This window comes from Malus domestica, chromosome 04 (genome assembly GCF_042453785.1).
Source record: "Malus domestica chromosome 04, GDT2T_hap1".
NCBI classification, from domain to species: domain Eukaryota; kingdom Viridiplantae; phylum Streptophyta; class Magnoliopsida; order Rosales; family Rosaceae; genus Malus; species Malus domestica.
In genome coordinates, this window is record NC_091664.1 from 12,136,260 (window position 1) to 12,208,348 (window position 72,089).

The 72,089-nt window shown below is 37.0% G+C and overlaps 1 protein-coding gene and 1 long non-coding RNA gene across 5 annotated transcripts; both read left to right on the forward strand.

Moving 5' to 3' along the window:
* Positions 1 to 18,550: 18,550 nt before the first annotated feature.
* On the forward strand, positions 18,551 to 19,997 carry LOC114824490 (uncharacterized). The gene is made up of 2 exons (XR_011579991.1): positions 18,551 to 18,935; positions 19,518 to 19,997. It is a non-coding gene; the product is annotated as an uncharacterized lncRNA (long non-coding RNA).
* A 13,461-nt stretch (positions 19,998 to 33,458) lies between these two features.
* Positions 33,459 to 45,371, forward strand: LOC103444032 (probable lipid phosphate phosphatase beta). Of its 4 annotated transcripts, none has more exons than XR_003772631.2 (3): positions 33,459 to 34,227; positions 37,417 to 37,472; positions 37,590 to 38,097. XR_003772631.2 is itself a non-coding variant. In XM_070820498.1 (2 exons), exon 1 carries the CDS (start codon positions 33,528 to 33,530, stop codon positions 34,224 to 34,226), a length of 699 nt encoding a protein of 232 aa, XP_070676599.1. In that variant the 5' UTR covers positions 33,459 to 33,527; the 3' UTR covers position 34,227; positions 45,084 to 45,371. The 4 variants fall into 4 exon arrangements, 2 of the variants coding, with proteins under 2 accessions (XP_070676599.1, XP_008381157.2); XR_003772632.2 differs by having other exon boundaries at positions 37,397 to 37,472; positions 37,590 to 37,907; XM_070820498.1 differs by lacking the exons at positions 37,417 to 37,472; positions 37,590 to 38,097 and adding an exon at positions 45,084 to 45,371.
* Positions 45,372 to 72,089: the final 26,718 nt, after the last annotated feature.

Here is a 72,089-nt window from a genome sequence, read left to right on the forward strand (position 1 = left end):
CATATTTGAGAATTTTTTTTTTGTTTATCATGATTTCAGTTTTTTTTCATCCTTTGTTACTCTTATTAAGTATGGAAAGAGTGCTTGAAAACCTAGTTAACGGTTGAATTTGCAATTGTAAAGTATTATGACTCATTTAGAAGTATTTTTAAAATAACTAAAAGTGTTTTTAAGGAAAATATTTTTGAGTTTCAAAAGCACTTAAAGTGCTTCATGCTAAAAACACAAGTTAGGTGCTTTTTATAAAGAACACTTAAAATGTTTTTCAAAGATTCACTTTATTTTTTTTTAACAAACAATATTATCTACACTAGGAGGGAGGGGTGGACTTAGCCTCACAATGGACTAGCAATAATGTGGTGCAAATTCGCTTTTGACGAAAATTGAACCTAAGACCTTTCACTTACAAGCGAATATGAATATCACTAAACCATAGTACTAAATGACAACTCATCGGTACTTAAGGCATCTGGGAAACCAAAATTTAAATACAATACTAAGTGAAAGAATGTGATTATGTTTACCTGGACAGTGTAAGTGTGAAAGTCATCAAGTTGTGTCCGGAAGCATGGGACTTTATTTGCATTCATTTGAAAATAGACATTTCAGTTGGTAATACCACCTAACCTAGTCAAGTCAGGTCATTTTCCAATAAAGCCTCTCACGACTCAGCTTCTCTGCATTCCCACTTTTCATACTCACATCCAACCCTGTTAATGAGATTAGTGCTTAATTTATGACTTTGTTTTTTTTGTTGAGCTTAATTTATGACTTTCCTTCACTTTCAAATGTAACCAAAACAATGCTACTTAGTAGTTTCCGAAAAGAAAAAAAAACATCGCTACTTAGTACTACAATCTAGTAGTATTCATCTTCACTTATAAGTAAGAGGTTTTAAGTTCGATTTTCGCCAAATACAAATTTGAACCACATTATTATGGCTAACCCATTGTGAGATTTAGTTCACCCCTTTAATGTAGATAATATTGTTTGCTAAAAAAAATGTAACAAACACAATAGAGTAATGCTACACTCATCACATTTCATAGAGTAGGATTCTCTCGATCCCTTCCTAATCTCTCATCTCCCTCCATTTCTATTTAAACGATTATGATTAGGTCAAATCAATATCTTGTTTGAATATTTTATATAGAGAAAAAGATAAAAAAGAAAGTGTGAGAGGAGTGAAGAGAAGAGAATGGTAATAGGAAAAAAGAGAATGACAATAGGAGATAAGAGAATCATACGTCAATTTTCATACCACATTTATACAATCTCTCTAATAGAGGTAGGGTCCACAAACATATGTGTGTTTATAAAAAAATAGTACAAATGTGGTATAAAAAAAATGTGGTAAAAACACCATTAAATAATAACTTTTTTCCACATTTGGTGTGGAGGTTTAATTCCACATATACAGAAAAACTTTTTAAAACCCTAAGCTAATTCATTTCTCCTTGCCGTATGACTACTTAACCAGAGACACCAACCATTTAGTTCAAAGATGTCTTGAGTTCAACTTGCACGGATGCAAGCAGGATATATATAGTTGTAGTGGTGAGTTTGATATTAAGTTATTACCAATGGAGGATTGCTGGTCATACAAAAATTATCCATCTTCTACAACGAACAAAGGAGGTATTGCTTGCAACAAAATTTCCAAATAAGCGGCCGAGAAAAATTGAGGGCTCCCGGAAGGTCCTTCACAAGTGTTCGTCTTGGTCTCTAGAGGGTCCTGGGACCATTCAAAATCCCTATATTGATCAACCCTTGGTTGTTACTCGCTATTTTGATACGAGTAAATTAATAGTTCATTATGTCACTCAATACTACGGTCTGGTAGTATTTCTCTTCACTTGAAAAGTAAGAGGTCTTAGGTTCGAATCTCGTAAATAGCGAATTCGATACCAAATTACGTTGCCCATTATGTGACTTAGCCAAACTCCCTCTCCCTTTAGTGTAAAAATATTGATGTACTAAAAAAAAAATTAATAGTTCGTTATATGAGTATGTATAACTATCCTTTTATTTGCACACACGAAAAAACAATAATGAAAATAGCTTGAAAACTTTGAATTTTAACGATAAGGACAAAATAAAGGGTAAAGTGAATAGTACTAGAATTGACTTTTTAGTGTAAAAATGTAGTTTTTCATTAAAGTAAACAGTACCAGAAGTTTTTCGTTAAAATTCTAAAAAAAAAAAGTCATTTATCATTTCCTTGGGTTTTTCTCTTATGTTACCAAAGAATGGGTCGTGATTTAGGAAAAAGAACTTAATACTATATTTGGACAAGAGAAATAAACTTTGAATTTGAATAAAATTTTCGCATAAAAAAATTGGAATTTGGAATCTTCAATTCCCAAGTTTAAATTTCATGTAAATAAGTGTTATTTCCTAATTTCTATGTTAGATTAACAAAATAAGAAAATTTACAAATTCAAAAAAATAAAATCTCATTTTAATTTCTATCATTTTACAATTCCTTAATAATCTTAAAATTTTTCATTCAAATATAATGTAAATTTTTCTAAATAATTGAACATTGACTTAAATTGTTAGAATCGTATAATTGCAAGTGCTGATAATATTTTTATTCAACAATTTGAGAGATTTGCATATGGGATTTATATTTTATATTTTCTAAATTCCATAATTAAGGAGACAGAATGAGATGGAATCTTTTATAGGAGTTTGAACTTTGAAGTGGGAACAGAATAGAAGAATAGAAACTACAGAAAGAGAATGGAAACGGCTGACTGAGAGTATGAGAGAGAGAGAGAGAGAGAGAGAGAGAGAGAGCATTACATCTGAAAAAGCTCTGAATTTTAAAACTATGCTAGTAAAACGACAATATGGCCAGAGAAAAAGCTACTAAAACGACACTCTACTACTAGTTTTATCTTTTACGTACTATAGCTGGCTAATCAAAACTTGATTAAGGCGTTAATTAATCGGGTTTAACTTTGCACAAAGTTTGGTGCTCATTGGGACAATGCATTTTTTGTAGTTTCACAGGGGGACAATGTTACTGAGATAATCAAAACTTAATCAACAAAAACAAGATTAAATTATGGCATACCAAACACCAAAAATGGTCCAGACTCCAAACCTTGAGGAAAATGGGCAAAATTCAAATTAAAGGGGGCGTTATATTAATGTTATTCTTATTATTTAGTTGTACCATCATTTGTATCATCTATTTAAAAGAGATAAGAACCATATATGTTGACTAATCATATCTCTATTACAAAGATGATACAAGTAGGTAGTAAGTGTAACATTACTAATGATGTTAATGTGGTAATTATGAGATTATGTATGGGGTTTAGTTAAACGAAGTGCATTGCATGGTGTATTAGGGTTTAGGGAGTCCAAAAAGCAGCAACCATGCATGTTTGCTATGGCTGGCTGGTGGAGTTTTGACAGCCTTTGCTCTCACGCTTGCTCAGCGGTCCCCGGGAACTGCGTTATATGCAAAGCGTGCTACATTTGGTTTCCACCTCCAAAATTTCCACTTTACTTTTCTCCTACCCTTCAAATTCACAAGTGTTCTCATGGTCACTAGGTGTATGATTGAGAAACGCATAGTCACTAACCATTAAATTTGATGTCAACAGTGAAGAATACACGAAGAGTAATACTATGGAGACTAAATTTGTAGACTAAATTAACAAACCAAATAAGGTGTCATCAATAGAAAATGAGCACATTTATTAATGATTAAGTAATAATCCAGTAATAATCCAATCACCAACTTCCATGTCATTTAGTTTATAAAATTTAGTCTACAAATTTAGTCTTCCTAGCATTATTCATATATGAATATGTTTTCAGTGTTTTAATATTAACATTGTAAATCAAATCTAATGATAAATGTCCACGAATTCTTGCTTACTACATATTATGGTCCTTTTTACAACATCATTTGTTTTTTTGTTAATTTGATGTAGAACATAAGACATAACGCATTGAAAAACAGTTTGAGAAGCACAAATCCTACCAGGCTAGCTGGCTCAAACATTATGGATATGGTTACGGTATCCAATTTGGACCATGACCCGTCATTTTGAAAAGAACTATGTCACCATGAAGACTTCGTGACTAATAAGCATTTACTATCACAAAAACAACATTCTAATATGTTTGTTTATTTTTCTATATACGTATTTTGTTTCCTAGCAACTCTAGGGTTGTGATACATTATAAAAGAATCCTTTTGTTTGACCAAAAAATAAAAAACAAAAGCATCCTTTCGTGGTGCAAGAGTCTGTTATCTAATAATCAATAAATTTGAGGTTTTCTCAATTCTTGGTAGATTTCAAATTGCTAGTGGATTGCCAATTGTGGTTTAATGTTTCATTTAATTTAAGCTTCATTTTAGTTATGCCTATGTGACGACTTGTTCCTGATTTTACGTTTTTATAAATTTTAAAAATAATGATTTTACAAAAAATGCCGTTAGAGGCAAAGATTTTGACATACGTTGGTTATGGTTAAGAGACATAAGACTCCTTCCGTTAGGGTATTCTCGAAGTACTCGTCATTACGAACGTGTGGGCGCAAGAGGAATCTAAATTGGAATTATAACGAAGAAGTTATAAACGAGCAAAGTTAGGAATGAAATTGTCATTTGATAATAATCTGGATTTCTCCAAACAACTCTGTGGTGCCACATGGAAGGCCCCGAGTGAGGGAAATGGGCTCTGCCCAATCAGAAAATGAGGAAGGAGGAAACAGGAGGGGAGATGAGCAACACCGGATTTCCTACGACCAGGTTCCCTTCCATTGACCCAACCCGTATTCGAGATATTTCAACGCCGACTCCGGTGTTTTCCTGATGAAACGACCATTGCTACCACCTAGAACTAGCTCCATGACCTCCCTTCTCCAAGTTCCACCTCAAATTTGGATGAATTTGGCTTGAAACGGAGAGAAACTCCCAAGGGTGAGTCCGTCGGTGTCACGGTGGTGATCCACCATTCATGCAGCCATCAACGTTGATCAAACCCACCAAAATACTTCCCTTGAACCCAGGAATCATGACCAATCATTCATTGGGACGTTGGGGTTCGATTTGCCAACGATTTGAGGAACACCCATATTAGGGTTTCGGTGGATTTGAGACGAATTGGAGCACTTCCCGGCCAAATTGTACTTGGCCACAGGTATAAAACTTTCTCTATTCGTTGAGATCTTCATTTTTGTAAATTTTGGTAATTTTTGGAAATAGTTGAAATTTCTAGCGAGTCGGGGTGGCCAATCGCCACCCACGGCGACACGTGGTTAGGGAGCCGTTGATGCTATTTTAGGTTAAATGAGAGGCCTAGAGTTAAGTTCTGATAATCGTATGACGTAGGTTGATCGTTGGAACCTAAATTCTCTACAATACGTTAATAGGTCATTATATGAATCGACAATCCGTCCGTTGGATCGTCATCAAACTTTAATAGGTTATTATTCGTAATATTTAACGAATGTAGGAACTTACAGATTGGGAATCTGACATGGGGATCTTCCTTAATTGAATTTGTAAGTTCGTAAAATAAAACGTTAACCGCCACTTGGTTTTGGCAATTGGCGGAGATCCGACCGTTGGATCGTTCTGAAACTTTAGGATGTTATTCTAGAAACATAATGTGTATCTTTGGAAGTTATGAATCGAAAATCTGATATGCAGATCTTCTGGATCGAATTACGAAGGGATGTGTTTTATGTAAATTACATATTCTATCGATAAGATTTCTGAGACATGATTTGATAATTGTTCTAGGCGCCAATCGTTCGTGATGCCTTGATGTGTGTGCTAGGGAGTGTAGCGCAGAATCTAGGTGAGTGGGCTTTTGGTTTCTAATATATGTATATATGCATTACGTTTTTCCCAGAAAAATTGATTTAAATGATTTTGCGTTTTAGATGCCATGTCAAATGCTTTATATTTTAGAATATGCATTAGTAGTTATGTATGTTAGTATGTGACAATGCGGCGACACTCAGGTAAGTTCCAGGTGAGTATATGTATTGATGATTGTGTGTTGCACTGTAAAGGTTATACTTAGAGGCATTTAGAGCTCATTAACCTGCACCCCGGTGTTAGTGCTCCTGCCCGTGGCCAGGGCACAGTCATTCATATGATGTTCACCTCCCGCACCGCACGCTTACCTTGGATCCAAATTTGGTGCATAGCCCTGTCGTACATACCACAATAGGTGGTTCCGACTCGTAGGTGACCCGCGATTTATCGCACAGCCTTCACGTGATCGTAGCACTTGAGCGTACTTATTACACCTAGCCCTGTTGTACAAACCACATTAGGTGGTTCCGACTCGTGTGCAGGCATACTTGATGAGCTATAGGTTCAGCCGTACAGGTTACAATAGGTGGATCTGGCTGACATATCACTTTTCATTGATTTACTTCACCTGGTTACTTATTCATTATGCTGAGATATTTGACATGGCATACATGTGGATTTTGGTATTTCGAGTATGGTTTCGATATATGTAAGTATTTTATTTTTTGGGAAATTATATGGGTTTTACGGCGAGGGGTTATTACTTTTGAAAAGAGAAATGGTTTTGAAAAGCTTTGTTTTTGCCCACTCACATTTTCTGTTTTGCACCCCTCCAGGTTTTAGTTGCTGAAAGTTCGTATCGACGATGATTCTTGGCGAATCTTAGTATAAGTTTGAGGGTATGATCTTTACCCACATTACTGTACTTTACTTATACTCTGACGACACGTGTGAAGAGGGTGTATACCCGCTCACCAATGCACTTTGGTATTTAGGCACTTTTAGGTTTAAATTACTCACATTTTCCATAAAACTGCATTTTACGGCTTTGTCACCTTCCAGCACAACTCGATTCAAAGTCCCAGTGGACATTCTGGGTCGGGGTGTGTAACCTATGCACTCTACAAAAAATTTGATTTTGACCCCTACGCTTTATTATGTATCACTTTACCCCTTATACTCGTTAGCAGATACCAAATTACCTCTTTTCGTCTACTCAGTTAAGAGAAATGTTATTATTGCTAATGTCTAAAATACAAAAACTTTCGTCTTTTCAGCAACGAATATAAACATAGGTTAAATAAATTGTGAGATCTTAAGCCATTTAGGGATGCCAATGAAGGAATTTAAGGTTTTTTTTTTTGGGTTGAGGAGGTTTGTTTTTTGTAATTTTTTGTGATTTTTTTATTTCCTTTCCTTCTTGTCTGAATATATATATATGTTTCAGATGTTGCAAATGTGAAAACGGAATGAAAAGATAGTAAAGTTCTCATGTCACTCTAGCGAAACTAATGTCTTCTTCAACACTTTGTTGCGTTGTGTCACAATTACTTTAATTTCCAATGACGGAAATTCAAACTTGAGTATAAAGAGAAATGCACACATTGACACACACAGCTTTAAGCAACTAGCCTAATCTCCATATATGGTCATGCATATTATGGTTGAGTTTTTCACTTATTTAATTCCAATGCACATAAGTTTTATAACTAAGCAAGGTGCTGAGGTCGTTGAGACAATTAATAGAAAGTCATCAAGAGCAAGCAAGATAGAGCTTCTATGGAAACTAAAGAAAGAAAACAATGATGGGAAGAAAAGAAAACAAAAGAAAACAAAGACGTTGGCTTTTCAAGGGGAGATACGTGCCTTTTCATTCTCAAACCCTAATTTACGGGGCCGGGGTTTACTGGCATATCTTTTGACCAACTTTGGGTCATGGATTGGAAACTTCAATGCTATGTTGGTTTGAGATGATGGATAAAGAATTCAACTCTCCCGCTGCTTTATTTAATACATGCACAAATTCTTATACACCTTCATCTCCAGCAGCATTTAAGGCTACTTCTATTTCTCTATCCCCATTTTTATAGTGCTTGGAAGTAAGACCAACAAAGGAAAATATCAAATTATTATAGTCAAATTATAATTAATGATTGATATGTTAATTTGAAGTTTTATGTTAAATTTTGTATTTCTTCAACCGAATTTTGTACTTTCAACAAATGTTGCCCAACTGTGACTACCCAAATTCATCCTTCTAAATCCTTAATAACATGAATTTTACCCACTCATAATCATATTGATTTGTGTTTAAATTAACAATCTATAAGAAAACTTGTATTTGCATGAGAAGAAACCAAAGAAAAACATGAATTTCAAGTGATTCATTTTATACACATGTGATACAATACACTAGTGGAACACGTTTCTACCCACGCGTCTCTTAATAATAATAATTTTGTTTTTATTTTTTTTAAAGTGATTCATATTCAAAGTATCATGTTGTACAAATTTTCTACGTTAGGTATATCCATACCTTTCTTAAGCTGTGAACATCAATCTTAAGGTCTTCAATTAGTGGTCATTCCTACAATGAATCATTCAAATCCAAAACTATTCGGTCATCTAAAATGACAAAAAAACGCAGATTGTGAAATAAAGTTGAAATGAAAATGTGGGTGTTAGGATAATTTTTGAAAGAAAATCTAAAAATAGACTCATTATGATCCTTGATTAGAAATCGGTTACCCGTAATTTTAGAAAGATATGGACAACCTTAATGTAAAAAGTTTGCATATTGTAGCGAGTCATTTCAAACACATTGTATGTAGCATTTCTGTGATTCTTTCGACAAATGTAACCCAATTATGAAAAATCAAGTGGATCCTTCTAAATCCTTAAACATACCCAAATGTACAACACTAGAGCCTTAGCATATGACTCATCCCACTCCCAATCTTAATTGATCTCTTTCAATCATTACATATTAGGTTATATATTTCATCATAATGCAAGTTATAATTACTTAGCCTTAAAAAACTTTAAAAAAAACTAACATAGAATACAAAAAATGAGAAAAGTTAGGACATGTAGAGTGGATGGGGGGAAAGAACATGATGATTCAGGATCACAAGTCCTCAATCAGGTGGAGAGTGATTCTCGGATCATTATTGAATCCAAACAAATCTAACATTTGGCTTGGACTGCCCCAATGCCAAAAGACCTAATTATGAATTGGATGATCAATATATACATATAGTATTGTTGCTTGTTGGTATATAAATATGGACGGCAAAACTTGGACCCAGATTTCGTGGTCCTCTCCCGGCCGGTCCGGTTCTGCTGTTTCGAGTAACTTCCTTAATATTCACCCTTGATCTACCTCCAATGTCAAAGACTCGTTTGTTGGAGAATAGAGTCTTACGTCGGAGAGATAATAAGATAAAATACAGTTCATATGTGGGAGATTTGCTTTTAATATCACCGAGACTTTTTTTGAAACCTTACACTTAGTTATAAGTGATTAATGTAGGAACAATATCGGGGATGTTGGTCGTGAACTACACTAGATGTAAAAATTTACCGTCAATGTGTTCGATTTTCCTGATGAGAAAAACAAAAAATCTTGACAAAAACTTATCAGCCCGTGAGCCTTGAAAACGGCCTCAGATACCAATATTGTAATCTGCAGAATAGGACCAGGACTTGGCCTTTGAGTTGTACATACTCAGACCTATCACCAACAAGTTTTAATTTGTTGAGTTTGACTTGTGATTCTTCTATTGGGTGCTCGTTTAGAAGTAGTATTTCTTCATTAGTTTTAAAATTTTAATTTCCATGTAGCTCTCTGGAGTGTTGTCACTCCCCACCAACCTCTTACACTCTTTCTAACTTTAGGGTTTTTTTCTGCATTATGTCTGGGAAAGAAGATTCGAATTTGAAACTTTCGTGCGCAACCTCTAGCGGCATAGAAGGACGCAACCTCTTTCGGCAAAGAAGGACATCTTCAAATTCCTAACGACTTCCTTACATTCATGGTTCTCGCTGTTTTTGTGTGGGTATGTTTGAAATGTTGCATATCCATGAAGACGCATGTGATCATACACTCTTATTCCGAAATTGCAAACGAATTTGTGTAACATAATGATTTATATATGACACTGCCATTCGCACTCATACGTTGGAGTGCACGAGTGCAGATTGCAGACGGATTAGTGCTCGTTTTTCTCAGTTGAGGTTTTGCACCCAGAAATTTAGGGTTTTTCCTTTGATCAAAAGGACTCGTTAGGGTTAATTTCTTTCTTGTTTATGAGAGGTGATATTTGACTTTATAACACATTTCAACAAAGTCAAAACAGAAGACAGATAAAATACAACTTTAAGTTTAGGTTAGTTATACAGAGTTCATTGACAATCATACACTTCAAAGGCGATTATTACCGATGAATAATGTTTTTCTTATATTTTTTGAGGGAGGAAGTAGAACTTGAGACCTCTTCCGACATTATGAAGAGAAGTATCACTAACTCAATGTAATTTGTATAACAATGCACAATTTTTGTATACAAGCTTTGGTGATATACAATGTTTTAAAACACTCGCCCCAAGGCGCGCCTAGGCGGCCTTGTAGGCGGGGCATGAGGAAAATCGCCTCTGTTTTGTGGGAGTGGCCGAAAACTCGCCTAGGCTTCGTCGGGGGCACTTGGGCGGCCAGAGCGCACCTGAGGCGTTCATTGGGCGTTTTTTTTTTCTTTTTTTGAGTTGTCCAAATCTGAAATTTTCTGATCAGGGGGTCGTCTGTCTAAAGAAGATGAAGAAGTTGCAGTCTTCCATCAAAGAAGATGAAGTCGCCAGCGTATTTCCTTATCCTTTTCTTAATATTTTTTTTCTTTTTAAGTTTAAAATGACCATACTTTGCGGACATTTCTTATCCAACTATCTTTCTTTATGTTCACTTTTTGTTTTTTATTTTATTTTTTTCTCATATTCAAAATAGAAAAGCATCTTTTAGTTTTCGTTTTTATTATTATTATTTTAATAAAGAAGCATATTTTCCTGGATATTCTGCCAATAGGAAAAAAAAGATAAACATCTGTTTGTTTTTAATTTTTTTAACGTTATATTATTTAAAAGATACATTATCTTATCCTTATTTCTTTTTTTAAGACTACATATCTTACTCAAATATTACTCAAAACTCTCATAATTCATATAAATATGCACTTACTTAAGACTAAATGTATGATTTCAAATGATTTGTTTGATTGTTGGTTAATTTGATTGCTTGGTTAAACTTGTTTGTGATGTGAGTTCAATTTGTTTGTGACATGTACACTTTTGAATAACCACTAGTACAAAAACATGTTTGCGTGATGGAGCAAATTTCATCGAGCAAAGTATGTTTGTGCAACGCTAAACACAAAACGTCGCGCAAGATTTTGGTGCCAAACCAAGAATGCTTTACCCTTTTTTTCCAACATTGTACGACGTAGGTGCACCTACGTCGCGCAAAACAGCTTTGCACGACGAAGACTGGCGTCGCGCAAAACAGCTTTGCACGACGAAGGTCCACCTACGTCACGCAAAGTCAACGATACTTAGAGTTTATTTATACTTTGATTAAGTATAACATAAGATTTTGTCTCATTCCACTAGTGTAAATATTTTAAATTGAATATCAAATTCATTCATTGTATTCATATAGGAACAAGGAGTGTAGCTATAAAAAATCATCAAAATTGGAGTTAAAATAACCGTTAAATAGGGATTTTTCGTATACAACTGTTGAAAAGTTATTTTGTCATGTTACTTGATCTCTGAATGTTTGTTTTTTGCGATTTTTGGCGTATGGGATCTCGAAGTATATACAAACAAGTTTGATAGTTGGATAGTTGAAACTAGTTTCGTAGAATGCGTATCCCATCAAAACAATAGATTCACTAACACTTAAGAGTTTATTTATACTTTCATTCCACTAGTGTAAATATTTTAAATTAAAGATCGAATTCATTCATTGTTTTCATATAGGGACAAGGAGTGTAGCTGTAAAAAATCATCAAAATTGGAGTTAAAATAACCGTTAAATCGGGATTTTTCGTTTGTAACCATCGAAAAGTTTTGTCCCGTTACTTGATCTTTGAATGTTTTTTTTTTTTTTTGCAATTTTTGACATATGCAATCTCGAAGCATATGCAAATATGTTTGACAGTTGGATCGTTGAAACTAGTTTCGTAGAATGCGTATCCCATCAAAACAATAGATTCACTAACACTTGAAGTTTATTTATACTTTCATTAAGTATAACATAAGATTTTGTTGTATCCACTTGTGTAAATATTTTAAATTGACGATCGAATTAGTTCATTGTATTCATATAGGATCAAGGTGTGTACCTATAAAAAATCATCAAAATCGGAGTTAAAACTACCGTTAAATCTTGATTTTTCATTTACAACCATCGAAAAGTTTTGTCCCGTTACTTGATCATTGAATGTTTGCTTTTTGTGATTTTTGGCGTATGTTTGACGGTTAGATCGTTGAAACTAGTTTCGTAGAATGTGTATCCCATCAAAACAATAGATTCACTAACACTTACAGTTTATTTATACATTCATTAAGTATAATATAAGATTTTGTGGTATTCGCTAGTGTAAATATTTTAAATTGAAGATCGAGTTCATTCATTGTATTCATGTAGGATCAAAGAGTGTAGATATAAAAAAATCATCAAAATTAGAGTTAAAATAACCGTTAAATCGTAATTTTTCATTTATAACCATCGAAAAGTTTTATCCCGTTACTTGATCTCTGAATGTTTTTTTTTTTTTTTTGATTTTTGGCGTACGCGATCTTGAAGTATATACAACCAAGTTTGACGGTTCGATCGTTGAAACTAGTTTCGTAGAATGCGTATCCCATCAAGTTCAATGGTGTGTGTCTGTATATATATATATATATATATATATATATATATATATATATATTTGTTAAATAGCTTTAAATTTATTTATTTTGTATGTATAACACTTAAGAAATTGAATGGTATATATATTTATTAAGTAGCTTTAAATTTATTATTGTAGTTCGGATCGGGTTTTCGTTAGAAAAATATATTATTGTGTTTTATGTAAAAAAAAAAAAGAATTTGAAAGGAGAAAATCACATTTTCAGTCAATTTTATAATAATTTTTTTAAAAAAAATATATAATTTGTGCAATGTAGGTTCACCTTCGTCGCACAAAACTATTTTGCATGACGAATATTGTCGTCGTGCAAAGCTGCTTTGCTTGACGAAGGTGCACCTACGTCGTGCAAAGACATTTTGCACGACGAATGGACTCTTTCGTCGCAAAAAGTCAATGACTTTGTACTATAACATAAGATTTTGTGGTATCCACTTGTGTAAATATTTTAAATTGACGATCAAATTAGTTCATTGTATTCATATAGGATCAAGCAGTGTAGCTGTAAAAAATCGTTAAAATCGGGTTAAAATAACCGTTAAATCATGAATTTTCATTTATAACCGTCAAAAGGCTTTGTCTTGTTACTTGATCTCTGAATGTTTGTTTTTTACGATTTTTGACGTATCTCGAAGCATATGCAAACATGTTTGACGGTTGGATCGTTGAAACTAGTTTCGTAGAATATGTATCCCATCAAAACAATAGATTCACTAACACTTAAGGGTTTATTTATACTTTCATTAAGTATAACATAAGATTTTGTGCTATCTACTTGTGTAAATATTTTAAATTAAAGATCAAGTTCATTCATTGTATTCATATAGTGTCACAGCCCGTCCCGGAATTTCAATTTCGAGGATGTGAATTTACGTATTTATCCCTAAGATGTACTAAGGCATGTGATTTATAATTTGGTTGAATATCAAAATTTTCCTAAGTTGTTGGAGAGAAAAATTAATATTTGGATTGGGATTGTGTGGTTAAGGAGTTTTTGGGTGGACCACACATACCTAAGCCTACCCTCTCTCTTCTCTCGTGGACTCTCTCTCTCTCTCCTCTCGATTTTTCTGCTTCACGTGCACTGTGCACGTACGGACAAGCTCGGAACCTCCCATTTCTTCACGGATTGAAGGTTCTAAGGTAAGATTTGAACTCCTAGTAAGCTTGTGAGTTCGTATATGTGATTTTTGGAACTTAAAACCCTCAGAATCGTCGTGAAACCCTAACCCCGAAAATGTGCACTGTTCATGAACACGTAAAATCTTGCATTTCAGGGAATTTCAGGCTCACAGTGAGCTTAAGGAGATCCTCACGAGCTTCGGGGTACTTCGTTGGTAGAATTTGGACGTCGGAGGACTGAGAACAAAGCTTTTCAAATTTGGCCGGATTATCGAGCTTCCTCAGGTAAAATCTAGTGGATTTTAGACTTTGAAACTAGTCTATCGTGATTCTACATGTTGAGGGCTTCAAATTGATATAAAATACGAAGAAAACGGTTGAGAAACGACGGAGAACAAGGAGATTGAAAAATCTCCATTTTTCTGGCCACCGGAAAACTCAGTCCAGTGAACTCGAGGAAGAAGACTCGTGTGGGGGCGTGTGAACCCGTGCTTGTCCAGGCGCATGGGGGCGCGTGCCGCTTCAAAAAAAAAATTAAAAATTTCTCGACGTCCGTGACGTCGAGTAGGTCGATGTGGTATATTCATATACCCAAATTGAGCACCGTATGAGAAGTTATTTCAAATTGTTGGTTATGTGCATGAAATTAACATTTTTATAGTTGTTTCGCATATAGGTGACACCTATCCCGAGGACGAGCGCATCCAGGGACGTCACGGGGGTTACGACCCATTGACTTACCAGTGAGTGGGCAGTTTTGTTTTCAGTATATACCTATATACTATTAATTTTCCCAGAAATTGAATTTATATGAAAGTATGTTTTCAATTGCCATGCATACATATTATGAATTATATGAATTGATATGAATGCATATATATATATATATATATATATATATGAATTGGTGCTGTGGACGCACAGGTGAGTATCAGGTGAGTTTTATGTTACTCATGTGAATCATTGATGATGTGAATTGTGTTGAGAGCTCATAACCTGCACCCCTGGTGTTAGTGCTTATATTATTCACCGCACCGCACGCTCACCTTGGATCCAAGTAGGTGCATGTCGTATAGACCATGAGAGGGTTCCGACATGCTAGTCGTACAGACCACTAGAGGTGGTTCCGACTAGTAGGTGACCTTAGATTACGTGCGCATATGATTGATGAGAGAAGCACTAGAGCGTACCATTACACCATTCTTGTCGTACATACTACTTCAGGTAGTTCCGACTTATGTGCAGAGTAGTGCCGTACAGGTCACCGTTGTGACTCCGGCTGGGTTGGATATTGAGTTATGGAATTAACCGTATAGGACCAATTGCAGGGTCTCCGGTTGATTCATTATGTCACCTGTTATTTTGAGGCATCTATGTTTTATTATTGACATTTATGGCATGGCATATTCCTAGATTGTGATAGATGGGTGACTTGTGACGTATAAGGTTTTATATGCTATTATGTTATTTTCTGGGAAGGTATACGGGTTTTACAGTGAAGGGTTAGAAATGTTTTTAATGAAATGTTTTGGAAAACTTTGGTTTTACTGACCCACTCAATTTTGTTTTTGCGCCCCTCCAGGTTCTAGTTAGCAGTTGGTGGCTCACGAGGTTTTCTTCGGCGTTCTGACAGACTTCCTGCATGTAAGACTCACCTGCGGGTGTTGTAATTTAATTATAGTCCTACGTGACTGCACCTAGTTTCTTTTATGCTCTGAAATTGTGTACTGCACACTTACACTCACTCTAGCATGCTAGTTGGATATTACTACTAGTAGTTGGTTTTTATTCATTCGTATTTCTCATATCCCTTGCTTCCGCACCGTATTTTTGGTTACGTCACACTCACGTGACGGCCAGCACGCCTTGATTCTAGGATCGGGGTGTGTCATATAGGGTCAAGGAGTGTAGCTGTAAAAAATCATCAAGTTAAAATAATCATTAAATCGGGATTTTTCATTTCTAAACGTCGAAAAGTTTTGTCCTGTTACTTGATCTTTGAATGTTTGCTTTTTGCGATTTTTGGCGTATGCGATCTCGAAGCATATACAAATAAGTTTGACGGTTGGATCGTTGAAATTAGTTTCGTAGAATGCGTATCCCATGAAAACAATAGATTCACTAACATTTAAGAGTTTATTTATACTTTCATAAAGTATAACCAAGGAAGAAAATATCGGTAATATCGGAAATATCAGTAGTCCGAAAACACGGAAATATCGATGGAAATATCGGGATAATATCGATATCGATAAAAATTACATGGAAACCACGGAAATTGTAAGAAAAACTTGGAAATTTTTATTGAAACTTTGCATGATGTTTATTTAGTCAATTATCTATTAGTTTATCACAAAAAATTGGAAGGAAATGCATTGCATGATGGATTTAACATTATCAAGTTGATTATATAGCGAGCTGACAAACATTGTGAGTGTAGAAAATATGTAGTAATTAATGAAAGAAGTTTAAACACACCAATTGAGGCTTATTGCGGCAAGTTTTTTAGATATGACCTTGCATCAAGTCGTCTTTTGTGTTAATTTGTAATCTTAACTGGTTTTGTTGTGTTGTGTCAATTAGTTAAATTAAGCGGTACATCCAATTGGGGCTTATAAACATTTTAATTCTCCTTAAAAATCTAAGGGCATTTAATCAGGATTTTAAGTGATTCTTTAAAGGTTAAAGGGTATTCGATCATGATTTTTAAGAAATTCATACATTCCAAATGTATTCATTTAGAAATTGATTCGAAGAGATTTTTAAAAAGTTGGGAAACTCGAAAAAATTAGAAATATTTCACATAATATTTTAAACATTCTCAAATCGCTCCCTGAAAATTTGAGGGAATTCACTTAAAATTTTACATAAAAGTTTTAAAAATTATTAAACTTCATCAAAATTCATAAATTTTTAAATCTATTATAATCCTTTAAAATCTGAATGGAGTAAAAAATTCAAATCTAAACCTAATATGAAACAATCACTAAATTACATAGAATTTCTAAACCAAATCTAACAAGGATCAATTACAATTCTAATACGATGTTGTAATTACTTGGAGTTTTTTAGGGCAATATGTAACACCCACCCCCATTTATAAAGATATATTTGTGTAATTATCCCCTAAACATTTTAATATATCAAATTGGTCCTCTTTGACTACCCAATCAGGATCCAAAACATTGGATCCCTTTCTTTCTGAAGTGGCCACGTGGCACCCCCCCTCCACTCTTCTCTTTTCTCTCTCTGTTCCCCCGTGACTCCCTTCTTCTTTTCTTCTTCTTTCTGTTTTCTATTCTTTTTCTTCTGTCTCCCTCTCGGCTCTCTCTCTCATATCTCCCTCATCTCTCTTTTCTGCACCGCAGCACGCACGCACCCATCTTCCTGCGCGAGGAACATCACCATCACCCTTCTCCCTCCTTCCTCATTCCCACAACTTTTAATTATTTTTCGCTGTCTCTCTCTCTCTCCTCCCTGCTCGTCACTCTCTTCAGATCCCAGTCTCTCTGCAAATCCCAAATTCCCGGTCGCCCCTCTCTCTCTCTCTAAAATCCATTCCGTCAGGGATCAAAATCCCATCTTTTTCATTCACATACAAAACCCACACACATATTTATAGATCTGATGCTCCTCCTTCCATGGCTTCCACCGGGAATCAAAATCCGCCGCCGCAGCAGCAACCGCCGCCCTCGGCCGCTGCTGCGTCGTTTCTCGCCGCTTCCACTTCCTCGTCCCCCAAGTCGAAAACGTTGTCGTCCGTGTCGACTGCTCCGCCTCCTCGTCTTCCTCCTCCGACAAGTCTCGGACCCCCTAGATCGGAGTCTAGCGTCCTGTTTTACAGTCGGCCGGAGCTGTAGAAGCTCCGGCGTTCTTCTCCGAGTAACAGTTCAAAAAATATCGGCGATATTTCCAAAATATCGCGATATTATCGATATTATCGATAATATCGCGACATTTTTCCGAAACCCCCTTGGATACCACTTAAAATATCGGTTGGGGGAAAAACCGATAATATCGGCGATATATCGCCGATATTATCGATATTTTCTTCATTGAGTATAACATAAGGTTTTGTGGTATCCACTAGTGTAAATATTTTAAATTAAAGATCGAGTTCATTCATTGTATTCATATAGGGTCAAGGAGTGTAGCTATAAAAAATCATCAAATTCAAAGTTAAAATAACCTTTCAACCGTGATTTTTCATTTATAATTGTCGAAAATGATCTATGAATGTTTATTTTTTGTGATTTTTAGTAAATGCAATCTCGAAGGATATACAAACAAGTTTGACGGTTCGATCGTTGAAACTAGTTTTGTAGAATGCGTATCCTATCAAGTTCAATGGTGTATATATATATATATTTATTAAGTGGATTTAAATTTATTTATTTTGTACGTATAACACTTAAGAAATTGAATAGTATATATATTTATTAAGTAGTTTTAAATTTATTATTGTAGTTCGGATCGGGTTTTTGTTAGAAAGATATATTATTGTGTTTTATGTTAAAAAAATTGAATTTAAAAAGAGTAAAATCACATTTTCAATAAATTTTATATTAATTTAAAAAAAAAAATATATATATAATTTGCGTGACGTCACAATGGGTGGTTGTGCAAACAAACTTTACGCGACATATCAACCAATTCGTCGAGCAAAGACGTCGTAATTTATACCTACGTCTCGCAATATTTGCTAAAATTGTGGCGGTTTAATTAGAAAAAAATGGGCGATTTTTCAAAATTTTTCCGATTGGAAAAAATGGGCGCTTTTTGTTTTGTATAACCCTAGGCTAGGTGTCCTCATTCTTCCCTTCAAGGACCACTCCAGTTCAAATCCTCCCTTAGACCTCTCTTCTCCTTGCGCCTCCTTCACTCACAGTCAGTCACCACCACTCACCACTCCACTCTCGCAACCCCACAGCCGCAGCCTCGCAGCCTTTGGAGCCCCAACTGTAGTCTGCAGCACACCTCAACGGCTCAACGCTTTCGCCCTCAAGCACTCGCTCGCTTCACCGTCGACAGCCGTCACGGCTCACAGTGATTCCGAGGTAAATTATTTAATTTCGCATCTTAATTTCTCATCACAGCAAGCCCACCTTAATTTCTCTGTTTGTATTGGAAAGCTCTGTTTGCATTTTAATGGGAATTACGATTAAAATAGAAAAATTGATGAATACAGGCACGTATATAATTAAGAGAAAGATGATGAATACAGCCACAACTCTGTTTGCATTGGGTTTTCGATTAAAATATTTTTATACAGACTAGTTTGAGTTGAATAAATCAATGGGTGCTGGAAGAAGTTGTCCTCGATCAGTTCAGTTGGTCAACACAACACAACATTCCAGTTGCTTAATTCATGTTAATTGTATTAGTTTCATTGAGCTTCTGTGTATAGTATAGCTGCCTTGCCTTGATTATATTTATTGTTTCAGCTATTTCAAGTAAACCATGTGTTTGGTGTTGATAAACCAAAACTACTTTTGAATTAGTATGCAATACTGCTTTATATATATGTGAACAAATGCAAGAAAGGATATGATATTACTTTGCCTGCTAATTGATTAGTTTCAAATGCAAGAAAGAATTAGTTTCTAATGTTATATTTTTATGGTTTAAAAATTGTATAGATATCACAGTTGATCACTCATCGTCGGGGTGTGATCAATGCGTCTCTAGCATTTTCAGCACCTACTGTTTCAGCCATGAGTGCTCCATTGATTGGGGAGCCTACACCCCTTACTAAGGCTACTCCTGAGGCATCCCAAGTGCTTGCATCATTGACGTCATCAGTGTCGGTTTAGTATCTCAGTGCTGCCCAGGAAGCAGCCGGGGATGCTCGGGAAGCCTAGATTGCAGCCTAGTTTTCGGCCTACGACGAGAAGATGAGCATGATCTTACGAGCCTTACAGATGTTCGGCCTCCAAATCCCGATGCCAGCACTTGATCTTGCTCCACCTTCGACCTCCCAGCCACTTTGCCCAACCTATACCTAGTAGCCTGATGTATCAAACCTAGAAGACCACTTGTTGTAGTTTTTTCTTTTTTGTTCGGACATCTTGTATGTACATTTTCATATATTTTATAATTAAATACCTTTTCTTGGTTTATTAATTATTGTTTAGAATTTAATTACAATATTTATTAAAAATTAAATAAAAATATTTTTGCCAAAAAAAAAAAATTTAAAAAAACAAAGGTTTGCATGACGAAGAAGTAACATGCGTCGCGCAAAGTGTAGGACTTGCGTCACGCAAAATTGCTTTGCACGATGCAGGTTCCTACGTCGTGCAAAGACACTTTGCGCAACACATGTTACTTCTTCGTCGCATAAACCCTGTTGTCACTGCCTTGACGCGACAGTTAGTGCGCGACGAAGGTTTCGTTGGACTAATTTTTGCACGATATTTTTTGACTTTGTGCGACGAAGGACCTGCGTCTCGCAAACCGTTTTTTGTACTAGTGAACAATGAATATTTATTTTACAAAGTATTATATTTTTATATATTATATATAATTGTGTATAATATATAGCCTCAGGCCTCAAGATTTTCGCCTAAGCGTGACTATCCATGAGACGTCTTGCTCATGCCTCCTTTTTTAAAACATTGGTGATATAAATACTAGTAAAATCAAAACTCGAATGAGACGCTATGCCATCCAGCTATAACATTATTGTTTTTAAGAATAAAGTCAAAGACGGCCCAATTTATTGGCCATAGCATAGCACAGCAAGGGTTTAAACATTTAAATTAAGAATTCAGAGGCAATGCATTATGCATTACACATGGTTAAAGATCAATAATTAAGGGTTTATTATTATTATTTTTTAATTTTTAATTTTTTTTCTTTTGAATTCCATGCGCCGCACTTTCTCCATATTTGAAGGTCCTGACGCTTTGACACTTGATTGGGCCAAGGGTCAAATTCTCATGCAAAGGAAGTGTTTTCTAAGGTGCGGATCGAGCTTTGCGAATTGCATGCAGACCGAATGTAGGCTATTGGATGAAATCTAAACGGTTGAAAAATAGTACCCAGCATAAATTTAATTTTTTTGGAATTTAAACTGTCACCCCCCTCCTCCTCCTCGGGAGACATCAACAGTTATCAATGGCAAAACCAGGAATTGTTGGGAAGAGGGGCGAAATTTAAAAAGGTAAGGTTCTATAAAATATAGACAACCAAATCCTTTTAGATAGTAAACAATTGCAAAAACATCTCTCTTAATGTGAACAACTATGCTAACACTAAACCGTTGATCTCTCATTTTGTTACGCAGTGATGTTTTCACAATATTCATAGCAAAAAACCCTCTCGCTACTTAAGCGGTTGCAACTGGTAACTCGATGTTTATCTCATTAAAGCAACCATTCAATTCTTTTAGTTGCATACCAAGGACTTGAAAATAGAGATCCACATGATAGTAATGTAAGTTTGTGAGTCTTGGAGCTTTGGGTTTTGATTTTCCGACTGTGAAATGCAAATACTCTATGTTAGGAACATTAATATCATTTTCCTCACAAAGTTTTTAGACATTATGAAACAAGTCCTCAAAGTGACATCAGAAATTCGTTAAAAGTAGTGATGACTAGAAAAAGATATTCAAATTTGAGTATGAATGTAAGGCTTCATTCACTCACTCATCCCCTTATTGTAGAAATTATCGTTTGTGATAAAAGAAAAATCAACATTAAGGTAGTTTTAAGTATTGAAAGTCTTAATATCACGTCCAAAACAATTAATTAGGGACCAATCAAAAGATCCAACCAAAAGAACGAGGGACCAAGACAAACCATTAAAAAAAACAAAGGGACCAAGTCAAACAGAAGAAAAGAAAGAAGAAAACAAAAAGAAAGAAAAAAATGGAGAAAAGCAACAAAAGAAAGAAGAAAAACTAAAATGCAACGTTTCATTTATAAGGAATGGAGAAAACGACGTTGTTCGGTCCAATGTTTTTCTTTTAAAGCACACCTTTTCTTTTCTTTTCTTCTTCCTTGCACACGAGCTACCTCTTTTGCAACGGGCAGCCTACCGACGCAATGGCTTTTCATGTGGTTTTCCGACGACAGGATGGGCAGATTCTTCACTCTTTATATGGATTTTCGAAGACTGGAAAGGCAGCCACATCTCCTTGCGCTGTTGTGGCTTCGCCCTTGCAGGTTTTTCGACAAAAGCAGAAGGTCATGCCGTCGCTCATGGGCTACATTTCTGGCAAGGTGCTCCGCTTATTCTTCCTCATGGGAATTTCATCCATGCCTCTTCAACGTCTTTCTTCCCCACCAAAGAATAGAATAGCTTTATCACCATAGAATAGCTTCACCTACAACAGTTACCATCATAAATTTTCCTTCTCTCACAATACTCTTCATCTCCTAAAACCATTGAAGCAAACTTGATCCATATGCAGTGCAATGCGTTTTCCTTGGCTTTAGTCCCAATAAAAAGGTTGTCGGTGTTATCATTCATCTATTCAACATATATATGTCACCATGGATGTCACCTTCTCCAAAGATGAGTTATTTTTCCTTCCCAGCCAAGCTCCTTAGACAAACTCCAACCCTTGGAGTAAGTCCTAAATTTTCCCTTATGTCCCCCCCCCCCCAATTTCTCTCCAACATGTGTCCTAAAATTGAGTTTTAACACAGTTAAGTGTTAAAATCTATAAAAAAAAATAAATAAAAAAAACTCAAATTCCCCCCAAGATTTAGCCCAAAAAACTTGGTAGAGCCTAAGAATGTGGCCCACCCACATGGGGTTGTCTGCCTGATGTCTGATGGGTAACTGAGCCCAACGGCTCTTTTATGATCTAGCGGCCACAATCAGTTGGGCCGTTGGTTCATCCAACGGTCCACATTCAAACTATTTTAGTTTTATATTTATATATTTATTGAATCTAACGGTTGAGATCGAATATAATCAAATCTAACGATATAAAAAAGATTTAACTACCTAAATTTAAATCCAACGACTAAAAAAAAAAAAAATTTAACTCAAAATTCACCCAAAAACTGACACACCTCGACCGGAGTCGAGGCATGCTGGCCGTCACGTGAGGGTGAAGCAGCCAAGTGCGCAACATAAGTGATAATACTAAGAAAATATGAATAAATAAAAACCAAAACCAAACTTATTTAACTAGAGATAAAATATAAGTGTGCGAAAGTGATCAAGTATATGATACACACACATCAGAGCATAGGTAACACGAAAGTGCAGTCGAACTAACTAAACACTAATTATACAAACCGGGAGAGGATCCCTACAATATTTAATGGAACGTCAGAACCGCCGAGTAGTCCTCGTGAGCCACCAAAGATAAACAGCTACCTAGAACCTGGAGGGGCGCAAAACAGAAGGGTAAGTGGGAAAAAACAAAGTGTTTGAAAACGTATTTATCTTTATGAACATAATAACCCCTCTACATAAAACCCATATAGTTTCCAGAAAATACTACTATGTAGGTATGAAAACCAATGCACAAGACTAGCGAAAACTGAGATATGCCATGTCATAATATTTCAACACTAAAAGATGTAAACCAAATGTGCAATTAATATAAAATAGTATACCAGTTGGAGTCACCTTGCGCGACCTGTACGACTGAATCTATAGCTTATCAATCTAGGCTAGCACAAGAGTCGGAGTCACCTAATGTGACATTTACGACAGGCTGGGTATAAATATGTATGCTCAAGTGCTACGATCACGTGAAGGCTGTGCGATAAATTGTGGGTCACTTACGAGTCGGAATCACCTATTGTGGTCTGTACGACAGACTGGCACCAGACTTGGATCCAAGGTGAGTGTGCGGGTGCAGAAGGTGAACAATCACGTGAAGGCTGGCCCTAGCCTCGGGCGGGAGCATAAATACCGGGGTGCAGCCATGATGAGTTCTAAATAAATGTATGTATACCAATGCAATACAACCTATTCAATCATATGTTCCTCACTAGAAGCTTACTCGAGTCTCCTCAACATCACACAATACAATTCACAAGTGTAATAAGCAAAGCATAATTCCATATAAAAACATTTCTGGAAACTGTGTATGTGTGTGTGTATATATATATAAATAAAACAAATGCCTACTCACTAATAAGTAGCAAGATCGTAGCCCCTAGCTTCGCTTGTCCACGCTTGTCCTTGGGGTACGTCTCACCTATATGCGATTCAACTATTTTTACGTCAATTAATTAGCACATATACGAAATTTAGAAATAACTCCTCATAGTTTGCTTAAATGTAAGGTTTGAATATACGAAAGTGATCTACTCGATGATACGAACCCACACAATTTTTTAGAAAAAAATTTGGACACCGGACGCGCCCTCATGCGTTGGCCATGCACTGGCACATGTACGGCACATTAACGGAAACCCTAACAGCGTTAGGAATATTTCATCAAAATAGGCGGAACATTCCGTTAAATGGTAACGGCGTTACCTAACACCTTTGGAATATTTCGTTAAAGTTAACGGAATATACCTTCTTCTCCGGTCACCCGTCGGTCTCTGCCGTCCGCAATCGCTGTACACGGCGGTAGGCCGCCCCAACTCGCCGGAAAAATCAACTATTTCTAAAAATTCTCAAATTTCATTGAAATGAAGATCTCAACGAGTAGAGCAAGTTTTATACATGTGGCCAAGTCCAATTTGGCCGGAAAAAGCTTAAAATCGCCACAAACCTGCCGGAACCCTAGAATTTGAGTGTTCTTGATTTGTCCTCAAATCAAATCCGACGCTCCAACCAATGATTGGGCATTTTTCTTGAGCTCAGGGGATGGCTATTGGTGGTGACAATTGAAAGAAACCATTGCAGGAATGGCGGATTTGCCGTCGTGCACCCTCAGAGCCGACGTGGGTGTTCTTATGAAACTAGGGTAAAAAAACCCGTCAATCATGGGTGGAAATTGAAGAAGAAGGGCCAGTGAGAAGTTTCCAGGTGGTTAATGGCTCTAATTTGGTGGAAAATTGACGAAATCCATCGGAATTGCTGCAGAACGCGTCGGGTCGACGGGGATGAACCGGGTCAAGGGTGATCTGGTGCTCCCTCACTCTAACCTTTTTCTTCCTTTCTTCTCTTTCCCATTGGTCACTCACCCTCTCCCCTTTCTCCATTCGTCCTCACCTCTCCCTCATTTCTCTCTTTTATTTTCCATCCCCACCGACCATCTTTCATTCCATTCCATCTCAGCCACACACATGGCTTTCTAAATTTAGCTTCAAAAATCTGGAGCCTTCCTGAAAATAATTAATTGACCATTTTTTCCTCGACTTTGTTCGTTAACAACTCCAAATTGCGTTCTGTTTGCGCCCACGCATTCGTAGCGATGAGTACTATGAGGATACGCCAAGAAAACGAGTCTTACATGACATGACATGGCAGTCAACGAAAGTCAACCTCCTCGGCTCGAAGGGCAATTTCATCCTTTCACTCTTCTAAAATTAATAAAATTGTAAAAGTAGGGACGGATTATCACAAAAACTCTATCAATACCTATGTATTTGTTCAAACATCCACACAAAATTTACTTTTCTCCTACAATTCTTCCAATTTTTCTTTCTACCATCTTCCAAAACCATTTATTCCCATTTACAATTCTATCAATCTCTATCATGTGTGTTTCATGAGTTTGATGTGTCAATTTAGTGATTTTTCAATATTTGTCGAAATTTAAATATTTTTAGGTAAAAATGTTCATAAAATTAATTTAGGATAGTCTACATAATGTTTTTTTTTTTTTTTTTTTTAAGTTAAGTAAAAAAAAAAAGTCTAATTCTTTAATAATCTGGGGCTAAAATTTTAAGTTAGAAGGGTTGGAGCATAAAAGCTATTTATGGGTTAAAACCTAAATTTTTTGAGCTTAAGATTTTAGGTTTTACTCTAAGGGTTAGAGATGGTCTTAATGGGAGACAACCATAAGGAAAACTATGGTTGGTTTGATGTGCCAACTATAAACAACAAAGAAGCAAGGTATGTTGCCTTAGATATCAGCAACACATGCCCACAGCTAAAAAGACTCGAAATTCCTTTTAGTTTGCTCAAAACGGGGTTAAATATGGTTGAAAATGTTTAAAACTGGGCTCATTCCCCTCCACGCGCGAGTCACACGTGGTTGTGTGCCTGCATGCCTGGGCTAGGCTGACTGGATTAGATTGGAATATCTTATCACAGTGACGAAATATTCCGTTAAACTTGACAAAATATTCTCCTTCTTTTACGGTGCGTCGATCACTGGCATCGCAGAAAACTGAGAAAGCTCGCTGAAAAAAATTCTAGAAACCGATGAGCTTTAGAACCTCAACTAAAATTCATGAAATTCACTCTAAGCTAATTTGGGGGGGATAAAGTTTGAAAATCACCTTGGTTTGGCCAAAGGATGGCTAGAAAGCATCGAACTTGGCCGGAGAAATCTCGGCTTGAATTTGAAAGTCTTGAACCCGTGTAGATCAGAGCACGGGTTGCTTGAATTTGAGCCTAAGGACGTTGGAAGAGTTGTTTGGTACTCATGATCTTGTCCAAAATGACGAGATCAAGCTGGAAAACTTGTCGAGTTTCACCGAAGTTCTAAAGACGGCTTTTCCTTCGTCGATCTACATTCAGATTTCACCAAACTCATCCAATAGACTACAAACTTGATCTACTCGACAAAAAGAAACAATCTTTGGTGGTTAAAGACACCTTCATCGGGGAAGTGACGGGAAACTTGCTAGGAAGTTTGGCCTTATTAGAGTTCCGAGTTGGAGCCTCTAGGCTCGGTGGTTCTTGAAATAAAGCACATGGATGAGTTCGTGTTGAGACTAGTGTGATTGTGGTATTTTGGGCGTCGATCTACCTTAGATGGCGGTTCTATGAGGTTGCAAAGAGAAAAGAGAACGAGTGAGAGAAAGAAGGAAAAAAAAGGTTTGAGAGAAAGAGAGATTCAGATTAGGTAAAAGAAGGTATGAAGCCTTTTGATTGAAGAGACAAAGGTTTTGATTGGTAGGGAGTGACTTTCCCCACCGGAGAAGCTTTATTTTATAGGAAATACAATCCCACAAACCAACAAACCAATCATATATTTTCTTTCCCAAAACAATACCCACTGACACTTTCTCATGTGTCACTTGTGTAAGTTTCAAACAATTAAGTGCACAAATTTACCAGTTTGTTATCGAGTTTTAAACGAGCATAAAAACTTCGTTACAAGTCTGATTTGGGCCCAAACATCCACATAGAATTCCACTTGGCTGAACATGGCCATTTTCATCATTTTACAGCTTTGGGGAGAAAAATACAACAAAATTACGGACTAGTCGTCACAAGGTGGACATCCTGAATCAGGATGTGTCAATTTGTATCATAACTAATGTCTTTATCCTTATGAGTGCATTTTTGCTCACCACCATTTAGTGTGGTGTATGCTCACCACCTTATTTATCACCATTAGATGAGTTTGAATTTTGAGATTTGTGCCAATCTACTACACGAATATTGAAATTCAAACTCATCTAATGGTGATAAATAGGGTGGTGAGCATACAACACACTAAATGGTGGTAAGGACAAAAATGCTCCCTATCATTACTATGATTAACTAAAACTTTCAAAATAATCACACCTCTATTTAAATAATCTAATAAATGAATTCCATTGTTTCGGTCCAAAGTCAGCTAAGTACAAGCAAAATTTGTGACAGCCCGTCCCGAAATATTTTTATCAATGGTGTGAAAAGTCTAAAATGCCCTTGAGCGTTGGGTTGTGTTTGTGAATTAAGTTAAGGTTTTGGAGCAATTAAGTTCATTTCCCAACCGATTGGACCCAATTTTTAGATTTTTCTTTTAATTATTTGTCTTTGGTTGGGGACCAATTTCGACCACACACACATACCCTCACCCTATCCCGTTGACTCTCTCTCCTCCCTCTCGCATTTTCTACCATTCCCATACAATTCTACGAACAAACCTTGAACCTTCACTTCCATCCTCAGATCGAACCTATGGAGACCATTTTTAAGTTCCCTGCAAGCCCAAGAACCCATTGATACTATTATTTGGATGTGAAGCCTTCGTTTTCCCGAGAAACCTAGAAACCCGATTATTAGCACTGTTCATGCAATCGTAAATGTGAAGTTTTTAGGAGATTTTAAGCTGCCAGGAAGCTTTAGGACATCTTCGCGAAGCTAGGAAAGAAAAACGAAGTGTTTTGGACGTCGGGAAGTTAAGTTTGGCAAGTTTCAAGTTTGGCAGGAATATCGAGGTTTCTCCGTCGAAATCCCATGGATTTCAGGGCTTAAAATTGGTAAGGTTTTGTTCTACTTGTTGTAAGCTTCATTTTGGTACAAATTTCATGAATTTTGGTTGAGAAATGAAGAAGATATTGAAGTTTTAAGATTTTCCAGTTTCCGGCGATCGCAGTGGCACCGGCACCGGACTCCGGCGAACCAAGGAAGAAGGAGGAGAATATTCTGTCAAAGTTGACGAAATATTCTAACGCCGTCAAGTATAATTAACGGCATATTCTAGTTTTTAACGGAATATTCCCTAACGGCATTAACTATTCCGTCCCACGTGCCTGCGCGTGAGCCGCGCGTTTGGTTGTGCCTTAGCTGGCGCATAAGGGCGTGTGGGGTCATGAAATTTTTTTCTAAAAATATGGGGATGTCCCTGAGGTTGAGTAGGTGATGGTGGTATATTCATATACCTCATTTGAGCAATATATGAGAAGTTATTTCCTAGTTTTGTGTATGTGCCAGGTAAGTGCATAGGTAAGTTCATAAATAAAAGATATGAGATTGCTTCAGTTATACGAGATATTATGTGATGTATTGAGAGCTCATAAACCTGCACCTCGGTGTTAGTGCTCCTGCCTAGAGTTAGGGTACAATCCTTCACGTGATGTTCACCTCCCGTACCATATGCTCACCTTGGATCTAAGTTAGGTGCACAGGCTTGTTGTACATACCACTTTAGGTGGTTCCGACATGTAGGTGACCCGCGATTATTCGCACAGTCTTCACGTGATCGTAGCACTAGAGCATATTTATTTTACACCTAGTCTTGTCGTACAGACCACTTTAGGTGGTTTTGACTCATATGCAGGATTTGATATGATTGAGATTGGTTATGAACTATATACTCAGCCGTGCAGGTCAAGTTAGATAGATCCAGCTGTTATGATATCTGACATTGATATATTTAACTCGGTTACTTATGGCATTTCATTGAGATACTTTGGCATGGCATATTTATGAATATCGTTTTCTGAGCATGGTTTTGAGATATGTATATATTCTATTTTTTGGGAAATTATAAAGGTTTTACGGTGAAGGGTTAGAACTTTTGAGAAATGAAATGATTTTGAAAAGCTTTGTGTTTTTGCCCACTCACACTTTCTGTTTTGCGCCCCTCCAGGTTTTAGGTAGAAGTGCTTTGGTGGCTCACGGGGATTTCAACGGTGATTCTGACAGAACATCATAAATGTAGGATCACCCTTGGGTGTTGTATAATTAGTACTTGTCCTGCTTGACTGCACTTAGGCTATTTATGCTCCGATGGTGTATTTCACACTTAATCTCGCACTGGCACTTTATCTTAGCTAGTACTCTAGTTGATTTGATTTTTGTTGATTCCTATTTTCCTTATATCTTTATTGTTTCTGCACTGTGCACATGGTTACGTCACTCCCACGTGACGGCCAGCATGCCTCGATCTAGGTTGGGGTGTGTCAAAATTAGACCAACAAAGTTAAACAAAAAAAGCCCAAAAAAGAATTCATGCCCAAACCAGAAATTAGCTAAAGAAACCATAGTCTTCTACTTCCATAGCCTCTGCTACAGTGAACCAACACGATCTGCAAGCTTTCACGCCTCCAATCGACGAACGCCTCTCCAATCACATCAACCAGCCGTAACCAACTTTTTGAACACAGCCACAAAGGAAAAAACCAGTCACAGAGTGGAAGAAGCCCGTGACAATACCCGAGAAATGCTGCCGACAAAGGCAACAACCAGTGAGAAAATGTTGGTGTTGTGAACACCCGAGTTGGTGAGAACACTGGAGCTCTACACACTCTCCCGATGAGCCGCAACAAATCGTGGAAAAAAAAGTGACTGCAGATCGAAGTAGAGATGGTTGAAGATGACGAATGCCATTGTGGTGTGAGGGACAAGCCAAATTGAGGTGGGGAGCAGGGGGAAAAAGCAAAATCAGGGAAGAAAATAGGAGACAAATGGTAGGAGGAAGGGATTGCCATCACCCCTAACCATAGCTAGGGACGACAGCTCTGGAATTTGCCGAGATTTGGTACACTCACATAACCAATGAGAAGGGACTTTTAAATATAGAGTAAGTCTCTCATGAGGGAGATAAGCAGTCATTATTGCATTACTTGTGCAATCCATTAATTAGGTTCATTGCAAGACAATGTGGTGATTAATGCTACTAAAATCATTTAGTGAATTAAAATCATCTTTTAATTTCTCCGTTCATCGATGATAGTAAGGTTTGTCATCGAAGGGGCCCACAAGCCATGAGTGATGCCTAGTTTATGTCATGGTTATCCAAGCTAATATAGAATATAGAAGAGAACCTATTTAGTTCATTGTTCTAAAAACCCCCGCCTAGCACCGCCTAGGCGCTAGGTGGCTGGCCACCACCCTGATTAGTCCTTAGGTGTTTAAAAATTAAGAAAGTGTGTCTAGACCCACTTAGGCATCTACCTAGCCTGCCTAGGTACCCACCTAGCTCATGAATCTCACTGTGACAAAAAATCTATAACTTTCAATTTGCATTTTACTTTTTTCAATAAAATGTAAGAAATTTGTTGAATACTTGGATGAACACTCATGATATACTTGTTCCCCCTTCAATATGTTCTAATACTTTATAATTTATATGTCTTTTTATTTTGCAACTTATCTATCGCGAAACAATTATGTGTGTTTTTTAAGTATAACTAGGCACTTATTTATACAAAATATAATAAATTTACTTAAATCCGTTTAGTCCGCCTAGGCCTTTGCTTAGCCGCTAAGTCCTAACCCGCCACCCTACTAGTGCGTAGCATATTTTAGAACCTTGATTTAGTTAAGATTACAACGAAATGATCTTTCTCTAATTTAATACTCTTAATTAGATCATTAGCATATATTTATTTCATATCAAACCCCTAATATAAAAAGCCAATGCAATCTCAATTTGAATTACATGCAACTTTGGAAGATTGTTACGTTGGAGGACATATATAAAGTTATCTCTAGAGTAAACCCTACTGATAAACCTAGTAGTTACCAATAAACCTATTAATGATCCTATTTTTCGGTTGTTAAAGATACATGTGACAAGATGAGACTTGGAAGGTATTCTGTCACCTTGTTGTCCACCTTTATTTGTAACTTTTGGATGGCGAAACCTATGCTGGATTTTTTTATTGGATTAAACATGTATACAAGATTCAACTTTGCTAAAGAAGAGGGGGTGGGTTTAACCTCACAATAAGAAAAAGATTCAACCTTGCTAGAATGATTCCAAGAGAGCATCTATGTGGAAACATTTTTCTGGTCAAGTTCGTCAAGTCATTACAAATCAAGATAACACTACCAAGGAAATTATATATCTGGGAATTTGGATCCCATCCAAATTCTCTTTGTGAGGATCTTAGGGATCCTTACATTCTATCTGTTCATTAGAATCTGTGCATCGTATATCGTGTAGCTAGAAATCATTTTCATTTTTTTACAAAAAATACCTAATGAAAGCTGACCGCACAATATACGATGAACGGATAAGATCCTCACAAAGAGAGTCTGGCAAGGATCCTCATCCTATATTTGGTTTTCCATTCTGTGCTACAGTACATGATGGAGCGGTACAAGATTTTCCTCTTTATCAAAATAATAACAATAATAACAACGAGGGTAAATTACACAAAACTACCTCAACTATTGGTCTCATGACACTTTCATACCTCATCTTTTAAAATTGACAATGTCATACCTCATCTTTAGAATTTGGTCAATTTTATACCTTCCATTAGCCTGACTGTTAATTTGTCAGTTAAATGCTGACGTGGCTTGATCCAAACCTCACTTTCTATTAAAAAATTAAGAAAATATTAAAAAAAATCATTTAATATATTTTAAATATTAAAATAACAAAGAAAAGTGAAAAAAAATAATTCAAAACCCAATTCGTCCCCACCCCACCCCCTCTTTCTCCTCCCCATCTTCTTCCCATGCTGCTCAGAAACGAAACGAAACGAAAATAAATAAATAAATAAATAAATAAATCAAAACCCAATTCGTCCCCACCCCACCCCCTCTCTCTCCTCCCCCATCTTCTTCCCCTCTCCTATCTTCTTCCCCTCCTCCCCCATCTTCTTCCCTGCAACCCAGAAATGAAACGAAACGAAAAAAAAAAAAAAAAATTTCAAAACCCAATTCGTCCCCACCCCACCCCTTATCTCTCCTCCCCCATCTTCTTCCCCTGCGGCCCAGAAACGAAACAAAAAAAAAAAAAAAAAAAAACTAAAAATCAAAACCCAGTTCGTCCCCACCCGAGACTTGGGCTCGCACACCCATGGCTCGCCGGACCTGGGTTGGGTGTCATCTGGGTGCCCCAGAGCTTCACGGAGACGAAAGGAGAGAGGGTTGACGCCAATGATGGTTTTGGTACCGTCGTCGGTGGGTGTGGGTGTGTAAATGGGTGCGTGAGTGTAGATCTGGGAGAGTGGTATTGTCTGTGAGAGAGAGAGGGGGAGAAAGAGTGAGTGAGCTGAGAGAGAGGGAGATGTTGGCATGGGTGGGGAAGGGTGGGGGGTTGCACGGAAGGGGAACGGGAAGGGGTCGGGGTGGGGGGGGAGATGGGAATAGGTTCTGGGATGCAGAGAAGAGAGAGAGGCGAGAGAGAGGGGGGAGAGAGAGAGAAGAGAGAGAGAGAGGAGAGAGAGAGAGATTTAATATAAAAATAAAAAAAATTAAAATTTAAAAATTTAAAATTTTAATTATTAAAAATATATTAAATAATTTTTTAATCCAATTGGATTAGTGAATAGGCCCCGCCTCTAGCCACATTAGCACTTAACAGAGAAATTAACAAAAAAATTAATGGAGGTATGATATTGGCATAAATTTTTAAGATGATGTATAACATTGTCATTTTTAAAAGATTAGGTATGAAAGTGTCGTGACACCTATAGTTGAGGTAATTTTATGTAATTTACCCTAACAACTAATAGACCACAACATAAAAAGTACCAAACTTGACAATGAATTTTATATTCACAACACTATTACAAATATAATTCATGAAACATTAACATTTTCTTCTTTCAACTGATTATTCCTTACAACACTGGAAAAACATTTTTTAAAGCACAACAATACCAAGTAATTCTCCTTTTAGCTTAGTTGGTTAAGAACATTCGATTTTACACCTGAGATCTCGTGTTCGAATTTCCTCTCTGTGAGAAAAAAAAAGTAATTTGAATTCTATTTTTGGGCCATGAATTGAGAAAAGAGCCTTCTTTCAATCTGTATTTGGGCCTCCAAACTAAAATTCACTAGATTTTAGTCCAGTACAAAGTAACTCCTTGATCGGTTATCAACTCTCTAAGTCTAACCCAACGGCTAACCATCTCACACTCACAGACTGACATTCAACCATGGAGGCAGCAGCACCACCACCAGCGAAACATACCACCACCACAGCGCCACCAATCCTCGGCAGCGTAGTAGCTCTAGATACGACCGTCTCCCGACATCTCCACATCCTCGCCAAACCCTTCCTCCCCTATTCCCTCCTCCTCCTCCTCGAACTCTCCGCCGACTTCCGCTTCTTCTTCCCTCTCTCTCTCTCCCTCCTCCTTGCCCCAACCCTAACCCTAACCCCTATCCCGATCCCATCCCCAAGCCCAACCCAAATCCTCCGTCCACTCCTCTCCCCACTCATCCTCGGCCTCCTCCTCGACCTCGCCGTCGTCGGCCTAATCAAACTCCTCTTCCGCCGCTCCCGCCCTCTCTACAACAAGAACATGAGCGTCGCCGTTTCGGTGGACCATTTCTCCTTCCCCAGTGGGCACGCCTCTCGGGTTTGCTTCGTTGCCTCCCTCTTACACCTCTCCGCCGTCGCCCTCGCCGATGCCCTCGCCAACCTACGGTCATCGTCTCCCTTCGTTGATCGTTGGATCGGCACGGACCAGGTCAATGCCGTGAGTATTTTGGTCTCGGTTGCTTGGGCCTGGGCCGCCGGCACCTCCGTCTCTAGGGTTTTGCTGGGCAGGCATTTCGTCACCGACGTTTTCGCCGGGGCGTGTTTGGGAGTGCTTGAGGCTCTCGTTTCGTTTCACTTCCTGAGGTTCTAAGGTATGAATTGTTTAGCACTGAAAATTGAACTGCTAATGATCGTTTATGCATTGATTTCTGAGTTAATCATGTTAACAATGTTGGGTATAATCACAGAGAGTTTTAGTGACGTGTTATTAGGAGTGACAACAATTGTGGCGGTTTCGATGATTGTGGAATCAAATGTTGAAGTATTACGACTAACATTACGAATGTAGAAACTTATAACTAGAAGACTAGAAATTAAGTTAATAGCTATAGTGAGGTATTCTTGTCAAAAGTCCAGGTTGCTAGATATTAGTGATACAAGTTGTGTGGTGGTGGTTGTGTTGGTAATGATGATCGGTGTTGGCTTGTTTACTTCCAGTGTGGTTTTGAGGGTAATGATAGTTTCAATGGTTTTTGTCATGGTAACACTAGTAGATGGCAGAATTATGGTGCTTGACAATGGCGACAGTTGCGAGTATGGTGGTATGAGGGTGGGGGCAGTGTTACTGTTGTCAATGCTGATAATGACATAGTTTTGTTGGCGACGTTGGTATCGACATTGGAGTTGATGGCAGTGTGGTGGTATTGATGAAGGTTCGAATGGCAGTGGTGGTTTTTCTGTAGAAACCTTGTATTGAGATGCCCAGTTTTGTATCCAAGCTTTCGAATGAGTTTAGGGAGGGAGGGAGGGATGGAGGAGTGCTTAATCCTTTAATTTCACATATATGATCACTAATTGGACTGCATGCGGTACCATGGTTATCTATAATAGACCTGTATTGAAATGGTAAAGAAAAAACTTAAATAGATTGAATTTCAGTCTCTCTTCACCTACAAAATCATGTACGGTCCTAGTTCTATATCCTACGGGGCACATGGTATCATATCATTGTTTGGAAATTTATCAAGCATGTAGCATTCTATTTCATAGTATACTGCCTTATTCAATTCTCGAATCTGGAATACTTGTCATCTGCTTGGAAAGAAGATAATAGAGCATATCAGATTCTTAGTTTTATAACCTGAATGCAAACAACAACAACAACAAAGCCTTATCCCACTAAGTGGGGTTGGCTAAATGAATCCTAGAACGCCACTGCACTTGGTTTTATGCCATGTCATCCGTTAGATCCAAGTAGTCCAAGTCTTTTCTTAATGTCTCTTTCCAAGTCTTCCTAGGTCTTCCTTTACCCTTCTGGCCTGAGTCTCTGTCTCGTAATTGTATCTTCTAACCGGGGCATCTGTAGGTCTTCGTTTCACATGTCCAAACCACCTTAACCGATTTTGTCTCATCTTATCTTCAATTTCGGCTATTCCTAGTTTACCCCAGATATCCTCGTTCCTAATCTTGTCATTTCTTGTGTGCCCACACATCCAACGAAGCATTCTCATCTCCGCTACACTCATTTTGTGTACTTGTTGATGCTTCATTGCCCAACATTCCGTGTCATAAAGTATTGCTGACCTTATTGCCATCCTATAAAAGCATTAGTGGCATATGACGGTCGCACAAGACACTCGATGCACTCTTCCACTTCATCCATCCAACTTGTATTCCACGATTGAGGTCTCCATCCAACTCTTCATTCTTTTGCAAGATAGATCCAAGATAGCGAAAGTGTTCGCTCTTTGGTATTTCTTGATCTCCAATCCTCACCCTTAACTCATTTTAACCTCTGTTCCCACTGAACTTGCACTCCATATACTCTATCTTTGGCCTACTTAGGCGAAGACCTTTAGATTCCAACACTTCCTCCCGAAGGTTAAGCTTCGCATTTATTCCCTCATGAGTTCATCTATCAACACTACCGTCTGCAAAAAGCATACACTAAGGAATATCATCTTGGATATGTCCGTTAATTCATCCATTACTAATGCAAAAAGGTAAGGACTTAAAGGCACACTAACGTCTGCGAATGGCATACACCAAGGAATATCATCTTGGATATGTCCGTTAACTCATTCATTACCAATGCAAAAAGATAAGAACATAAAGATGAGCCTTGATGTAACCCTACAATGTAACGAAAATGCAAAAAGAGGAATAATTGTATTTATTGGCTCTTCAAATTTACTGCTTATCATGCTCCCCAAAAGTTCAAAGCTTCTTTTGAATTACCTGATAGTGAAAGCACACTTAGTATGGCAAATCCCAAGCCAATACTTTAAGGGCTTGTTCGATAACCATTTTGTTATTAGTTTTTATTTTTCAATTGATTTGCTATAGATAGAGGAAAGTATGTTGGAGAAAGGGGGAATGAAAGAAGGGTGAGGGAAGGATGGTGGAATGTGAATGGATATAAGGATACACAAATGAAAACTAAAAACAAAAAAAATGAAATAAAGAACTAAATGAAAATTTGAAACTAAAGAAGAATTGTTATCAAACAGGCCAGAAGGTGCTACTATCTTGAAGGAAAATGTAATTTACAATCTTATGATGGGTAGAACACTATGCCTTATTTATTTGTAGTATCCATTTTCAAAATTGCCATATTTTCTTTCTCCCCTCAAAGAAAAAATCATTTTTTCTCTGTCTAATGAAATACATTCACTGTCGGTTTAGTACTTCGAAGATTTAGATGTTTTCTTCCAACATTGGAAGAGATATACCACTAGAACGAGAAGATGTTGGTGAATTTGAAAGTTCTGCCCTTGATGTAGACAAAGATTAACCTGAAGGGCGAAAAGCAGCCTCTGATGAATATAATTAGGGGATTGAGAGTTAATACTTAATGCTTATGATGGACATATTAAATTTATAAGGGTGGAGTGAGGGGAAAATTAGCAGAGTTTTGTAGCCGTACTAATGTGTAGTGGAAAAAGTGAATTTAGAAATTCTCGACAGCAGTTGCACTATAGGATGTGAAGAATAAGCATTTAAAGATGGAAAAAAGTATGTAGGAATGTAGATTAGGGACTGGGTGAGGTAGTTTTCTATTCAGTTCATTGTGATTGGACTTACAAATCCTGGATTGCCGATGCTACCAGCTGGTATATCTTCTTTTAACTATATCAGTCTTGCCAAGTGTTGTGGTAGTGGGCACGCTTTATACTGACTTGTACCAGGTATCAATTAGTTATCTTTCTCTGGCTGAATATGAGTATGTTGTTCCCGGGTCTTTAGGACTTTACATGTTGCACCTAAAGTTAGTCTTTACAATTCAACGTCTGATGGAGATGACTTCTGACTGGAGGATAGCTTCCGACTGTAAATTGTAGGACGGTTCCAGACTGGAGCAACCTCGAAGGCAATGTGGTGAAAATACTTTGTCAAGGTTTGGGATACTCCTTTTCATTTCTGATGACCCCCGTAGAATAGGGAACTGGTTATGTTTTATGCTGCACGGCTGGAATGTTCTTCCGTATAACATTGTTTTGATCATGGGAAGCAGATGAAAGTAGAGATATCGTTGCGAAGTATAAAGAAACTCTTAAGGGGCAGTAGCATCCAGATGTAATGAGAATTATATTGAGTTCAGCTGGTGAAAGAGATGCTGGCAAATTATGTGCTTCTTCAGTGGTACCTTCCATGCTTTCACTGGCTCCCATTACTCTTTCACTGGATTTATTGAAAGGAAAAATGATTGTTGGCTCAATCATTGACGAAACATTTTTTCATAAGCTTTATTCGATGGACGGATTGTTTGATTCACGCTTAGAAACTCGAGAGATAACTGTTGAATACTATGAACATTGCTTGGGTTCTTACATATGAAGACTCATTCCTCAATCCTCATCACCTGCAAATAGGGATGAGGCAAAATACCTAGGAGTATGGGTAAATTGCGGTTACCCGCTCATGTAAGACTCATGGTTACAGTTATGAGTAACCGTTTTAAAAAATAAATGGTTTTGGGTATAATAATTTATCCGTGAAATATAAGTGAGTTGTTATGGGTATTACTGCGGTTATAAAGGGATACTTATTTAACCGTTTATTAATATATGAAAATTAAAAAGGAAAAAAAAAAAAAACTAAAAACCGTAAAATTGTTCGACCCCTCCCACCGTTCATATCTCTCCTCGTTGCCCATTCTTTCTCATCTCCGCCACATTTTGCATTGCTTGTTAATGGGTGTAATGATGTTATACTGCAAAGTGTTGGATTATTTCCTACCTTCGAGCTTATGTATATGCATTCACGTTTACACCAAGAATGCGGCCTTTACCAAGTGCATTTGAACTTTTTAGGTGATATGTTTCGAGTTGAACCCAAGATTGCTCATTATGTGTTTGCTATGAGTCTATAACAACTTAAAACGGAACTAAAATTGTCGTCTAACGAAGAATAAATTTGGTTGTTGACGGTCTATATAACTGAATTCTAATCCTCTTGATTAATGATACATATAAATACATACCCTTTTCTTCTCCTACGTGTTGACAGGAACATTTTTTTTAGAGAGTGCCAATACAAAAAATGCTACAAGCTTACGAATTATCACCTCTACATCTCGGTAAACAGATTGAAAAAAGGTAAACGGGTTAAAATATGGGTAAACGGGTTAAAAACAGGTAAATGGGTTAAAAAAAGGTAAATTGTTAAACGGGTATGAGGTTATGAGTATGGGTATAACCGTTCTTGCAATTATTTAATGGGTAAACGGTTATACAGGTAAGGGCTTAAACAATTATGAGTAAATAACGGTAGTTACTCGCCCACTATAACTGTTGTCCATGCTTACTTGCAAATCATAATTTCATCCGTAAGGTACAACTCATTATAAGTACAAAAGGAAAATTTTTCACACACATGTTAAGCAGTGGTTTGTTTATGAGAAGAAATGACTTCTTACATGTAAGGCGCCAAAGTATTTTTTTTGTTGATTATTATTGTCATGCTTTGGTGAATGCATCATTGCAATTGGAAGTATTAACATGGAAATGGTGGAAAGAATCTTCATATAAGAAGCGTTTGAATACTCCACGATTTTTTGTTGACTTGAAAGGATGTCATATTTGTAGAAGGGGGTACAAAACCTTTTTTTGTTGGTTCTCTTTCCTTAGTGTTGTAAAAGATATGCATATGCAGATGCCTGTTGAGGAAATTTAATTTGTGGAATTCAATGGATGATTGTCCTATCTTTTTGTTTTACGTCCCTCCCTACAGTTCGAGGGCCCCCGTGTCCTAAATGCTTACTTGATTGAACTCATTTAGGGCACCACATGACGGGGGGTGTCCTATCATTTGCTATTAATCTTTGAAATCAACGGCTTTTTTCCTGAGACCTTGAGATTGTTCTGTGAACAATGTGGAAATGTGGTTGGATCTTTTCTCTTTGTGGGTCACTTGCATATGTTCTTTTCGTTTTTCCTTTTCCATGATTGTTGTTTGAATTGAATCCACAGACATCGGCTTTATTTATTTATTTTTTATTGTTGTTTGAATTTGTTTGGGCACAAAATATTAATTTGGGCCGAGGGTAGGATCACTCTCGGCCCGGGAGGCCGATCGGCTAGTGGGCTTCCCAGCCTAGGGCGGTTAGGTCAGAACGCCAGCCGAGTCCTAATACAATGAGGAGTCTCGACGGGATCAGTAATCCAGAAGGCAAATCCGGCTCAGTTAAGGACTAGATTCATAGTCCTAATAAAGATAGGACTAGTCGAGATGACGTTGATCCGGGGAGGAAAACCTAGTCCGAATAGGATTCTAACTCAGACTTAAGGTCCAGTGCTATAAATAGGGGAAGCTGTGCACCAGGAGAAGCCTCCTGCAAATCAATACAAAATTGCCCTGCGCAAATTCTCACAACTTGTGATTTTTCTTTTTCTTTTTTCGCTGACACATCTTCCGTTGGCATCAACAGCACTGTGGAAGCAACCGGTGATATCTTAAGTCGGCATAGATAGCTCTGTCACCGTAGAATCAATCGGTCTCGCAGTATCTTCCGTTGGCATCAACAACACTGCGGCGAGAACGGTTGATTACCTATCCAAGTCTCGGTCGAGAAGGGTTTCTGAACTCTTATTGGTCGAGGTCATCTCATTAGCCTTCTCGGCAAAGTGAGGTGTTACAGTTATTACATTCGGCACATTGAAAACCGAATTTGATATTGAACTTCGTAAGAATAGTAACCTTGTCTTCAGGTTCGAGAGCCCAAGAAGTCGAGACGTGTTCCTTTCTCGGCCGCAATCGCAAGACGCAGAAGTCAGTAGCGTGACCTAACGCAACATCAACAAATTTACTCCTCGGCCGAGCTCGGCCGACGAGTTGGCACGCCCCGCAATCACCGAAGGACGTAGTTAGCTTATAGATTACTCGGCCTGCGCGCTACGTAGGCTTTGTAGTTTCTAGGGTTAACATTTTGGCACGCCCAGTGGGACCCAGTGCTAAACTACGAAGTTCATGCCAATTGAAACACGATCGGTAAAAAAGAAAACCACTATGGGAAAGTCGACAGCCGATTTGCCGAATCAAAGCACGGGACAAAGTGTGCCACAGGCGCAGAATCCCCTTAGCGCTGTGACACCTGAGTCCACAAGCGCGACCCGCCGAGAGAGAGAAGTTAATCTCGGCGGTCAGCTCCGCGGTCTAGAAATCCCTAACAGAAACACCTGCGTTCTCACTGAAGGGATAGTAGAGGAGTGCGACGAAGATGGCGGTGAAGGATCTGATCCACCGACAAGGTCGTTTCTTCAAAAGCGACTAGACGAGCAGTCTCGGTCAGTCGAGCAGACGTTCAGTCGAGGCATTGACAAGCTGCATGACGCGATACTCAGTTCCAATGATCGACAAACCAGGCTGCTCGAAATGCTGGTTAGTAAAGTTGGGGGCAGCAGGCCTTTCGATCTTCTCCAACATTGTCCACCAGGAAACAACCCGGTACCGATTGTACCGGCCGAGCCTATTCCTGCTCTGCTCAAACCAATTAACTTGGAAAAAGGAGGGGGGTCGAATAGTAGGTCAGACGGAACCGACCAGATGATCGAAGCAACACCTGTTGATATTACCGAAGTTCAGCGGATGATCGACTCGTCCATGAAGAAAGGGCCGAAGTTTCCCAAGTTTATTCATCCGTACCCAGCTTACGTGGAAACGTTTGGATACCCGAAGGGTTTCAAGATCCCAGATTTTAGTCTTTTTACCGGTGAATCGTCCCTGTCTTCGTTGGAGCATGTGGCTCGTTTCACCGCGCAGTGCGGAGATGTTAATAGTGATTTCCATAAGTTACGGCTGTTCAACTTTTCATTGACCGGCTCGGCATTTGCCTGGTACATCAATCTCCCTCCTAATTCCGTCCAAAACTGGGAGGAGTTGGTCGAGAAATTCCACGAGCAGTTTTATCGGCCGGGGATGGAGATGTCAGTCTCTTCATTAGCACGGATGGCTCAAGCATCTGATGAGTCACCAATGGATTATCTTACCAGGTTCAAATCAGCTAGGAATTGGTGCCGAGTGCCTTTACCCGAAGTCGAATTTGTCAGGCTTGCTTTGAACGGTCTTGACGTCGAATACAAAAAGAAATTCTTGGGGGCAAATTTTTGGGATATGTACGAATTAGCCCAACATGTCGAGCAATATGATTATTTGCTCCGCGAGGAAAAGACTTCGAAGACTCCAACTCGGGGAACGATTTACAAGAACCCTACTGTCAATTATGCATCAACCGAGGATGAATGCGTTAGTGTGGATGAGGCTGAGATAGTGATAGATAAGCCATACGTTTGCAAGGCATTGACTCTAGAGAAGCCAAAAGTCGCTCGGCCACTGAAGGAACATTGAAACCGTCAAAGGTTTATACTTTTGATATTACCAAGGTTGACGCAATTTTTGACCAACTATTATCAGCAAGAATCATTAAGCTTCGGCCTGGTCATAACATTCCTAAGGCCGAAGAGCTTAAAGGAAAGGTGTATTGCAAATACCACAATTCGAGCAAACATACGACAAACAATTGTGTTGTATTTCGCGATAACGTCCAAAGCTGGATTGATAATGGCAAACTGAAGTTTCCCGAGAAGAGGATGAGTATTGATACTGATCCGTTCCCCACGGCAACAGTAAATATGGTTGACGCGTACCTACCCAAGGACAAAGGGAAAGGTAAGGCCGAAGTGGTTGAGACGCAACGCCCGCGGAATCAGAATTTTCGGCCATGGTTCATGGCCGATTTTCGTTCAAACAAACCACCTACGGCTTTAACGGGGCCCGCTATTGTCAAACCTATGATGGATTATAGCACCGATGAAGACAGTGGGACGGCGGTTTTGTGCAGGAAATGTAGAACGAAGGTCGACAGTGAACCAGAGGAGAAGCCCTCTGCGCAACCTGTGGCCGTGACTCGGCAAAAGGTAGCCAATGAAGGCCAACATCACGGGGTTTTTGAGAGGCTCGGTCCTAAAGTACGGATGGAAGAGACACCCCCGGTCAGGCGGCGCCTCAATTTTGATGCTTCATTCTATGACGATGATTACTATAAGCGTAATTCTAGCAGTTCAGAATCATCGCGGAGCCAAAAGACCTTCAAGCCTCCCGAGCCTAGAGATCAACGTTGGTATACATACCATTCTTCGAAGGGCGTCTACACTGCGTTGTCCAAATCTCAGAAACGCCGGCATCAACGGATAGATTGCATGGCTCGCCGACGAGCAGCCCAAGAAACTTCGGCCCCTAAGTGGCGGCCGAAGGACACAGTTGCCACTGGTGATGAGCGACCACCTCTAGCAATTATGACAGAGTTGGCTCAAGGGAAACGGCTGGTCGATCAAGATGTCGAGACCATGTTTGAAGAAGCTGATAAACGAATCAAACTTCTCATTCGACCAGGGGAAATGAAGGCACGCTTTGAACATTTCAGGCAAGAGGCCGAAAGCAAATTATCCCCGCCGGCTATACAAGAACCTTTGGTCAAAATTCGACGGAATTTGCATCCTCCGTTCCTTGGGGAGTCTTTGGAGTATATGCGAGAATTTCATAAGAAACATTCGGCCAACGATTTGTATGGTTTGCCGAAGGCATGCCAGGACACCATTGATCTGGTCCTGACTTGTCCGGATGCTGAGCGGATCATCCAGAAGACCTCAGATCCAGGATTGAAAGCAAGGTTCCAGCACATACGAGAAGCTCGTGTCCTTGGATTTGAAGTCGACCCATACACCGATATCAATGCAGCCGACATTCCTTTCTCGCTGGAGGACCTTCATATTTACGATGTCACTTTGAAGTATTTTCGGCGGTTTCTCTCTTCGGCCTTACGACCGATGAAATCGCACGTATTGCCCGTCTGGATGCTTATCTCGACACTAGGGACACTCGGCTACACTACCAGGAGCAGGTTCAGGTCCTGACCCCAAGTACATTGTCAATCTCAACCTTACCTGAGGCGGTCACGCAGAACCAACAAGTCGCCGAAGCAGCTTCGCCGAGTGACGTCATTGAAGAAGGGACAGAAGAGTCTCGTTGTCTGACTCTGACGACAACTGAGTCCGTAGTCGCCGACCAACCGAATGAGGAGGGTCTTGACCAGATGGGCCCGTCAGTCCTGGATAATATGGAAATCAGTATGGTCCATGTGTTACCTGCCGATTTTCAATCAAGCATGGCTCAACCAAATTTCCTCGATGGAGATGTGGTTGCCGAGGAACCCGGCCATGTTGATTTTGTATCGATTGCTGAAGGCGAGTCAACAACAAAAGATGATAGTCTAAAGGCCGCTTTGGCCGAATTGTTCCCTCGTTCATCGTCGGCCAAGCTTCACCATTTAAAGCCATTGTATGTGACGGCCCACATCGAGGGATATCCAGTTTCTAAAGTTTTTGTCGACTGTGGAGCTACCGTCAATATCATGCCTCTGAACATCATGAAGGCCTTACGCCGTTCAAATGACGAGCTTATTCCGTCAGGAATCACAATGAGTAGTTTTGTCGATGACAAATCCCACACCAAAGGTGTACTTCCGTTAACTGTGAATATTGCCGGTCGCACCCACATGACCGCCTTTTTCGTGGTTGATTCCAAAACATTAATTTGGGCCGAGGGTAGGATCACTCTCGGCCCGGGAGGCCGATCGGCTAGTGGGCTTCCCAGCCTAGGGCGGTTAGGTCAGAACGCCAGCCGAGTCCTAATACAATGAGGAGTCTCGACGGGATCAGTAATCCAGAAGGCAAATCCGGCTCAGTTAAGGACTAGATTCATAGTCCTAATAAAGATAGGACTGGTCGAGATGACGTTGATCCGGGGAGGAAAACCTAGTCCGAATAGGATTCTAACTCAGACTTAAGGTCCAGTGCTATAAATAGGGGAAGCTGTGCACCAGGAGAAGCCTCCTGCAAATCAATACAAAATTGCCCTGCGCAAATTCTCACAACTTGTGATTTTTCTTTTTCTTTTTTCGCTGACACATCTTCCGTTGGCATCAACAGCACTGTGGAAGCAACCGGTGATATCTTAAGTCGGCATAGATAGCTCTGTCACCGTAGAATCAATCGGTCTCGCAGTATCTTCCGTTGGCATCAACAGCACTGCGGCGAGAACGGTTGATTACCTATCCAAGTCTCGGTCGAGAAGGGTTTCTGAACTCTTATTGGTCGAGGTCATCTCATTAGCCTTCTCGGCAAAGTGAGGTGTTACAGTTATTACATTCGGCACATTGAAAGCCGAATTTGATATTGAACTTCGTAAGAATAGTAACCTTGTCTTCAGGTTCGAGAGCCCAAGAGGCCGAGACGTGTTCCTTTCTCGGCCGCAATCGCAAGACGCAGAAGTCAGTAGCGTGACCTAACGCAACATCAACAAATTCACTCCTCGGCCGAGCTCGGCCGACGAGTTGGCACGCCCCGCAATCACCGAAGGACGTAGTTAGCTTATAGATTACTCGGCCTGCGCGCCACGTAGGCTTTGTAGTTTCTAGGGTCAACATAATTACTTAAAAGTACATTTTGTGCAGCAACCCTTCCTATTTGATAGAAAAGAATCCCATGATCCTGAACCGATCTTACTTGGGATTGCAAATCCAAGTTTGTCTATGAAGCGCAGATCTAATTATATTAATTGATAGGGCCTCATTGGTAAGTGCCACAAGATCTTGTGCATTAGAACCTATGGTTATGTACCTGTATCCATTAGTATGGAACGTTTTCCGGATTCTTGTGTGATTCAATACAATAGTTAGTGCTTAAATTTAGAAAGAATACAGAATATATAATAAGAAAGAGCACTCTTCAAATTAATAGTAGTCGGATTTCTAGACGAAAGAACTCCGTTATATCAAAATATCAAATTTTCAAAAATTCTTTTTAAAATTTGTGATAAAAACTAACAGAAGTTTTTCTGTGAAAAAAGTGGTCCAAAGACGAAGAGGTTCTTGTTGATTGATCAATAGATGCATTGTGAGATGGAGAATGTTAATTGGATACTGAATACTGGAAGATGAGAAACAAGTTGAAAGATATATTTTACTTTAGTTGTACAACTTAGTCAACATTATTGGCTTCAAACTTCTCCATCGCTTGTTGTATCATTGATCAACTTGAAAATTTTAGTGGGTTATCTATTCAAGCACCCCATCACAAACAAAACTGCAATTTTATGAGGTTTCAAGTGCAATTCTCACCACTTTTAAGACATGCTAACTAGATCTGCTTCACCTCTAGGCCTCATGTGGTGTTTTAAAAAATAAAAATAAAACAATTTTTACAAAAAATCTAGAATATCAAATGTGTTAAAAAAGTACTTTTTAAAAGCAGGATCTACCATGCTTCTAATTTTTTTTTTCTTTTCAAAGTATAGTAATCAGTGCTCATTTAAATAAATTTTAAATAGCAAATATACCCCCACGTATGTTACAAAATTACAATCATTGACCTTACATTATTCTCTTTTACAATTGTTATATCACATTAAATACCATATCGTTTTTAGTCATTTAACATATTCACAGCAATTTATATAAAAGTTTACTAAACATTCATACACTATTTTTTTTTTTAAAAGCACTGATACAAAAAAAAAGTGTATCAAACACTCAAGAACTTTAGTTTACAACTGTTTATTCTAACAACACAACATAATAAGTTTTTATTTTTTATTTTTTTTTAAAGTACATCAATACCAAACTAGCTGTAAAACTAGGGGGTTGTGGCATCATAGACAAGCTACAGAAGAATTGTGGTAATTTCAGTTTATTCATGACTTTGCCATTTAAAAAAAAAAGAATATATGTATTCGGAGGCCTGCCTTTATGCGTTTGGGCCCTGTGTGGACTTCTAGAGTAGCTTGAGCAGGGCCTCCTTTCCACACCGGCAAAGGACCGTGTTGCCTAATTTTTAATTTTTAATTTTCTAGGTCCAATGGGTGGAGGTAAGAGATTCGTGGGTGCTTTTGTCACTTTCAATTTGGAAAGGGGCAACAAATCAAGTCTTTTTTTATTTTTTGTTTTATTTTTGTTTTGTGCATGGACATGGTGGAACTGGCAAGATTTTTGTGGACCATGATCATAGCTAAAATTAGATCACAAAACAAAATTGTTTTGGTGGTCGCTTCATTTGGAATTGTCACCCTTTTGCTTCTTGATGGAAGAACTGCACTTGTGAATCGTAAACAATGTTTTGAAACTTTGGATAATCTCTGTGATGTTGTTAAAGGGTGTTTTGACAATTTTCCATTTGGAGGGAAGCCAATTCTATTTGGAGGTGATTTTAGGCAAAATTCTGCTTGTTGTTCCAAATTAAAGTACGATAGACGTTGAAGCTTCATTGACAAATTCTTATCTTTGGCCTAATTTAACTGGTTTTTTTTTCTTTTTTTTTTTCAAAAAAAAAAGACAAGTGATTTTGTGAATTGGATATTGGAAATTCGAAACGGTAATTGATGAGTAGATTTTATATTTTATATTTTACCCTAATCTTAGTATATTTTGGTTAATATTTTGGAAGAATTTTGATGCTTTGAATTGACTTTTCAATATAAGACTTTCAACTTCCTCTAGAGCAAAACAGGACCAAATGGATGAATTTTGGAGTAATTCCAGTTGGAGGACGTTCGTGAGTCACTTGGCGTGTTTGTATCAAAATTTGGGATTTTTCTACCAAGCAGTTATTTTCTGGCGATGGAATAAAGAAGCAGTGCGTAGTGCTGGAAAATGACATTATTGGGCTTAAATTGCATTTTTGGAGCCCAAGATGACCTCGGATGATCTTGTGGTTTTCTGAGGAAGTGTTCAGAATATTCCAAACATTAAATTCAGCTATATTGGGCCAGTTTTGGAGCAGCTTATGGGTCCAAAACGTGACTGTTCAGATTTTAGGCGAATTTTACCATTTAATTTAGGGTTATATTTCCTATTTTATTTAATTATTATTTTTAGTTTCCTAGTGGGAATAAAGGACCTGTTTTTAGGGTTTGTGAGGGGGGCTTAGCAGATTTATTGCTTGGCCGTCTACAATTTTTTACTACGCTTTATTTTATGAAATTTTGGAGACAGAGATAATTGCTAAGGTTTTGGAGATTTTCCACTTGAAGGTGTTTTCAATCCTTTTCTTAGTAATATTTTCTATGATTTTAATTATGAATATGCGTAACTAATTCCTTTTGCTAGGGCAAAGCCTTGAGCCTTAGCATGAATATGTAATTTTTATTTAATTGCTTATGATTGATTGCATGCATACTTTGAATTGTTAATCACCGGGATAAAAACTATCTAATTGTCTTAATGCCTGATCACCATTAGGATCTTTAGAAAAGTAATTTGATGCAATTTTGGTCGGAAGGTTCTCTGAAATTGACGCTGGTTTCTTGTGATAAATAATTGTAATTTCACTTAGGATAACACCACGTCTTAAGGATTGCATGATTTTTCAAAGGGTTTTCATAAAGCATAATGAGTCTTTCATGTTCAGATTTGATCCGAACGTCCGGACGGGTTGCATGTTAGATATACGTTCCATGTTGGAGGTTCAAAGTAGAGTATGAATTAGGAAAATCTAACCTTCAAAGTGGCATGTGTAGATCATAAGTAATCGGTAACAGTTCATAGGATTGCTAGGTGATGGTGGAACCCTAGTGTTTTCTTAATTTGATTTCTCTCAAAACTGTTTTCTTTTCCCTCTAGTTTTAATATTGCAGATTGTCTTATTTTTTTAATTAAATTCATTTTTAATTTAAGTATATAGTCAATCATCTCAATTTCTACTTTACAATAATTAATTGGTTTGTTTCGAATGATTTAATAATCCCTATGGAGAATGGCCTTGCGAGATCCGTTTATACTACAATAACCTTGTAATTCTTGCAAGTATTAGAGGAGTTTTTATCCCATTCACATGAGTAGTAAAATCCCTATCAATAATACTGCTAGATCTATATTTTCAGCTGATAAAGAAAGTTCTTGGGTTGAAATACAAAAAGACTTTCTCATTACTTATGATGAAAATCCCATTGACAACATGGTTTTAGTAGTAAACACAAATTTTGAAACTAATTTTTGAGATGTGTCATATTTGTTGAGTATGGTGCCTGGCAAAAGTCGTATCTATCTCAGTTTGATTTGTTTTCTTTGTTGATAGAAAATGTTAAGGATGTTGATATTCTTTATCTGATTGAATTTTTGAACCAACTTGAATTAGCTGGTTTGCCTACCATAAGCTGGCGTTGAACTTTGGTATGCCGATAATGTTGCTTACGAATTTAAACCAAAGTTGTGAGTTATGTGATGGAATATAGTTGGTGGTGATGAAATTAACTGATAGAATTGTGCAAGCAAAGATCATATTGGGTCCCAACGTTGCTGAAGAGGTTTACATCCCAAGAATTATTACTAAGCCATCTCAAAATAAATATTTGTTTACTTTACGAATGCGACAATTTCCTTTGAAACTTTGCTATGCAATGACAACCAATAAGAGCCAAGAACAATCCTTGAAAATTGTTGGTGTGAACATGAAAATTCTGTAACGAATGAAATGAGAACACGTGTACAAAGTAGATTTGTATTGATTTGAATTTGTAGGTTTCAATCTCTGTTTACAACTTTTGCTCTGATTCAGTCTTCAAATTTGATGTAGATGCGTAGGTTGTTGATCCAAGGGTTGCAATGACTTGATCTCGGACGAATGATTGAACGATAACTTCAAGTTTTGAGCTTGAAACGATGTGTGGATAGACTTCACCTCAGGTTTATGGCTGTGGCAAAGGAAGTGTTGATGTAGAATTTCGTTGATTCAAGGGTCTTGGTGACTTGATCTTGAATCGAACGTTGTTCCAAGTTTTGAGCTTGCAACAAAGTCTTGAAGGAGTCGGCACGATTGCTTGTTGACTTTTCAAAGGAAGTGCTTTGGCTTTGGTTGAAAGAAAGCTTCGGTTTTGGTTGTACGTTCTTCAAAGAGAGCTTTGGCATTGCATTAGTCTTCAAAGATTTGTGCAGAGGTTCTTCTCAATGTGTATTTTTCGACCCCTTTGTGTGTCTTGGGTCCTTGTATTTAGACTTCCAAAGCCATGCCTTTGGATGAATTTGTGTCTTGATTTGTCCATGGGAGAATTTAGACATATTTTGTGTCTTAATTTCAGCCACCTTCAATTCTTGCTGCCTATTTCAGCCACCTCATATTGGCCAAAATTTATAGGCCTTGTTGCCTATTTGTGAGCAATCTTCAATTCTTGCTTATTTTGTGAAGATGCTTTGGTTTTTTTTTCTTCAGGTTTTGAGAGATTTTGGGCCCCTTGCAAATTTTAAGGGGGATTTCTTCCTTTAGCCCAATTTTGGGGAAGTTTTACATTTCCTTCGCTTGATTTGTGCCACATGTCATTGATGACTTGTCCATTTGTGACGAGTCATATGCCACGTAGAGCTTTGTGATGCACCTTTTGTATGCAACAAAATTTTTATGTCTACAGTTGGGTTATTTCTATCTCAGATATTTTTTTTTCCTTCTCAAGGACAGCTATATGTGGCCTTGTACAGAGTTCCCTAAAAAAAGGTCTTAAATTTGTCTTTGCTCTCGATAGTGATATGGCTTACGGATACACAAAAAACATTATTTATAAACATATTTTGAGTCACTTACTTGAAGGTGTGTTGGTTTGTGTTTATCCATTTCATTTTCCTTTCCGTCTATTTTTTCAATGTCAATCCATCTTTTCTTTCATATATAAGCATATACAATTTTTAATATTTGATTTACTTCTGAATTCCTACACTGTCTAGATTGATGGTCTATATGGTGATTTGATTTTTGGAGCCATACCAGCTAGAAGGCAAACTATAAATCAAGGTGTGCACAATTTGAGTGACAAAGACCATTGGAGCTGATCCTCAGCCTGCAAGTCTAGAATGTGTCTTTGTTGATAAGAAGTAAGACCTTTACACCTATTTTTCTCATTATTAAATAAGGCCTTTTTTATACGGGTCCAAATGTATGCAGCATGCTATTAGCGTTTGTCCAATTATTCATTTTCCTTGATTTAGCATTCATGACCAATTGGATTTTTTATGCCAATTTTACCCTTTCATACAAATGGAAAATAGACCAAAAAATTCATGATTTGACCATTTGATACAAATGAGAAATGTATAAAAAAATTCCATCATTTTATGCATGTTTTGCTCTTGATTCCAAATGTTGAATGTTGAAATTTGCCAAATATCTAATTCCATTGCTTTGTGGACTTGTCCAAGATATTGTGAACCTAATTCTCAAATTGTGTTAGATGTCGTCTTAAATATGGTCTCAGGTGTTGTCTTAGACATTGTGGACTTGTTTTAGATAATGTGAAACCGATTCTTAAACCATCTCCATTAAATATTGTAAAGTGGATTTAATTACTTATCTAATTTTTTTTCCCTCTAAAAAGAGATGCAATTCACGCAATGATGAACCCTTAGGACATTCATTTTTTTATTTTTATAGCCTAAAAGTTGAGTTCGCATATGACATCAACAAATTTTGTGTTGTCCGCAACAGAACATCAAACAAGTTTATCCCTCATGTTGCCATGGTTGAATTAAACAAGAGAACAACCATAGTCCCTATTGAGGAAACGAACCAGAAGATCCCAATGCATTAGCTTAATTTAATTGAACTTGATCACCTTCACAATAAAATTGGCAGAGACGTTGAGCTTACTTTAATTGTAGTTACCTTATAGGCGAAAACTGTGACTGGTTTTCAGGACAGCGCACTAGGATCACTTTCACTGCCTATCGTCGTTGCTTTGATTGCACTCAAAGTCAAGCAGCACCAAGGTTATACACCGACATACTTTATGTGTGATCACTTTAAATTTCAGTTTAATCATTGTTATATTTATTGGTAAACTTGTTCTAGGGAGCACAGGGTCAACGATTTGCTTTTTCAATCCCGATATCCCACAGTTTCCCGAATACAAACATTGACAAACTAACATGTCTTTTTTGATATTTTTCACATTTACTTTTTTTGCAATCTATCTTCCTAATCCTAAACAAGTGCAAACCAGGTTTGAATAACTAAAATCACCCATTGAAATCCTACCCACTTTTACTTAGATGTATGGAAAAGGTCTTGTTACCGGTGATTCTAAATTGAAGACAATTGAACAGTTGTTTTTCTTGATCCTGCATTGAACAAGGTTAGTCCACCATCATTAGCCTATTAAGAAAAATTATTCCTTTTGTTCAAATTGAAAAAAGGGCATATTATTTGTTGGTGTGCCCTATGTTGTGCCTGCAAAATGTGTTTTGTTTGTTTATTCATAGATGAGTTTGAATATTCGTCTGCTTCTTTCTTCACAAAAAATTCACTTTCATTGTGATAAGTCACACCTCTGATATACATTTTCTAATGTCCAAGTCTTCATATGGAAATACATGTGGAACCTTTGAGTGCATTGAACATGGCTTGCTAGAAAATTTCCTAGGCCATGGTAATGTCCTTATGTGTTTATTTTTCATTTTTTAAAACTTTTTGCAATGGATGTGCTTTTGTTGCAAGCATGGTTTATCAAAATGGCCAACACAATAATATATTCGTCTCTGATTTACGTTCAAGATCATTTTTATTGTGGAAGATACCACAAATCAGCTCAAATTCTTAATGATAGGAAAGCATGCAGAAAAACTACTAAGTGTTTCTTGCCACAATTTAGTCATAGAAGGGGGCCATGATGATTCTTTTGTGCAGTCACCACACCTTCAAAAATTGGTTGGTAGTACAAAAATGTTTCATGCCTGTTTACGAAATCAAAACAATGACTTTGGTAAGACGGGTTTTGTTGTTCATGGACTGCTTGAGGACGAACCACCAACTAACCTAAAAATTGGCTCGATTAAGCCATGCACGCCTACTAGCAACACTAGGAAACAAGTCCTTACTACATCAACTCTCGTGCCTTTTACGCCTTCACAATCACAAAATCAAGAAACCCAATTAGTTGCATCGAACAAGGATGTCAAAAGAACATTATCCGCTGAAGAAAAACATGCAAATCTAACAGGTTATTTTTCTCTTTCCAATAATGTTGTTATATGTGACCCTTAAAAACAAGGTGGGTTGTGTTGACTATAATGAATATACTTAACCACTGAGGGAAAAGACTTCAACAATGTTTTAATAAATATATTTAGCCACAGTCTGCTAATTCAATTAGGATATATAGGGAATTCTCCAAGCTGGTTGTCCCCAAAATTGAACCTTCAGACAAAATTCCTATCAACGCACTAAGAAGCAGATCACAAACAAAGAAAATCAAAGAGAGGTAAATTACAATGCATCGTTAAGGTGATTAGCTAAATCCCATCTATGGCACCAACAATCCTTCAATTCTGGTTTCTGGTTTTTATTTTAGTGTTGAAGATGTTCATTTCCAAGATGTTCATTTCCAATAGAAATGAGTTTTGAAGAACTTCATGGTGGAATGGTGAAAAGGATTAAACATATGTATTTTGTTTTGGGCATTTCACTTCAATATCCAGCTGATGCACAAACCATAATAATTTATTTTTTTATTTATTTTAATTTTTTTTTGCAACAGCTTGAACACCAACAAAGCTTGCAAGACATGTATTTTGTCATGTTGCATACATAGACAATATATGTGAATTGCATGCTGCTTCTGTTCCTTATGCAAATAGACTATATTTTGTGACCACAACTTTTGTAATCAAAAACTTTTATTGGATATAAACTTTTGTGACCAGCGGAATAGAATATAAATGCAAACAAAATTGCTTATTTTACCATCTCAGTCACCCATCTCTTGGTTATTTCAATTATTTGAAGATGACTGTGTTAATTTATGGATTTGTGAGATTTACTCAAGTCAAATGTGCGTTATCTAGAATGCGCTTGTGTTCCTGTTGCTTTTTTGGTGTATCATTCTGTGGAAATTATTCACTCCTGTTGTGCATTATGGTTTCAAAATCCGGAGCAGAGTGTGGGCAGTTTTTCTAGTAACTTCTAAATTCAAGGGTTTTTGACAAACGATAACATTAGTAGGTTAATTGTTAGTTGTTAGGGCGATGGGGATCAGTGGGGATCAAACCCGCAGCAGAGTGCATTGGTATGATTGTTTTCACGATTGTGGTAAAGCGCCATTTGCTAAATTCAAGGGATATTGAAGGTAGAGAAGAATGATTTCTTCATTATATGGGGATAAGAAAAAGATTAGACATGAAAAAAAAAATTTCTCCCTCATAATTGTAACATTTTAGAGAGGATTGGAATGGATAAGTTTTCTTCTTGAGTAATCCATCTCATACCTTCAAATTGATCACTATTTATTCATTCTTAATTCATCATACCTTTAAAATATTGTATTATCCATCATACTATAAGATTTGAACCTAGAATTTATTTTCTTGATATACGAACACTGTTTAAACTGTTGGATCAACAATGTTCATTCGAAAAAATGCATTTGTATAACATAACTTCCTTTTAATCTCTTTGGCATGGTAAGTGCAAAGCGTTTCTTATAATTATTCACTTTAATTGTTTATCAAGTCGTTCGACAATCTCAAACAATAAGGAAAGATCCAAAATCTCTAATTTTTTTTTTCACTTTCTAATTGAATTATTTCGTTCGGAAATTGGCTGAAATTTTTATTTTTTTATAAAATCCCAATATCGTCGATATCTAATAGATATGTTGTCAACGTTTGATCGATATGTTGTCAATGTTTGATTATTTTAATTGCTCAACAATTGAAATTTGTAAATGCATCGTTTCAATTTGTTTCTTTAATTTGTTTTTGTGATAATTTGAATCTCTGCATTGAAATTATTAACCAAATTTAGTTGTATGGTTGGTTGTAATGACCATGTTATGGGTGTCAGAAATTATACCTGATCCATTTGGTGCTTCTATGATCCATCTATCTAATCAACTACCATGGACCTTGGACCACCCTCCCTCAGAAATCCTGATCATCTTCTAAAACATGGAATGGTCAAGTCTAATTGAAAAAACCCAACTTAGGATACAAATATATGGCTGAGAAGAAGCCTTCTCTGGTATAAGAATATAAATGATGAATGGTGAATGATGAATTATGAATCATATGCTCAATGTTCACAAGTTGTAGTCCGTATATGCATATGTATGTATGTATATGTACATGTGTGTGTGTGAAGTGATGTATGTAAAACAAACATGTGAGGGCTATCTGATTTTTCTGCACAAATATGCATGTATTTTTGGAGGCCTTGCCATGCATGCTATCGTTGATCTGATTTGGCCACATGTTCATGAGCTCCAATTTTGGTTTCTTTCTTTAAAAAAGATTCAAAAAGGACCACCGAGCCAAAAAAAAAAAAAAACTGGTCAGGATCATAGTAGATAGATTTCTTTAAGGGATACTTTGGATGTGGTCCCTAATCCTTAACATTCTTTGATTAAAACCTTAATAGTATTCAAAGTTTGATCCAAATCCCTTGACTTTGTACACCTCATTATATTACTATTAATATTAATATTTTTATAGTTTTGACATTAATTGTTTGATATTTTATGAGATTTATAATTCTATAAATTTAAAATCCCTCATTATAATACTATAGAAACGGTTACAATAAAAAAATTCAAACATTTTGATTTAATAAATGGATAAAAACTATGTAAAAATAAGAAATAATAAATGGCAAAAGAATGTATCCATAGCGTTAAAAAAATTGATACATTTTACAAAAAAAAAAAGGTACATTTCACATATAACAAAGTGATACATTAATAAAGAAGAATAGGTACATTATAAATAAATTAGGGTACAGATAAAAGATTAGAAAATTATGAGTACAAATGAATTTTTTTAAAATATAGGTGCTAAAAGAAATTAATACATGGGTACAAAATAAAACTAAAAAGAAAATACTACAAATTTTAAAAAAATGTTGCAAATTAAAAGTGGGTACAAACTAAAAATATATGTCACAGCCCGTCCCGAATTACTATTATCGGTGATGTAAAATGACGGTTTTAACCTTGGACGTTGAACTTTGTAGTGTGTGTGACATATTTTTGGGACTTAGATGTTATTTTGGGGTTGTTTGGTGACCCACGTGGAACATACACACACACTCTCCCTCTCTCTCTTCTCTCCCGTACTCTCTCACTCTCGGACTCACTCTCTCTTCTTCCCTCAGGTACGAACGACACCCAAATCCCTTTACAACTTCACGGATCGACGTCAAAGAGGTAAGATTCTTGTTCCTTGTAAGCTTCTGAGTTCATTACTACCATTTTTTAGAATGGAAAGCTTTGAAAACCTGAGAAACCCTAACCCCGACTTTGTGCACTGTTCATGCACACGTAATTTTGAAGGTTTTAAGGAATTTGGAGCTTATAGGTAGCTTAAGGAGGTCCTCATGAGGCTAGGAGTGGTTCGTTGGAAGAATTTGGACGTCGGAATAGCGAGAACGGCGAGTTGCAGGTTTGGCTGGAATATCGTGGGGTTTTCTGGCGAATCCCATGGGTTTTAGGACTTGAAAAAGGTATGGCTTTGTTCGTATTGATGAGATCTTCAAAATGGTTTAAATTTCATGAATTTTGGATGTAAATCGACTGAGATATAAGGTTTAGAAAATTCCCCAGTTTCCGGCGCCGGAGGTCCAAGGTTAGGGATGACGGAATATTGTCAAGTTTGACAGAATATTCCAACGGCGTTAGTTAACTTTAACGGATTCCGTTACTATTTGACGGAATATTCCTAACGACGTCATTGTTGCGCCAAGCATGTGCCCGCGCGTCTGGCAGTGCCTTGGCCGGCGTGTGGTGGCGCGTGGGTGGTCAGAAAATTATTCTAAAAATATGGGGATGTTCGTGGAGTTTTGTAGATCACATTGGTATATTTAAACACCCCATTTGAGCATTGTATGAGAAATTATTAGCTAATTTTTCCTATGTGCTTTAAATAACGTTTTTATAGTTAATTCGCATATAGGTGAGACTTATCCCGAGGACGAGCGCGTTCAAGAGCGACTCGGGGGCTACGACCCTTCGACATACCAATGAGTGGGCTTTTGGTTTTCAGTATATGTAATACCCTGAAAATTTTAGATACATGAATATGTGGAGAAAATCGAAAATAAATCGATTTATGATTATGAAGAATTTAATCGAGAACTTTTAAAGTTTTGTTGCCAGAAATTATATTAATCAACGTATTTGTAATATTGAGCTTTTATATGATTTTTCAAGAATTTATAATAATTTGTGTAAGTTTAGTTTTAAATTAAACTAGTTACGAGGTTTAAAGTTTGGACCTTAATTATTTAAAATACGTAGACCTTTCGAGGTCAAAATTTATATTTTTGAATAGAGCTCAATCTCACGAACGCGTAGGCGCAAACCGTTCGTGAAACGGAGTTAGAACGAAGAAGTTATTAACGTTTAAAGTCGGAGATAAAATAAATATGTTTAAATATTCGAGAATTAGTATATAGATGGAATTTGATCTAAGAGAAGGAAATAGTTCTAATTTGGAAGTAAGATTATATATCATGGTACATGAATATTATTATCGAATATATGTGGGATGAAGAGAATTATTTGGAGAATGATGACTATTAATAGTGATTTTAGTTGTTAAATTAAAGGTATGTTTGACATTTAAGAAAATATGGATAACTTGTAATAGTAAGTAATATTGACTTAGAGGGATGTTATTAAAGGAAATAAATTAGCTATGTTTTTAAGTTGGGCCTACCATGATTATTTTCTGAAATATATAAATAATTCGGGGCAGGGGCGTTACAGTATATATTTATATACTTGATATTTTTTCCAGAAAATACGTTTTAATGAGAATATGCCTTGAATGCCATGCATATAAGTTTATAATTCGTATATGAATTGGTATATGATGCATTATATATATAATTGTGGTGCTGTGGACGCTCAGGTAAGCTCAGGTGAGTTATGTTTGGTTATATGAATTATCGATGATGTGATATGTGATTGAATAACGTTGAGCTCATAAAACTGCACCTAGGGTGATTAAGATTTAGCCAGAGATATGACACATGCCTGTTTATAATGTCATCTCCCGCACCATATGCTCATATTGGATCCAATTTAGGTGCATAGTTTTGTCGTACAGACCTTTACTATGGTTCCGACTCGTAGGTGAATGGCGAATTATCGCCTAGCTATTATGTGAGAGTAGTATTGAGCATAATTATATTACACCCAGTATTGTCGTACAAACCTTTTCATTTGGTTCCGACTCTTGTGCAGTATAGTGCCGTATACGTCATTGTATTGACTCCAGCTAGATTGACTTTTGAGTTATGAATTCAGCCGTACAAACTATCACAGGAGTTCCGGCTAATATGTTATATTTCTATAAAGTTATTCTCACCTGAATTACTTACTCTATTATATCTTGGCATGGCATACATATGAATATGATTATGTGAAGCATGATTTGAATTGATATATTTACATATATATTTATGTATATGCTTATATTCTGATTCTGGGAAAAATTATACATGTTTTACAACGAGGGGTAAGACATGTTGATAAATGAAATGGTTTTGTAAAACATTTGTTTTTGCCCACTCACGTTTTCTGTTTTGCGCCCCTCCAAGTTTTAGGTAAGCTTGATGTTGCTGGGTACGAGGAATTCGGCGTTCTGACATATCAAAATAATTGTAGGACATCTTATGGTACTGTATAATTAGTACTTGTCCTACTGGACTGCACCTAGACTTTCTATGCTCTGATTAGGAGTATTTACTCTTGTATCTTACTCCTAACACTTCCTATTTAGTAGTGCACTCTAGTAGTTTTGGTTTTTAATTATTCATATATTTCTTATCTTTATTGCTTCCGCACTGTGCACATGGCTACGTCACCCTCACGTGACGGCCAACATGCCTTGATCTCGGTCGGGGTGTGTCAATATAAATATATGATACAAAGTTTAGGCATACAACATAAATATACCATATGTAATTTTTCTATCATTGATTAAATATACAATGTCATGTGACGGTATACACATGGGTACAAACACAAATAAAACTTTATAAAATTAGGCACAAAAAGAAACTAATATATGGTACAAATTAAAAATGAAAAGAAAATTGGTACAAATTAAAAAATATTTGCAAATTAAAAATAGGTACAAACTAAAAATAAAAATATATGATAAAAAATTTAGCCATAAATATAAATATACTAATTGTAACATTTTTAACACTAAATGAATATATTTAATAATAAAAATATTTTATTATTCAAATAATTAATGATGTTATTAATACCCAATGTCCTTAATAAAAAATTGAAAATGAATAGGATTTTATCAATAGAATAAAAAAAAGAATAATGTGAACCTAATTTTCTCTTTCTTTAACATGAATTTTTGTTGACCAGTGTGAGTCAGTCAGTCCATAAGCAGGAGAGGACCTGGGCTGAAGGAGGGAGAGAGAGAGATAGAGAGAGAGAGAGAGAGATTCATCCATTTATTACAATGTTGGAAAGGAGCTGTAGAGATGGAGACAGTACAAAATCATTTTAATTTTTGTCCTCTAATCCACGAACATCGTTTTTGTATTTAGGTTCTTGATTTTACCCTTTGGCTTTTCCTTTTGACCCAGCCTAGCTCTCAAAAAGGTTATTGGCATTTAACTTGTTCTGGCTGTGTAGTTTTCTGTGTAATGATAGGGTTTCAAGCATTTTTATGAGCAGACACAAGTAACAGTTCAGGAATGTACCTTTCCGAGTAAGTTATGGCTCCAATATCTGGTTGATAATTGCTTCTGGTAAGAAAATGCAAATAGGTAATGCCAAGCAAATTAAGCAACATGATATTAAGTTGTGGAATGGAATAGCTAATGTAAATTACTTGTGTTGATGCCAAAAGTTGGACCAACGAGAGAGCACATAAATAGATAAAAGATGGAAAAGTAGACACACCAGTGGCGAAGTTAAAATTTTATTCATACGGAGACGTAAAAATGATTGTGGTGACAAAAAGTTGATAACATTTCAATAAGTTTAATACTTAACAAACATCATGTCAAAAGAAATGAGGAGAAGATAGCCTAATTTCTAATAAAGATAATCTGAACTCAATATCAAATTTAATGTACATGAAAATATAATAGGACTAAGCGACTCACCTCACATTATAATTACTTGAGAATGATTTTTTTTTTTTCCTTTACATAGATCTCAAACCCTAAAAACATTATGTGACTATTGTATTCTTGAATCTTGTGACGTGCTACATATACGATGCATACTTGTTTTAGGTAACGATATTATTATAACTTATTTGTCTTATAACCTAGTTCTTTCTGTCTTTTTAGAATTGGGTTTTGGGTTTGTTCTTGAGTGGGTCAATCAAATCACACGGGCTTTAACTTGTGGGGGCTTTATTACGCTAACAATTTGCCTTTGCAAATTAACAGAACAACAGCCTGCACTTTTTCTTTTAAGTGGGCGCAACTGCCTACACTAGGCATGGTGTAGCTCCGCCAGTGAGACACACAACACGATGTATGTGGTTTACTCAAAGTTGCACATCTACCATGTTTCTAGTTCTCATCAAGATAAATTCCTGTTTCATAATATAATGGATTGGTTTAAGCACCACTCCCTTCTTAAGTGGGCGAGTGGTATTCCTTTTTGCTGGCAAGGGAGAGTTTCCTGTTGGAGAACAATTCAGAAATAAACAGAATAACAGAAATAAACAGAACTTGAAATTCACAATTTTTATTTCACAAAAGGTACTTGCTATACAGAATGAAAAGTATACAATAAAGGTCGTACCCAGTGCACAAGGCTCCCGCTTTACGCAGGGTCTGTGAGAGGTGAATGTCGGCTAGCCTTACCCCCATTTATGGAGAGGCTGCTCCCAAGTCTCGAACCCGAGACCTACCGCTCATGGGCGAAAGCACTTGCCATCGCACCAAGTGCGACCTCTATGAAAAGTATACAATAAATACAGAAATTAATATAAGAATGTCAACGGTACTAACTTGATTACAGAAGGTAGAGGCTAGCGTAAAAGCTATGTCCTTCGAACAGTAATTTCGTCCCACTCTTGTGCTTGTGGTTCTATAACGTCTGCTCGACCAGGATACAACTACCTAATCCTATAACCCACACTGGATTATAGAATTCTAGCGAATTGCTTTGTGTGTTTACTCTCTCTGGAAAGTTTGTACGGAAGAAAAGGAAGAAGAAAAGATGATTCATTTGGATACCATGGATTGCAGATATATAGGCTGTTTCACACCCTTTCAAATACCAGTTCAGTGTATTTGAAGGTTCACAACTCTTTTCTAAGAGCTGTGTTTTTTAATCAAAACGTTTTTAATTAATAATAAATTAATTAAAAACTTAATCCGAAAATTAAAATTAATGAATCAGATTAATTTTAAATTCCAAGGCCCCAAGTGGCCCAAGGCCCTTGTCTTGATTAATTAATATTAATTGTATTTAGGCTATATTATACAAGCCTAATCCACACAACCATAAGGCCCAAGCCTTCAATCCATTTCCAAATGGCCCATATTCTAATTACTAGACTAAAGCACTAAATCTATATAAAGGCTCTTGAGAATCTTGTTTTCCCCAATGTGGGACAAGAGTCTCAAAACTTCCAACAATACCCCACATTTTGAGACGACTGTTTGGTCCTAGAGAAACTGAAACACGAGAGTAAACAATAGATGTGACATACATCAGAAAAGGTGTCTTTTGGACTTGAACCTACCTTAGTATATACTTATCGGATTTACTAGATGACGCAGTGAATATAAAATCTTGAACTGTTCATCTCCACAGTAAACCAAGACAATAAGCAAAACATATGTCACATCTCCGCAGTAAAATCTTGATTAATTAATATTAATTGTATTTAGGCTATATTATACAAGCCTAATCCACACAACCGTAAGGCCCAAGCCTTCAATCCATTTCCAAATGGCCCATATTCTAATTACTAGACTAAAGCACTAAATCTATATAAAGGCCCTTGAGAATCTTGTTTTCCCCAATGTGGGACAAGAGTCTCAAAACTTCCAACATTTCCTATTATTGTATCTCCCACTACGATGTAGGACTCTCCAAAATTGTTGTGGTCATTTGCATGTTTGTGCTCCCTATAAAGTGTTGTCAGCTTATCATTGACTATGGTTGGAGCCTATCAACATGTGATACATGACTTCTCGTCTGAGCTTGTTGCTTGGTCGGTCACGCTACAAACAACTTAGTTTAACAACAATGAAACACTATATATATTGCCAATTACCTACAAGTATTTACATATTTAAGGCTTGTTTGTGACTGTTTATGTAGAAAACACTTAGACCATCTCCAATAGAGATGGCTAAAAGGCTATATGCTAAAAGATAACCCGTTTTGGTAAAAAACCCCATCACCAATGGCGGGCTAGGCCAAAATGTGTGGAACCCATCAGGCCAAAAGTTGGCCCAAGAGCTAATGGGCTTGCTACTTCTAGCCATGGTCCAAGCCCAATTCTTGGGGCCCATCTACCATCCAGCTCACTGACATCAACATGCAATGACTAGTTGTTGGATTTTTTATTTTTTTAGACGAAAGGTAAAAAACAAAATTTAAAAATTCTATTTTTTTTTTATAAATACCTATGACATTTCTACACCATTTCTCATATCCTTTTCTCCCTTGCATATTATCTTACCTCATTTCATTCCAATTTTTCACATTTTATTCACCTCAAACACTCTTTCCTACACACCCCAAGCACTCTTTTCAAATGGCCACATCTTCAACCAAAGGAAATGGATGAACTCTAAAAGAAGATGAAGCTCTTTGTAAGACCTATAGATGAGTCTCTGAAGATAGTATCAAGGGTATTTGTCAATCAAGTGAAGGCATTTGGACTTATACGTCCAAAAAATACTATGAATTTTATGAAGGAACCACTCTACCAAACCCTAGAAACCACAAGAGTTGTTCTTCCCGATGGAAAAAGCAACTTCATCCAAGGTTGAACAAATGACATCAAGTCTTGATAAAGGCTGAAATGAGACATGCTAGCGGAGCCTATCTATACGACAAAGTAAGTGTTTTCACAAGTTTTGTGAATGATTAATTACATTTAATTTAATTCCATAAATTAATTTCCTTTAATTTTTGTAATTATATTTTCTAGCAATGCCAAGCTGAGAAATTGTGTATGGATGACATGAAAAAACCCCTTACTTATAATGGTTGTTGGGAAATTTGTAAAGGGTGGGAGATATTTCAAGATCCACCTCAAGGAAAATTTGGTCTTACGCCAGTGATTGGAAGTGTTTTCGCTAATACAGTTGGGGATCAAGAAGCATATCCTGTCATTGAAGAAAATCTTTCTCTGGGTCAATCTTCCATGCCTAGGGCTATTGGACAAAATAAGGGTAGAAAGGAAATGGTTGCCTCATTGCACGAGTAATGGCTGTCGATGGAAATTTTCATACTTTCTTTATTTGACGAAAATGCACCTGCAAAACAATCAATAAGTTTGATCAAATACCTAAGCCTCATGTGCCCACAAGGTGGGGGGTGCGGGTTTTGGCCAAGGGATCTTCGATGTCTAAGTTAGCTTATCTGAAAAGAGTAAGTGTTTAGGGCTTTTAGGGTAGCCAAGGCTTACCGAAATTTGGTAGAGATGGATGTATATATAGGAGGAAAGGCCCGCCATGGTGTTAGGGTTTTATCCTACACATGGCGGCATCCTATTAGCCTAAGCTTATGGAGATAATATTCTCAAGATATTAAATAGGAAATAATATCTTGAGATAATGGTGTAAATATTCTTAATTGATTTAAATAGGGATTACTGACTTACATGGTGTCAATCTTCAATTAAAAATGTATTAAAGATAGAATTTGGGTAATTAATCCTTATCTTTAATGCTTTGACTTTTCCTTGCCATGGGTAAGTGAGATGTGGGTAGTTGTATTCAGCTGTGTGGACCTTCAAGGGTGCTGAGCTGCGCGTGGGAGTATCTGAGAAGCATGCCCATTTTATGAGGGCAATCTTGTCCTTCTTGAGCAAAAGTCCACGTATCACCTCTAGAATTTTTGGAATTATTTTAGGCTCCACAATGGTGGAACAAAATTCCATTGTGGCGGAAGGAAAGAAGTGGAAACACGAAGTACGTTCAAAACAAACACAAGAAGAGATAGATGATAGGAACGTGGCTAGGGACACCACGAATATGACTCCAAGGAGTAAGGCATATTTTCAAGGGAAAAAGAGGGAAATTATGGCCTGACAAGAGTTGTTTTCATTTTATTAATTGTTGTAGCCTTTATATTTAAATTGTTGTAGTCTTTAATATTTAAGTTGTAATTCTAATATTTAAGTTGTTGGAGTCTTTAATATTTAAGTTGTTGTAGTCTTTAATATAGTCTTTAATATTTCAGTTGTTGTATTCAATTAAGTTGTATTCCATTTAAGTTGTGTTCTTCAAATTTATGTCTAACTTGGTAACATGCAAATATTATTAAAATATTTAATAAAATATGTAACCCAAATAAAAAAATAACAACACAATCTCTACTTTAGTACTACTCTAGGGAGTTATTGAAACTTAAACAACATTTAACAGATAACAATACAATTCCAACCCTAAGAATACTCCGAGGAGTTAATGAAACGTAAACAACATTTCACATATAGCAACACAATTTCGACCCTAGTACTACTCCAAGGAGTTATTGAAACTTAAACAACATTTAACAGATAACAAGACAGTTTAGACCCTAGGACTACTTCGGGGAGTTATTGAAACTTAAACAACATTTAACAGATACCAACACAATCCTGCTACGTTGTTTTCCATATTTTGGTACATTAGGCCTACTCCATTGTTCTTTTGGCCCAAAGATGTGCAACAAGATCCTATTGTAGGTACTTGTTTGTAGTACGTGAACGTATTATCCTATGATGACTCATGTGAGATGTTACTAGTTCTTGGATCTAGAGGCAAATTAGGCCCATGATATATTCTCGCAAAAGCCCTTCTTGACTTATTTGGATCATCTTGATCTTCATCAAACTCTCCTTCAATATAGTCATCTTGCTCATCCTCCACAATCATGTTGTGTAATATGATGCATGACATCATGATAGAGTTTAATTTTTCTATACTCCACCCTCTTGTTGGTTCCTTAATGATTTTCCATTGTGCTTATAGAATACCGAAAACTCTCTCAACATCTTTCGGCACGCATCTTGATGTAAGGTAAACCACCTTTTGTCATCAGCCATAGGGTTCGCAAATCGCTTGGACAAGTTTCACCCACTTCGAATAGATGTCATTTGCTAGGTAATACCCCATATTGTACTAATGCTCATTGATGTAGTAATTCAGTTGAGGTGATTTACCCTCCGTTAGATTAGTAAAGAGGGGTGAACGCCCAAGTACTGTAATACCATTTTAGGCTCCTGAGACTCCAAAGAAAGCATGCCATATCCATGTGACAAATGAAGGAACCATCTAAAATCAGATACTTGGTAGAATCTCTTGCAAATAAAAATTTAACTTTGCATAGTAGACTAGCCAAATGAGCTAGTCAACTAGTTACAAGTTAGTCAATGATAAAAGGTGCAGTTGCAGGAGCAAAACCTAACTGACTAATATGTTCAACTAATCAGAGACTGCTCAGATTAGTTTCACGACAATAATCCCTAAGCTTGAACACATTTACATATCAGTTCATTATGCAAATAGCAATGACAAAGCAATTAAGAATTAAAGCTTGCTGGATTGACTAGTCAAGCTCACCAGTCAACTAAGTACATATTCGTATCAGTTAAACAAACGAAAATCTATGAATCGAATCAACAACAATTTGGTTCTTACTCATAATATGCAGTGTAAATTTTGAATTCAATTGTACTAACTAGTCAAACGTACTAGTCAGCAGAGTACAGATTGTTAGGTGCCCACAAACATATAATCCAAGCAAACTTATAAAGTTAAAACAAGATAGTGAGATCTTCAGTTATGTTTTAGCCTTGATTCTTGAGTTATGTTTACTTGGTGAACAATGTGTCAATACTAGCAAACCTTACAAAGTTTATCTCTAGTAATGGTTATTTGGTCATAAAGAATGTTATGTATAGTGTTGAACACAAGAAAGTTTTTGGCCGAAAAAATCCACCTCTAAGTTAAAAAACCGAGGACTCTTCACTGAGTCCAATCAACTAGTATAATCAAGGTTCATACAATGACAACACAGACTCAATTCCTAGATCCCTATCTATGGAGCAACTTTATCTTTGTGCAACCATGCCTTAAACGAGATGGATTCCTTCGGTTTTCACGAAGTGGCAGCTTCTCCTGAGCTCTTCACCTTGTGGCACCGAAATAGTGTTGTCTCCAGTCTTTATAAGATGACAACTCCTCCTGAACTCTTTACCATGTGGACCGAGACCAACACACAAACTATGCATATGATGATATCCAAATCCGGATTCGATGTCTAGTCAGATTCACTAGTCAAACACTTGAAAGATGAAACTGACAAGAATCCAAAAACCAGGTCAGTTCACTGATTTGAAACTTGGAAAAACTTGACCTAGAATAGAAATCAAAATCACAAAAATAGTGCTACCCTAATATGTAATGATGTGGGTATTTAGTGCATGAGTGATTTTGTGCCTAGGGTTTTCAAGTAAGAACACAAAAGGTAGCTCAAAGCTAAAATCAACTCTTTTCTAAAAATGTAAAACTCCTAGCCAAAACAAATAAGCATATAAAATGAATTTAAGCAAAACAATTTCAAAGATAGATTTATAAATATTCGATGAAGAACATTACTCGCAAAATCTGCTTAATGCTACTAAGAGATCTGAGATGGAGATGAAAATAAAACTCTCAAAAATTTTTCCAATTTCAAACCCCAATAACAAATGAACCCTAGAATGGCTTTATAAAGAGGGTTGAGTTTCAGACAAAGAGGAGGGGATGAAAAGCCACGTGTCATATGTAAAATCAATTTGGAAAGCTTTAGGGCTAAAAATCCATTTTCGGGAAAAAGTGTTAGATGACCCATGTGGGCTGTCTTAATTTGCATGCCTAGACACTTGGATAACAGACGAATTTTTTTACTAAACAACTGCACTAAACGAAGGGAATATGGAAAGATAAGCTTGATATGCAAATCCAAATGTATGATTCAAACCTTTTGTAGTGTATAAGGCTGATGCTTTGACAAGTTCCATCCCAGTAGAAATTCCAGATCAACATTGTATCCTAACTCTAAATTATGAGCATGTGTGGTAACATTTACAATTTTTGACAAGGGAAGTCAAACATTAAACTTAGTACTTAACACTGTCTCTAACAAAATAGTTGGCTTTCTCGATCTTCCGCTAAATTCTTTTTGCCATCTGGTTGGACAATTCTTCCACTACCAATGCATGCAATCTAATGACCTTATCATTCCTGGAAAGCCACATTCTTCAGCTTTGCAAAGGAGTCAAGAAAGGTACTTTTGATTTGGTTCACCGTGTTAGAGTTGAAGGAGTTGAGGAGGGACATATCTTTGTAAATCTAAACAGTTGTGTGAACAAAATTGAGCAAGACTCTTAAGGCCTATAAACTCAGACATACGGATTGACATGTTGGACATCATGAAGCAAACACTTGAAAACGCAACGCCTCATCCGGAAGCGACATTTGAAATCTTCTTCTGGGTGCAACGTGAGTTAAAGTAGTTGTGTCAAAGTTTCAAGTGCAACCTCTTTTTGTCGTGGTTTGTAAAAGAGACCAACAATAGAGCCATTGCATTGAGGTTGCTGTTGAGTTTTCCTCACATGCCATGGTCGCGGCCATTGCCACCTTAAATGTTATGTTGGCACCATGCCTCATCTTCTTCATCAGACTCCTCTTGTTCTCATCTCCGCTCCGCCCATTTATCTTCCAATTCGAAATTGGATGAGGACCCCTAGTTGGAATGCATCCAAAGTTAGAATTCGTTGCAAACTTCAATTGAAATGGCAAATTTTAGACAATGATAAGAGATATTGGAAAGGGTAGAGATAAAGGTGTGGGAGTTCTGGAAGGTGAAGATAAGAAGTGCCACGTAGATGAGAATGCTATCTAAAATTTGCATAACCAATTACATCTAGACACATGTCACTCAAAAATCCTATCCGAAAAACTATTAAGATTACATAAAGATAAGAAATATGGACATTTTCTCATTTAGCGACACGTGCAATTCGAAAATCCTATCTGAAAAATTATTAAAATTATATAAATATAAGAAATCTAAAGGCTTATTCATTTAGCGACAAATGACACTCAAGATATGTTCGGATAATTTTATTTTAATATGGTAATTTAATTCAATTAACCAATAAGGTTAAAGAACAAACTTAAAAATAATAAATTATTGAGGGACTATATTTTAGCCCCTTCGGATGGAGATGGTATAAATATGGCATTGCACTATTCATTTAAAAATAATTTCTTATAGAGTTATAATTCTGGATATGACTATATTTAGCACATTCGATTGAAGATGACCTTATGTTCATAAGCGCTTCTATTAAATGTGCTTTTATTATACAAATGTAGAAGTATTTATCAAAAAGCACTTGGAATTGCTTGTTCAAGAAGAAGCATATATTCCCAAAGGTGTTTTTAAATTTTTCTGTCAAATTGTAGCTAGCAGCGTTTTTTATTGTTAGAAAACACTTTCAACCATTCTTAAAAGTGTCATAGACATGCCCTTATTCTCTCATCCAAACATTAATTTATGAACTTGAAGTTGCCAATCACAGCATGATTCCACCAATACCAATTTTCATCAATTCATTCCACCATTTTATGGCATCTTAACATGGTTGCTTCTTTTAGAGTACGCGTTTAATTGAAACAATATATTGCGAGAATGGGGAGTATGTTGTTCCGCATCGGAAAGATAAAGGAACTTTGCAAGGAATTATAAGGAGTTAATCATTCCCCTTGCTGCCAATTAATTTTTGGTTTCAACCTAATTTGTTTGATAGTATCATTGCAGATCAACATTAACCTCCAGACAAGGAGAGAGTCTCTATCATTTATTCAGTCTTGCTCTCTTAAGGTCCTTATTTTAAGGATCTGCGAGAACCAAATGCATATTAGCCATAAGATTATAGTAGTTTAATTTGAAAGGTTTTATTAAATTGTTAAATATTTTAAGTCTTTGGATCTAAACAAACATAATATTATGGCTAATATGTATTTGATCCTCACAAGTTTTCAAAATGAGGAGAAAAACTTGTGGAGGACTCGGCTTACCATTAGACTTTACTGAGTGACACTACTAACAACTTAAAATTTGCCATATGGTAAGTTTGAGTAACCTTTTATTATTTTTTTATATTTAAATTACACGTAATTATTTTTTCTACTAATTAATGTACACATGAGATTCATCTAATGGTTTATTTTGTTTTCCTATTTCTCGTCCCTCTTTTTTTTCTTCCCAACCTCTTTGCCGTACGCAATCTTCTTCGCCAAACCGTCTTTCCCTTCTTCATATCCAACTATCATGAAACGGAAAAAAAGAAAAAGAAAAATCCAATAGAGATTTCATTTTGTGAAAAAAGTTGTGTTAATTTTTTTAATTATGAGCAACATTTCGTTGAAATTTGTTATATATTAGAGAAGAAGTAATTGTTTGCTTCTTGAATTTTGTATATGGGTTCTTTGTGATATCCAACGCATACTTCATTGCAATTCCAATCCATTATTTCAAATTATATTTTCTTCTCAAATTTTCCAATGACTCATTCTCAGAGAGTGGCCAATATGTTCTCACCCTTTACACATAGAACTCTTTTCAATTATCACCAAGTTTGAAACACCCATGAAGTAATGACGAGTTGGGTGGCGGAGAAAATTTGGTGCCTTGCAACTTATGACCGAGAGTTGTTGGGAAGGTTGGAACGAAATTAACTTACGGCCGAGAGTTGTTGGAACAAGAAGCTTAGTTGAGGAAGAACGACTGCTACACGGTGAAGGGAAAGTATGAGAAGAAAAAAAAAAGGGAAGAAAACAGAGAAAAATATGGGTCATTACATGAATCTAAAAATTAGCTGTGATGATTTTAAAGATAAATACGTCGTAAAATATTACACTTAAGCTTATCGTGTGAAAAATTTAAAGTGGTTGATAATGTCATTTAGCAAAGTTCAGTAATAAGCCAAAACCAACACAAATTTTTCTCCAAAATGAGAATATAAAGAGAGCATAACTCTATTATTATTATTATTATTATTGTTTTCTTTTTGAGGTCGAGATCCCTCCGTTCTCTATGATAATGCCCTGTGGTCACTTCTTGAGGCACATTATGGGTCATTAAGCACAGTGCGTCAACATCACCTAGTTTTCTCAACCGGCCTTTTTGAGGTGGAATAGAAGATTCTCCCTCTCTAAATATTTGCAAATTTACCGTCCAAATAATGCTTGATGTGTATGGGATTTATTGAAGTATATACTATTCGTTTACATTATTGAAGTACTGGAGTATTTTCTGCTTATGATTTTGATAGGTGGAATTTCCAGTCACCCACCCCGCGAAGATATCAATCACCTGCCATTTTGCCATGGAAAACTTGGTCGGTGAATAAGTCCTTACTTAAAGGCTAAGGAAAACTAACGAAAAATCTAAAAAAAATTTATCTTTTAATAAAAAATTATTTTTAAAAGTATAGTGAATAGTATTAGGGAAATGTATAAATGTGGTTTTTTGTTAAAAGTAAACAGTATCGGAAGTGTTTTGTTAAAACTTCCTAAAGATTAAGATTGCTGTGAATTCTGCATCAAGCAATTTGCTGTCAGATTTATAACAAGTTTGGTGCAAAAAACGAGAGGGATTTTGGTAAAGCTTACATAATTGAGGATTAAGAGATATTACATGCAATTACAATGAGTTAAAGTTAATTTGTTTATTGTTCATCTTATAACAAAAAAATATCAACTTCATTCACTTTTAATATTTTTAACACAAGCGATTTTCCATATCACAAGAACATTGCTTTTAGACTTATCCAATTTCCCAAGTTAGGCAAATGAGAGACATGGCTTTTTATTTTGGTAATTCATGAAACCTATGCAGCTTGATTTATTTACTGTGAAATGGGATTGGTATTTGGTCTTATTAATTTGAGATAGTTTTCCCAATTCTTTTGTTTTCTTTTGAACAAAAGTTTTCTCAATTCTTTCTGGTTAAGATTTTTTTGTTCAATCCATTATGTTTCGAGTTCAAACTCTTATGTCCTTTTTAATGTAGATTTGTGACAACCCGTTCTTAATTTTACGTTTTTATTAATTTTAAAAGTGTGAATTTACAAAAATGCCCTAGAGGTAAGGACTTTGAATGATAATGGTATAGTTACGGACTTTTGAATTTGGTTATTTATATTTCAGTTGTAAATTAATTTAACTCCTTCAAAGAAGTAGCCCAATCAAATTTTAGGCACAAAGGACCAATTGCATAAAGGGAAGGAAAGCTTTCAGCCAATCAGAAAAGAAAAGAGAGAAAAAAAAAAGGGAGAAAGCTCCTAGCTTCCCCGTCACCCACACCTCCGCAAGCTCCCATTTTCCAAGGTCGATTCCGGCCAACTCCGGTGGAGTTTTTCGATGCCACCACCACCATGTTGAAGCTCTCATTCCCCTCTACAAAACCCAACCAAGAACCACATTGATTAACCACTGTATTAGGTGGTTTGAGACCACGAAAGTCGACGGTTCTCGCGGCACTCCGACCACCATTTTCAATTTTCCGACGAATCGGCAAAGCAATGGCCGATACCACCACTTGGGCTTTGTAGCCCATCATCCTAGGACAAAATCCCAACCAACCTTGACCCTATTGGACCACCGTAGACGACGAATTGACGCCGGGAAGCTTTAGGCACCCGCCGGCTTTGTGGGCAAAATTGACTATCTTCCGTCCACTTTTGGACTTTGTGGCAGGTACGAAAGTTGTTCCTCTCTTTGAGATCTTCATTTCCGTGAATTTTGGTAATTTTTAGAAATAGTTGAATTTTTCGGCAAGTAGGGCAGCGTATGTGGCGGCACGTGGGCCAAGGGGTCCCCCGACCTTCCTAGGCTAAATTTGAATACCTTGGTTCCGTTTGTGAAGTCCGATTGACAAAATTCCGTCGTTTGAACTTAGTCCCATTATGGTCCGCCACTTAATTATTACATCAACCGACGATCCAATCGTTGGATCGTCATTAAATTTTAATACATTATAGTACGTAATATTTGAGGATATTAGAAACTTACGGATTTGGAATCTAACGTATGGATCTTCCCAAATTGGAATTGTAAGTTCGTAAAATAAAATGTTGACCACCACTTGAATTGGCAATTGGAGGAGATCCAACCGTTGGATCATAATGAAACTTTAGTATGATGTATTAGAAGCACAATGTGGATCTTTGAAAGTTACAGATCAGAAATCTGAGATGCGGATCTTCTGGATCGAGTTA

Bases quoted from the DNA above. Each gene is read 5' to 3' on its own strand.
- LOC103444032 (XM_070820498.1), top strand. From the start codon at position 33,528: ATGGAGGCAGCAGCACCACCACCAGCGAAACATACCACCACCACAGCG.